General features: G+C 42.0%; 1 protein-coding gene across 1 annotated transcript; it reads left to right on the forward strand.

Annotated features, from left to right (window-relative positions):
* The first annotated feature begins 32,737 nt into the window (after window positions 1–32,737).
* PTGER4 (prostaglandin E receptor 4) lies at window positions 32,738–60,075 on the forward strand. Its single transcript, XM_081944274.1, has 2 exons — window positions 32,738–34,406; window positions 58,555–60,075. Exons 1-2 carry the CDS (start codon window positions 33,576–33,578, stop codon window positions 59,140–59,142), a joined length of 1,419 nt encoding a protein of 472 aa, XP_081800400.1. The 5' UTR covers window positions 32,738–33,575; the 3' UTR covers window positions 59,143–60,075.
* The last annotated feature ends 873 nt before the right edge of the window (window positions 60,076–60,948 follow it).

Raw genomic sequence — 60,948 nt, forward strand, 5'->3', positions numbered from 1 at the left:
AGCTGCCAATGTTTATTCAAATGTTGATGTTTTTTCTTTTCTTTTTGGTTAAAGTTGTGAGATTCGGAGGGATTTCTACCTCCCACATGATGTAGCTGTCAAAATTTTTCTACACCTATTTACCTTTTCCCCTAAAACATTTGTAAAAAACCAATAAAAGTTTACAATAACAAAAAAGAAGAACAGTTTTATCTGAGGCAGCAACCTCTTCTCCTTCCACAGAGAAAAGTAAAAGCAGTCTAAAACTTTTGTCTGAGACAGCAACCCACACCATTCCCCCCACTCCCTCTGCAGTGAGAGACACAGGAAAGGACCAAAGCTCTTAATTGTCAAGGCAAAGAAATGAAGACAACAGAAAATGTTTTATTAGAATCCATATTCCTCACTCTCATGTCCATTCCATACATACCTGGGTTCTAACTTCACATACTGTATGAACCTTCCTCTGATCCCCAGGGTCTCATCTGTGCATACATTCCATCATCTGCTCCTTCAATAAAAACATATCTCTCCAGATGAAGATCTTTCCTGCAGTAGGACTTATAAAATTCAAGCGAGGTGAAAGAATTCAGAATTGCCTTCTAAATTTGTTACTTAAGTATATCCTTTTTTTGTTGATTTCTCATGTTTTATGTAGTGTTTCATTTTACTGAGTTTGATGTAATCATATTACATATTGCTGATATTTAAATTTTTCCCCCAGTGTCAAGTTTTTTTAAAATACAGGGAACAAACATACACATAAGTCCTTAACTCATCTAAAGAAATACATCTGGACTCATGTATTTTCCCAGCATGGCAGTTGTGTAGCTCGGTGGCACCAAAATGAAAGCCACAAGATTTAAAAATATATTCATTTTCCAGTAAGTTCAACCTATTAGATTTCAATATAACATATTTCATGTGGAGCAAACCGAATTTCTGCTGCCATGTTTATCATTTGTACAAGGAACCATTATGCAAATTATCCATATTATATCATTTGGGTCCATTTATATCCTCTGTGCAGTGACATTTGTATCTTCATGTAATGATATTTTTGTACAAATTTTGTAAATTGAAGTGAATGATGCCATTATGTAAATGAATACAATGATTTACTACCCCATTCAATGGCACTAATGAAAAACAGACATCCCTCCTCAAATTAGTGGGGTGATGGAATGCGTAATCTAATGTCACAACCCAAATTCCAGCCTTCCATACTTGCATGTGGATTTAAACTCAGAAAGCTTAAAGGAAAATCTGAATTGTTAATCCATGAGAGCCAGTTTAGGAGTAGCAATAGACTTATACACCCCTCCATAGTGCTTTACAACACTTTCTGAGTGGTTTACAAATGTCAGCAAATTGCCCCCCACAATCTGGGTCCTCATTTTACCGACCTCAGAAGGATGGAAGTCAGCCTCCAGCCCTATCAGGATCAATCTCCAGGCTATGGGCAGAGTTAGCCTATAATATTGCAGTCTAACCACTGCACCACCAGGGATCCTTGGTTTGGTGTGGTGGTGGAAGTGGTGGCCTAGAAACCAGGAGTTTGAGAGTTCCAGTCTCAGTTTAGGTATGGAAGCCAGCTGGGGGAGTCACTTTCTCTCAGCTGAACTCAATTCAGAGGCTGTTGTGCAGAAAATAGGAGGAAGGAGGAATATAGGGTGTGTTCACCCATCTTGAGTTATCTATAAAGTAGTAAAGGTGTGATAATAAACAAACAAACAAACAGAGGGATAGAATCAAGATCATGTGAAGTGTTAATACCACTTTACAATGCCTTGGTAAGGCCATTGGAATGCTGCATTCAGTTTTGGTCGCCACGATGTAGAAAAGATGTGGAGACTCTAGAAAGAGTGCAGAGAAGAGCAACAAAGATGATTAGGGGACTGGAGACTAAAACATATGAAGAATGGTTGCAGGAACTGGGTATGTCTAGTTTAATAGAAAGCAGGACTAGGGTAGACATGATAGCAGTGTTCCAATATCTCAGGGGTCGCCACAAAGAAGAGGGAGTCAAACTATTCTCCAAAGCACCTGAGGGCAGGACAAGAAGCAATGGGTGCAAACTAATCAAGGAGAGAAGCAACTTAGAACTGAGGAGAAATTTCCTGACAGAACAATTAATCAGTGGAACAACTTGCCTCTAGAAGTTGTGAATGCCCCAACATTGAAAGTTTTTAAGTAGATGTTGGATAACTGTTTGCCTGAAGTGGTGTAGGATTTCCTGCCTGAGCAGGGGGTTGGATTAGAACAGTAATAGCGAACGTTTTTCTGCTTGGGTGCCAAAAGGGCATGCGTGCACACGTGATAGCACACACATGCATGCCCACACCCATAATGCAATGCTCTCCCCCCACGCATGTGTGCACACACACCCATGCTCCCCCAGGGCATGCTTGCAGGCCTCACTGAAGCCTCCGGACTTCTGGTTTGCCCGTTGGGCCATTTTTTGCCCTCCCCATGCTTCAGGAAAGCCTCTGGAGCCTATGGATGATGAAAAACGGGCCCAACTGGCCTACTGGAAGTTCGGAAATGAACCTCCTGAAACCTGGGGAGGGTGAAAATCAGCCCAATGGGGCTACCGGAAGTTCAAAAACAAACAAAGTCTTTCCTGAATCCTGGGGAGGGTGAAAACGGCCTCCCCCATCCTCCAGAAGGCCGAAAATCAGCTGGCCAGCACAGGCATGGATGCTGGAGCTGAGATAAGGCAACGCCTCGCATGCCTTCAGGTATGGTTCCATGTGTTCGCCATCATGGGACCAGAAGACCTCCCTTCCACCTCTGTTATTCTATTCTAAATAAATAAATGCGAATGGGCAGGAAAATGGTGTTAAAAAATTGGTCAGCATTGCCATCATCCCGTTATGAAACATAGTCTCTCCTCCACTCCAGGACTTAACATTTTTCCACAAACTATATTTGCCTCTTGCTCCGCATAGCTGGCTCTCAGAACATGCTGAGATAACACAGATCCGAGCATATCAATGCAGCCAGACCTTTAAAGGAAACTCACCCCGTCTTGACCAAATGAAATCTATCCTAAAAGTCAGAAGCTGTGACAAAGCACATAAGCAAACCTTGACCAGATCCAACTATTTAGGTATGCTTATTTAATAGCCTTGTTATAATACATCAAGGGGGCGGGGTAGGAAACCTGTTTTAAGAACCTTACTGAAGGAGACCCCTGTTTCAAGCCTATCAATGCATCTACAGTAGACTATTTAAGAAGGTGAAACAAAATATAGTGTATTAAACAATCCATTTACTCCAGCATGCTATAACGTCTGTAGCTAGATAAATATGTATCAAACACTCTGCTAAAGAAAAGTTCCATGAGGATGGGCTCCAGCATGAGTCTGAAAGCTCAGAAGACTAAACCTCTGGTCTCGGTGACCAACCCAGATTGGATCCTGCAGATAAATATATATACAAAATCCTACAAACAAACCATGATGAGGGCATCATGCATTGCTCTGTAGTACAGGGCTGTCAAACTCCCAGCCCGCGAGCCAAATGCATCACATGCTGGCCAGGCCCATGCCCGGTTTAGTGAAAGGGGTCCCAATACATCATGTGACGCCACCTTAATGACGTATTTGACACTCCTGCTGTAGCAGATGGCCTTACAGTTTTGCTGCTTTTGATTCTTGAGTAATAAAGAGCCAATTAGATTAGTTGCTACCAATTGCCGAATTTGCCATAATCTCATATTCAGTTGTAGAGTCAGCAAATATCAAAATAACACCTAGCATTCTTGCATTATTGGCTCACTAGAGCTTCCCTTAAAAATGTCTCAGCAAAGCAAACTAATGGCCGGGTAAGAATTTTTACAAGACAATGTTCACTGAGCCAGAGAAACAAGACCCATATTTGGTTTATTCTTTCCTTATTTTCTAATTTAGGATGCACTTACTTTGGAATAATATATATATATATATATATATATATATATATATATATATATATATATATATATATATATATATACATACATACATACATACATACATACATACATACATACATATATATATATATATATATATATATATTATTCCAAAGTAAGTGCATTATTCCAAAGTAAGTGCATATATATATATATATATATATATATATATATATATATATATATATATATATATATATATATATATATATATATATATATATATATATATATATATATATATATATATATATATATATATATATATATATATATATATATATATATATATATATATATATATATATTGATGAGAATGCAATGGGAACTTTAAGACGATGGTGTATTCCTCCCATCTGGGGCTGTCCATGGTGATAGTCCCTGGCTTCAAAGTAGCAGCCAAGCAATCAAACCTCCAACATTTTTGACCTGTGTTGCATGCATGTATAAAAGCTCCAATCTTCACTCACCCACCTGTGCCCACTGTTCTGAAGCTGGTGACCATCACTGCAGCTGCCCCTGCTTATGCCCCTGGACTAGAAGACCTCCAAGGTCCCTTCCAACTCTACTATTGTATTGTATTGTATGTCTGGACAAAAGTGACTGAATAAATCATACTAGTAAGTGCATTTGTTTGGATCAGATGTGGGTTGCTGCCAGTTCGCGCCGGATTGGGTGAACCGGTAGTAGTGGCGGTGGGAGGTTTCGCCCACCTGCCCAGACGCTTCTGTGCATGCAGAAGTGGTAGTAAGAAAATTGGCAACCCAACCCTGGTTTGGATGCATTCTATGACAACATGCCATATACTTCAAGGCCAAACTGAGTGATTTGGGGTTTTTCTTCACTTCTTCCAACCTGAACTGGCAAGGAAGGAACGGAATTATCCTGCTCAAAGTGGCTATCAAATGTGCAGCAAGAAAAATCCTTCCTCGGTTTACTCCTGAAGAAAGAAGAGAAAGGTTTGTCCTTGATTTAAAGCAGAAACAAGGAACCATTGACAAAACTACTTGCCAATTCCCCCTCCTGCTAGCTTCTTCTAAGAGGACTGGCCAAACCAGCACGAGGCTTGCAGAATATCATGTTCAGGAGATCAATTTTTCCAATGGGGAAGGTGAACCACGGAATCTTAGAAGAACAGAAACAAACATATTTGTCAGGAAACAACCATACTGCAGCTGAACCAGAAATAAATCACTTGGAGATGACTTCAAACCAGGACAGAAGTTAAGAAGGGAGTCGCCTATATGTGACTCTAGTCATATGTTTAATGTGATTACTTTTATTTTGGTCAAAAAGAGATTTAGAGCCCTAACCATAGAGAGGCTTTTGGTCTACATCAGTGGTTCCCAACCTTTTTTTGGCCATGCCCACCTAAGCATCTCTAAAATCTTGATCCCCACCACCCCCAGGGGTGAAATTCAGCAGGTTCTGACAAGTTCTGGAGAACCGGTAGCAGAAATTTTGAGTAGCTCGGAGAACTGGGAAATACCACCTCTGGCTGACCCCAGAGTGGGTTGGGAATGGAGATTTGCAATATCATTCCCCCAGGAGTGGGGAGGGAGTGGGGATTTTGCAGTATCCTTCCCCTGCCACACCCACCAAGCCACGCCCACAGAACCGGTAGTAAAAAAAAATTGAATTTCCCCACTGCCCCCCTGTGACATATAATTCTTACTTTGTTTAAAAAGTGAACTCTACTCATGAGGAGGAGACCTAAAAGGCCATTAACTTGGTTTAAACAAGGTTCAAATTGCCCCCATTAAAAATCAAATTCCCCCCACCCACCCCGTGGGGCGTGGGCCCCACGTTGGGAACCAGTGGTCTAGATCTGCTTTCTGCTTGAGTTGTAGCTGTTTTCTGTCCAAGTATGGCAATTTTTCGACAAAAAAAAAGCCCAAGATCCTAATTGGATGGAAAGCATGTTTCAGAGTCCCTTTCCATCCCCACTCCTGCTACAAATCAGAATCAGATAGGTAAAGCACCATTCATTTAAGCATATGATTAGTATCATCCATAGTTTGGCCCTTAGTCAGATGCTAAAAATACAAGAGTCAGTAATAAAGATCAGCATGGAATTGCAAGAATGCAAATACTTTCTTCTGCTTCTGTTGACCTACATACTCTGTTTCTTCTTATGTGATCCAGTCAACACATTATTTCCCTCTTCAGGGACTAAGAAAGCAAGCAAGGGCAATGCTTAAGTATGATTTTATTCCTCCTTCTCTAAGCTTGCAATTGTTGTAGACTACATTCTAATCCCCTTGGGAAGATCGGGGATAATCGTCCAATATATATCTGACTAGCACTTAATTTGAGGAACATTACCTTAATTATTAAAGCATTTGCAACCTCTTCTTCAGCAGGTTTTCCTAACAACAACAAAAAAAAAACCCAAAAGCATTTAAAACATTTCCACCCAAAAGATATTGAGTGTAAAACGAGAGATTAGGGAAGAAGAAATAATCATGGCAGGATGGTTACTAAATTGCCCAGATCAGTGTAATCTGGAATATATGAGAATAGGACTTTGTATTTTCCCCATCTGAGGGTAGGACAAGAAGCAATGGGTGGAAACTAATCACAGAGAGAAGCAACTTAGAACTAAGGAGAAATTTCCTGACAGTTAGAACAATTAAACAATGGAACAACTTGCCACCAGAAGTTGTAAATGCTCCAACACTGGACATTTTAAAGAAGATGTTGGATAACCATTTGTCTGAAATGGTATAAGGGTTTCCTGCCTAAGCAAGGGGTTGGACTAGAAGACCTCTAAGATTCCTTCCAACTCTGTTACTCTATTCTAATATATGTAGTCCCATATTCAAGCTTGCACTGCACTGATTTCCTGTTTTGGCTGGACTTATCTTTGCCTTGTTGTTTTTCTTGTTGCCTACTTTTCTCCTCTTGTTGCTCCATGTTCTTGAGATCAGTCCAGCCACTGGTCTTTTGTCATTTACTATCTACAGAAGCTTTATGGAGTTGGGTATATGTCCCAATACTGACCTCCTCATTCTACATTCCCAAGTACTAGCTCTGTGATGGCAAACCTATGGCATTTCTTAGGGCACGCAAGGCGTTGCCCTGTCAGCTCCAACGTGCATGCGCGCGCCGGCCAGCTGATTTCGGCCTTCATTTTTGGCTGTTTTTCACCCTCCGGAGCTTCCAGAGAGCAAAAAACAACCCAACGCACAAACCAGAAGTTTGGGAAAGGACTTCCGGTTTTCGCGTTGGGCAGTTTTTTTCCCTCCGGAGGCTTCAGGAGGCTTCCCTTCTGTAGTCAGAAAATGGACTGTTTCCGACCTACAGAGGGCCTCTGGGGGGTGGGGGAGACTGTTTTCACCCTCCCCAGGCTCCTAGAAAGCCTCTGGAGCCACGGGAGGGCGAAAAACGGAACTACCAGGGCCGCCAGAAGTCAGAAAATAAGCTGTTTCCGGCCTCCAGAGGGCCTCCGGGGGGTGGGGGAAGCCGTTTTTACCCTCCCCAGGCTTCTAGAAAGCTGTGTGCACATGGCGTTGCATGCATGGGGCAGCAGGGGGAATAATGCATGTATGCGCAGGGGGCATGGTGCATGGGGACATTAAGTTATGGGGGGTACACAAGGCCAAAAATGTTCCCCATCATTGTACTAGCTAGTCCATGGGAAGCAATGCCCTCTCTCCACCTCACCACTTCAGGATTTCTTCTTTCTTTGCTAAACTTTCATTTAGAGAGAAAAATATATACGTGACTATGGAGATGAATGGAAGATGATGGTAACAAGGGGCCCCTTGTCACATCAGGAAAAGTTACAAAGCAGGACTTCTCATCAATCCACCAAATTGCAGAGGACTGGTGTAAAATTGTCTTCCAAGTTGTTCTTTAAAAAAAAAAACTTTATTAAAATTTTAGACAAGAAAGCTAAGAAGAAGAGAGAGAAAGAAAAAAACAAAGCTAAAAGTGCAAAAAAGGAGTAAACAAAAGTGAACAAAAATATAAACATATTAAAAATATTTAAGAAATAGCTTCCAATTTTCTTTTCCAGAGGTTATAAATATATTAACTCCATCAATGACTGCAGCATGACTTTCAATTTTTTTCTGCAATGCATTTTTTTATAATCATCAAAATCATATATCATTTTTTTTTCTATTTCACACAAAATGCTTAGAAAGGGTTTCCACCGAGCACTAAACTTAGTCAGTGTTTTTCTCTGATTTAAGTGGCCAATTTAACCAGCCTTCTTGGAAAATACAAGGTCTTGGCCAACTTCCTAATTTCTTTGAAATATGGGAACACAAAAGGCATCATTCTCAGATTTGCATAATTTCCATGAGAAGATGGCTTTTCAGAAATCTCTGTTTGCTGGTAGATGGAGATGAACTATAACTAGGGGGTTAGATGGTAGCAGCTGAGCCAGCTGTACTTTTCCCCACTTTCCTAGTCAGCATTGCCAGAATCAAGAAATTGTGACAGAGTCATCCGAAGTACACCATATAACTCTACCACATGCTAACAACAAGCTTCTTTCTGAAACATGGACCTCTGTGACAGTGGTGGGTTGCTCTTACTGTCACTACCAGTATGCTTATCGCGCGCTCACGTGTTCTGTTCGCACATGCGCCTGACTTCCACGGTGTGCGCGTACGCAATCCACCGCCCCTGTGACAACCAGCTAATTGTTGGAGCTCGCGCAGGCACCACACGCTGTGCAGGTGTGAGCACTTTGTTGTTTGCAATAAAAACAGGTATAGAGCGTGGGCAGGTGGGCGGGCCAAACGAGTGACCGTACCGGTACGGTCTCAGCTGCTCCAGGCCACTACCGGTATGGCCATACTGGGCTGTACCCACAGCAACCCACCTCTGCTCTGTGACCAAAATAATACTATCAGTGCATAAAGAAAGAGGGTACGATATGTGCCAGGGGTAGGCATTAAAAGGGACAGGGTGGCTCAGTGGCGAAGGCGCTGAGCTTGTCGATCAGAAAGGATGGCAGTTTGGCGGTTCAAATCCCTAGTGCCGCATAATGGAATGAGCTCCCATTACTTGTCCCAGCTTCTGCCAAGCTAGCAGTTCAAAAGCATGTAAAAGTGCAAGTAGGAAAATAGGGACCACTTTGCTGGTGGGAAAGTAACAGCATTCTGTGTGCCTTCAGCAGTTAGTCATGCTGGCCACATGACTACGGAGACGTCTTCGGACAATGCTGCCTCTTCAGCTTCGAAACGGAAACAAGCACCGCCCCCTAGAGTTGGGAACGACTAGCAAGGGGAACCTTTACCTTTACTTTTAGGCATTAAAAAGAGAGCACGCTCACATATCCACAAAGTCCAATAAAAAACTAAACCCATGCAAACACACTTCATAATGTGCTCTCTCTACTCAAGATATTTGGTGACCGTTGAATGTCCTCTAACCGTCTGAAGAGGAAAACCTGGAGAGCGGGAGAACATAAAAAGGGAGCAGAGTGTCCTGAAAGAGAGCATATATGAACTATAAGCTGTGCAATATGGAGAGTAGCATCAAGCCAGCTTTGCATTACTCATTTTCCCCTAATGTTCTAGGAAAACATAGTTGCAGGGAAACGCCTCTGTAAACAGATGATAACATTAACACCTACCGTTTAACACCTATATTTTGAAAGAAAGATAATCTTAGTAAGTACAAGATGTTATGAATTAATGAAAAGGTCTGATTTCGAATGGCTGGCAATTTGTCATCACAATATCTTTTGAAAGGTGGATACGATTTTTAGCACTGATAAAAACATGTTGGTGTGGCCTCCTTGTTGCTGTTCCAGGTATTATTTATTAAACGATAGCACATCTGTTGCTACAATTACGTCAACATTGTCTACAGAGTCCTAAGCTTTGGAACACTTGTTTTGGAGGCCACCCTACAATTGAATAAGCCATAAACACGCAACTTCTTAAACTATTACGTTCCTCAGGGGCAGCAAAATGTTTAGGAGCTGCCTTCACTTAACTCACTTCAGCTTCAGTAATGTCTTGCTTTTACTGAACTGAAAGTATATTTTCCTATAAAACTGACCTTTTCCTATAAAAGCTCCTATAGAGTTTCCTATAAAACTCTATTTTTCAATCATTAAAAACCTAGTTATTAGAACCATTTATTTAAATGATTACTACACCCCAAATTAAAGTGATTACAATGATTACAATATAGAATATTATTTTAAACATCAGTGCAAAGGCCAGCTGATTGTCGCATATGCACGCACACCAGAAACCTGGAAGAGGATCGGGCAGCACCGCACATGCAAGGTGACATGGCTCCGTGTGCCACTTCGGGCCCGCGAGCCATAGCTTCACCATCACAGATCTATATCTCTACCTCTATCTCTATTTCTATCATCTCTATAGCTCAGGGGTGTCCAAACTTGGGAACTTTAAGACTTGTGGACTTCAACTTCCAGAATTCCCCAGCCAGCAGAGCTGTCTGGGGAATTCTGGGAGTTGAAGTCCACAAGTCTTAAAGTTCCCAAGTTTGGACACCCCTGCTATAGCTATAGCTCTCTATCCCTGTACCTTTTCCTATACATTATTATCTCTATCATCTCTATCTCCATCTCCATCTCTAGCTTGACTTCAATCTTGACCTCAACCTCTATCTCTGCCTCTACCTCTATCTAACTAACCTTAATTAACACTAACTCTAGCTCTAATTGTAATTCAAAGTTTTCTTTCCATGAAAAAAAATATTAAAAGGAGCTGAAATACTGGAAAGGGCCAGCCTTAAGGATCGTATTTATTTGCAGCAAAGCAGGTTTTTTTTTCTGCCTCACAGTGAGTCAGCAGAGATGGAGGGAGCAACTAGTTCGTCTTCCAAGAAAAAATTAAAATTATTTAACGACTTGGCTATGCCCACTGAGGCAGCTCCTTTTTTGAACTAGCAGATCTCTGACGGTAATCATTTTCTGGGTACACCCATCATGTCTCAATTTTCGAATTTGTTTCGATCCAAAGTCCATGTCAGGGAAGTCAGTCTGGAGAACATGTGGAAAACTCAGCCATTGTCTTCTAAAGTTGTGTGAACCAGTCCATCCCATTAAGCCATAATGAAGCATGCGCTTGGATAGGGTATACACAGTGGTGGGGATTCAACCCATTTAACAACCGGTTCACTGAAAATGTGAGTGCGTGCGCATAGACTCGTGCATGACTTCCTGCGTGCATGGCTTCTGTGCATGCATGTACGGCTTCCGCATTTGCACGCGTGGCTTCTGGAGGCAAGGCGTGCAGGCTAGTTGGACTGCATGGTGAAGGGAAGATAATATATAGGGCAGAGCAAAACGGGGCGGGATAGGGTGGTCGACAGGAGTGAAATGCTACCGGTTCTGACCAGTTCACTAGAACCAGTAGCAAAAAATGCTAAACCGGTGCACACATGCGCATGCGTCTTTACCTCCACAATGCCTCCGCGACACTCCAGCTGCTTGGCAGAACATTGTGCAGGCGCCATACACTCCATGCACGGAAGCACCGAAGAGCTCAAATACAAGTAAGGAGCTCGGGCGGGCCGACGAGTGGGCCCTCCCGAGCACCATACCGGAACGGTACTCGCTGCTCCCAGCAGGCACTGGTACGTCCAGACTGGGGCATACCGCGTGCAACCCACCACTGATGCAGTCACACAAATGCAACCTAAGTGCTTGGCAATCGGTTTGCAATTATGATGTTGCAGTGTCCCTGGGCCATTTGTTGCCATTTGCAGTACTCCACTCCTATGTACTGGCAAGCAACATTACTGGGGAAGTAGGCAGGCAATTGCAAATGGTGATCACATGACCATAGGATGCCACAACCACACTTTACAGATTAACAGATTTGGAAGGGACTTTGTAGGTCATCTAGTCCAACTCCCCGCCCAAGCAGGAGACCCCATACCATTTCTGACAGGTGGCAGTCCAGTCTCTTCTTGAAAGCTTCCAGTGATGTAGCTGCTTTAGAATTCACCTACCAAGGGGATCTGGGTTGCCAGAACTGCCATTGTAAACCAGTCCAGTCACATGATGTTGTGTCTTTTGACTGTGTTGCTTAATGACAGAGTTGTCAGTCTCTATTACCATGAATAAGTGAAGAGTACTTTTAATAGAATACCTTTCCTACATTTTAACATTGGGGAAAATTGGTCCCCAACATGTTTTCCTCACATTTGATAACAGAAACTGGGCCAAAATATTTAGTCAAACTGCATAACTGCCTAAACTTTAAGGCTGTGAAAAGCTTTTAAAAGGAATTTTGCTTTCACGGTGTTTGGACGGAGGCATCCCCGCGGAAGTTACTTCTGAAGCAGTCGGTCCATTCCAACTTTCAAAAAAAGGAAGCAAAATTGCCATGTTGCTTCATGGCCTTTTACTCAATTTCCTCCTGTTCCACAATCAGAAAAGACTTCCATCAGTGGTGGGATTCACTTACCTTCCCTACCCGTTCGCAAATGTGAGCACACGTGCCGTGTCTACACATGCACACCGCCTTCTGTGCAATGCAATCGGGGCGGGTGAGTGAACCGCAGATACCGGTTCACTTGAGCCGGAGAGAACTGGCTGAATACCACCTCTTACTTCCATGCATGCACTGTGTGGGAAGAGGCTATTGACCATGAACAAAGCCTCTTCCAGCTACTGGATCGCAGCTGTAGCCAGACAGGTTGCCTGGATAAGATGAACAGTACAGGTAGTCCTCGACTTATAACAGTTCATTTAGTGACCATTCAAAGTTACAACGGCAGTGAAAAAAAGTGTCTTATGACCATTTTTCATAGTTATGGCTTTTGCAGCATCCCCACGATCATAATAATAATAATAATTTATTAGACTTCTAGACCGCCCCCTCTCCCCGAAGGGACTCGGGGCGGTGTACAGGTACAAATTTAAAAACCATACAATCAATAATATACATAATTAAAATTGAATTAAATGTCCCCTGTACAAATTTATAAAAATTAAAAACTTAGACCTTAAAACCGAACCATAAAAATTTAAAAATACAAACTGAGGTGGGAAAGATGGAATTAGCCCAGGCCGGCTAGATGAAACAGGTGGGTTTTAAGTTTCTGGCGGAAGGAGCGGAGGTCCGTAGTCATTCTAATGTCAGGGGGAAGGTCATTCCAGAGGGTTGGGCCCATCATAAAGAAGGCCCTTCCCCTGGGCGTCGCCCGCTGGCACAGCCTAGTGGACGGCACCCGGAGAAGTCCCTCTCTATGTGAGCGAATCGGCCGAAGGGATGTGTGGGGCAGGATACGATCCTGCAAATAACTAGGTCCTGTGCCATGGAACGCTTTGAAGATGATAATCAACACCTTGAAATGCACCCGAAAAGCCACAGCCAGCCAGTGTAGCCCGCGCAGGAGAGGTGTTACGTGGGAGTATCTAAAGACTCCCGAAACTGCCCGCGCGGCCGCATTCTGAACCAACTGCAGCCTTCGGGTGCATCTCAAGGGGAGCCCCATGTAGACAGTTGATCAAAATTCAGATGCTTGGTAACTGGATCATACTTATTGTCAGGCCTGGATGCCAACTTTTGCATTGGGCCTCCCGGCCTGCAACATTTAATGCTGTGGGAAAATGGGAGGAGGGATGATATGGATGATATATATATATATTGTGTGCATGTATGTATGTATGTATGTATGTATGTATGTATGTATGTATGTATGTATGTAGCAGCCTTCATAACCACCAAAGAATTGGGTTTGAAAATACAAAGGAACCAAAGAGGCAAGAAGGGGAAGCCTAAGTGGAAAATTTGGTTGGAATTGAAGATCAAAAATTTTCGTGGAGACTTGAGCAACTTGAAGGTCAGCTAAAGGACAAGCAGGTCAAAAGCAGCCTGGAAGCAAGATACAATTTGGAGAATAAGAAGATTGCAGTAGTAATTGAAGAGCTGAAGCAGAGAGTTGTTGCCATTGCTGAAAAGATTAAAAGGTATGAAAATCGAGTAACTCAGTTCAAGGAAAACTCACAGTTCAGAGCAAATCAGCACCAGTTTAATAAGAGCTTAGAAAGTGGAGATGGAGTAACAACAAATGAAAAGCCTGATAAAGAGAAAGCTCTGAAATTCTGGAAGAATTTGTGGGAAAACAACAAGAAGCACAACAGAAATGCAACATGGATCAAGCAGGTTGAGGATTCTATTAAAGTGCATAAAATGGAAGATGTGAAAATAACAAAAGAAATTGTGCCAAGGCAGTCAAGAAAAGTGAAGAATTGGAGTGCACCTGGACCAGATGAGCTACATGGTTTCTGGCTAAAGGCACTTCCAAACATGCACGAAAGATTGGCAGCCCAAATGAACCAGATCTTAAAAACACTTGACAATAATGAATGGATGACAACTGGAAGGACATTTTTAATCCAAAAAGATAAAGAAAAAGGAAAGGACCCTGGAAACTATAGTCCAATCACCTGTTTGCCAACAACATACAAGCACCCTACTGGTATCATTGCAGGCCAAATTTACAGATACTTGGAAAGAAATAACTTGCTTCCTGTAGAACAGAAAGGATGCTGCAAAAATTCAAGAGGAACAAAGGACCAACTGCTGATTGACAAGCTAATCCTAAAAAATTCAAAGAAAAGACAAACCAAGCTATTCATGGCTTGGATAGACTAGAAGAAAGAGTTTGATTCAGTTCCCCACAGCTGGATCAAGAAATGCCTGAAAATTTTTGGCACCAGCAGCAACGTACAAAAATTCATGGAAACTTCAATGAATCTCTGGAAAACGAAGCTTATGGCTAATGGAGAAGAACTGGGTGAAGTTGAAATTAAATGAGGCATTTTCCAGGGTGATTCCCTTTCACCCCAACTTTTTATACTCTCAATGCTACCACATAATCATCATCATCATCATCATCATCATCATCATCATCATGGTGGCTCAGAAAGTTTCAAATCCCTAGTGCTGCATAACAGAGTGAGCTATTAGCTCACGTTACTTATCCCAGCTTCTGCCAACCAACAGTTCGAAAGCATGTAAAAATGCAAGTAGAAAAATAGGAACCACCTTTGGTGGGAAGGTAACAGCGTTCCATGTGCCTTCGCCGTTTAGTTCATGCTACATGAACATGGAGAACATCTTTGGACAGCGCTGGCTCTTCAGCTTTGAAATGGAGATGAGCACTGCCCCCTAGAGTCAGGAATGACTAGCACATATGTGCATGGGGAACCTTTATCTTAACAATAATACTTGCTTATCCATTTTAATAAATAATAATAATAAATATTTATTTCTTAGCCGCACCCTCTCCCGAAGGACTCGGGGCGGCGTACAACAAAACATAGGAAATAAATATATCGACATACATATAACAAAACATATACCAAGACATATACACGACATATACAAGGAGGAGGTGAACTGATAGATAAAAACAAGTAAAAACACAATGTTTAAAAACCCCTAAATAAATTGAATGCAATTAAAATACCCCAAATAAAAAACCCGTCAGGAGCGATATAGTTGGATCAAAGTTGAGCCAGGCCAGCAACTTGAAAAAGTTTAGCAAACCTTCCTTATAAAATTAATCCTTCTCTTATATTTCCATGTTTCTAACTTCTGTTTTTATTGGCTATCCATTGATAAAATGAATCCCATGTTAAAAAGTATTCAGTTTCTTCCTTTTTCTTAATTTTAAGTCTATCTGTTTCTCCACATCCTAATATTTTTAATTACATTTTCATCTGTGGGGATCTGTATGTTGCTTTATCATTTTTTCCAGCCATACATGTTAAAATATTCATGACTGGGAGAGACATGGGAACAAGGTCAAACAATGAATAGGCACAGCAGCTAAGTCAGCCAATGGGAGCAAAAACAGATATGAGTGTGTGCAGAGAATTGAAACAGAAACTTAAGCAGTGTGCTGCTCTGAGAAGTAAACTAGCAGTCTGTCTGGGCTTGTCTGCTGAAATGATACTAGCTGCTTGTGTTTGCCTGTAACTCTCCTGCCTTGTGTTTACTTGAAAGAACCAACTGTTGGTATTGTACATTTATTCATTTATTCTTATGTATATAAAGAAGTTAATGAATCCAACTGAGTCAGTTATCTGTTTCTGCTTTCTGGATTTGATTTTTGTGCAACAAACTCTGACAATGTATGTATTTTTGTCCAATATTTTTTTGCCTTTGGGCATGTCCACTCCATATGATAATATGAACCAGGTGTCTGATTACATTTCCAACATTTAGCAGGCATGTCCTTAAACATTGCTTTTGCTCATGAATTTCCCTTGTAAAGCAAAATCATGAACATCAACAATTAAACATTTTACCCTTACAAACCTTTCAGATTTGGCCCTTTTTCAGGTTTGCCCTTTAAAAAAAAATATGGTCACCTAACAATAGATAGAAATGCCACTGCTTGTTATGGGTAATAATTTGACAAAATGTACAATATTATCTTAGGGACTCTACTGTCTTTTCCTCTGAATATGGTGGGAACCAAAGAAAGGCCTTTACAGATTATAGCTAAATTTGTCACTCTGTGAATGAGACGGGCTGTCACTGGATTTGATAAGTAAATAAGTCCGAGGAGTGTCATCCAAATAGAAGAAGAAATAGAAAGAAAGAAAGAAAGAAAGAAAGAAAGAAAGAAAGAAAGAAAGAAAGAAAGAAAGAAAGAAAATAGAGAGATAATAGATATTTGTAGATGTCCAGTTGCATAGAAAGTATGACTGTTCACAGTTTCAGATCTCTGCTTGCGCAAATTTAATGTCTAAGATTTCAATTTCTTATCCACAAAGCGGATTATCCTGGGAAAATATACAACTGACTATTGTAGAAGCCATATTTGGAATATATGAAATATTGGGGGAATGGGATATCAAGACTGGGAAGTGCCTTGTGTGCTGCAGGAGGGAAACAGTTATCAGAGTGGTAACAAAAGATTCCACCAAGCCAAGCCAAGGAGACAAGTAATCAGGGAATTGGGTTACTTGAATAAAATCTATACCAAATCCAGCTTTTTCTTAACATATTCTAACATTGGCACACACACAAACATATTTCAAACTGTCGGGATGCATGACTAGACTCTAAAAAAGAATATGATCAGAGAGATAAAGTCAAAGGTTTCCAGGGAAGTTGTTCTCAGCTTGATCCACAAACTGGTTAAACTGGAATGTGGCGGATTTAACACAACTTCAAGTTCTTGAACTGAGACATGATATCGTGTGTCTGATCGTTTGTTTTGCTGAAGATGTTATGCAGTGTTAACCTAACACCTCATTTCTGATGAAAGTAATCCCAGCTTTCAGCACTGCTCCATTCTATGAGCCACCATGTCATAGCAATTCTTTGCTTTTCAATGTTGTGTAGATGTCAGAAACAGACAGAAAAGTGACAATGTCTAAAACTTATGTTAATTTTAAAATTAGATATAACTATTGAAATTTCATATAAATCCAAATAAACCAAAACCAAACCGAACCAAAAAGGGGGGCTACCAAGGAACACAGTTGATGCTCAGGGCAAAAAAAAAAGTGTTTTAGAGGTTCCTGATTTTGCAAACATAATTCTGCCTTCCTGGTTGTAATTTCAACCAGACATCAACCAGATCTTATTTTCAACAAAAAGATGTTGTTCTTGTTGAAAAGAAAGAAGGTAGGAAAGGAAAAAAAACTTCACCATCCTGCTCAAAACACTCAGAAGAACAGATCTTCTCCATTTTTTCACCTCGATGAAAACTTATGATCTAGACTTATTTCAGTTGCATTTCAGGTCAGAATTTTAGTATGGAGACAGCGTTGTTTGCAAATATAGTTGACCTGTTGTGGAGCCAGGAGAGATGTCAGGTGTCTCAATCTTTCGGGAGCTTTTGACGCCATTGACTAAAGCAAGGATGTCAAATTATTGAGGGCCACATCAAGATTGTGTTTGACCTCGGGGGCCCAGAATGGGCACGACCGGAGTGGGTCGGCCAGCTCAATATCACTTGTGTCGGGGGTGCCTATGGTGGCCCAAGTGCTCTGCCAGTGAAAATGGGCTCCCAAGCTCAGTTCCTGGCCGCGACGGCCTCTTGCAACCCTCTGCTAGTAAAAACAGAGCTCAGCAGGACTGCACATGGCCTTCCCGGGCTTTGCTTTTGCTGCAGAGGCACCGTGAGCCAGTCCTTCACTGTTTCCAGGGCAGCCCTAAGAACCAGATCTAAGCACCCCATGGGTCAGATCCGGCCCGTGGGCCTTGAGTTTGACACCCCTGGACTACAGTATCCTTCTCAGCCAATTTAGAGATAAGGGGCAATGTTGTATGGCAGTTCTCGCCCTTCCTTTGGGGACAGCTTCAGTTGGTGTTGATTCAGAGGACACTACTTAGGCTCTCTCCTTTCTGGGGTACCAAAGGGCTTGACTCACTCTCCCCCCTCCATCTACATGAAATCAGGGGTGAGGTCATTTGTCCAGCATGCTGACAATAACTGATCACATCTGTTGTCTCCAAGTTAACCAAGTGTCGAGGTCTTCTCCTGATGCCTGAAAGTTGTGCATGTCTGAATGGGGAGAAACTATCTTCAACTCAATCCTACTAAGACTGAGTATCTATGAATGTTTGGACCGCCTGGATCTGGGGATATGTGATCTCTGCCCTTAGATTGAGATGTACTCCTCCATTCAAACGCAATGTGTGATCTGGAAGTCTATCTGGACACTTCTGTTTTGCAAGCCATAATGGTTGCCAGATTATTCATTATGTAAAGCAGTTTAAAGCTACCTTTCCCAATAAAGTCCGTCTGGGATTGTTGTTAGTAATACAATCATCAAAATATTTAAAGCAAGGTAATTGTATACAAACTTCTAATATTACAATCAATCCCCCCCCCCCCCGTTGAGTTATAGTCCTATCCATTCTTCCTGGTTTCAATAGAAAACTATTGACGAGTAGATTGACTTGATCACTCAACAATGAGACATTGGTGAAGTGGGCACAGCAGCACTTCATCGCAAGAGAAAAGTACATCTTCCTTCCCCTTTCCTTACCACTTACTATAGAGAGACGATCGAGCGCATCCTGTCATATTGCATTACTGTCTGGCTTGGAAGCATTACAGCTTCAGACAGGAAGGGAGTGCAGAGAGTGGTGAGGACGGCAAAAATATTATTGGCAGTTCACTTCCTTCTCTCCAGGACATAGCATATAAGTAATGGTTGACCAGGGTCTATAAGATTGTCAGGGACACTACACATCCTCTCCATGACCAGTTTTCCTTGTTACCTTCTGGGAAGAGGCTTCATGGTATTTGAAGGAAAACATCCAGATTCAGTCACAGTATTTTTTCCATATAGCATCAATCTTGTGAACTCTCAAATTTCCTCTTTCTGTAATGTATTCAAAATGGACAGTGATTAATGTGTGTGTGTGTGTGTGTGTGTGTGTATAGTGTGTGGTACTCAGAATGGTATTTAGGACTGTATTCGTTGGAAACATATGGAAGAGGCCTTCATCCTGCAGTGGATAGACAATGGCTAAAATGATGATGATGATGATATAGTATGTGTACATGTGTGTTATGCATGGATATGGATACACACACACACACACACACACACACACACATATATATATATATATACAGATATACACATGCACACACACACAAACACACACACACACACACAGACATATATTCGTAGATTTTCACGGGTGAAGGTACCGTATGTGGGTCTTGTTGTATTCGGGTCTTTTCCCGTGTAAGATTGAGATGTCTTGGCAAAATTTCAGCGAGGTCTCACTCGCCATCTTCAGGCTGGGTTTTGGGCTTAAAGCGTGGTTGGAACTGCCGTCTTTCTATAAATCTTGGTGGGGGGGGTGGAGTGCTGGCTTTGTTTCAATAAGTGGAATGATTGGTCGTGTGGTTGTATCATGATTGGTAGATTGGTGCTGATTGGTGCTGGCTGTGTGTCCATTGTTGTTTCGTGTTGTAACGGCCTGGGTGGTGGGTGGGGTTCGTTTGTTGACTGGTTTCCAGATGTCTGGTAGAAGGGAGGTATCGTCATGTTTATTCATGTTGTGGGGGTGTTTCTCTATTTTGATAGCTTCCATAATTATTCTCTTGTTGAAGTGTTCAGTTTTGGAGATTAACCTGGTTTCTTCAAAATTAATTTCATGTCCTGTGGCTTTAAGGTGCTGGAAAAAGGAGGAAGTTTTTAAATAAAAAAATAGTTGCCCTGGGAAAAACTAACCATAAACTTGATTACTACTTGCCCCTTTCCTGCAGGGCACTCACTTCCATCCCTGTATATCTTTGTTCTTTCTCTGAGCTGCTAGACAGTTTTCCAAACTCAGCTCTGGATTGAATTCCCATTATTGCTCTATTCTAAAAAAAGACCAAGTTTCCCATTGGATTCCATGGATATTCTTGGAATCAGATAAGATGCTACAGGCTAGTACTGTGCCTTGCAGCATGGCAGGTTCCCATTTTTTTAATTAAAATGTATGCTTTTGATACAAAAAGCTCAGGTGGGACAGGAAGCCTGATAGGTGCCAAGAAAAATACCTCCAGGCGCCCTACTGTAAAACCCCATTCATTCTGTTGTCTTTGCAGATAGCTGCCCCACTAGGCAAGGATGTGGCTTCATCATTACAGTAGAGTAAGGTTGAATTACTGCTAATGAATTACAAGTGCCATACAGCTACTGTATCATTATGTTAGAATAATGGTGCATTATTGTTTAGTTGCCTTGAACTCTTCTTATTTAATTATGCTAATCTATTTGTTGGTTACGTATCACAGTAATCTCTTACTTGTCTAAACACGGTGATGGAAGAGGCTGCCATGGACTGAATTCTCACCAGAACTTAATCCAAAACCCAGAGTAACCACCAATATTCTATGCACAGATTGACGGTGAGTGCCCCCGTCCCCCGTTACAAGGGTTTGGCACTGGTTTTCCTGACTGTCATTGATGCCTGTCCTTCATCCAGACACATTTCTCAATTTTGGTTCCCTGAGAAAACACACCTTTCACCTGTTTTAGCAGCACATTTTGATATACAATATTCCTGGGCCTTTGCCAGCTGATCATGTGATAGGAAATTAATCTCTCCAGAGCAACAAAAACCACCAAAGTTGATTGTTCAGCGTTTTGTATTATTTTCGCCCATAGGCAGCGGTTTCTTGGATGCAGAAAATCTCAATTTTTAGAACACTTGAGATCACTTTTTTTTGGCTCAGGAAACAATTATCAACCATTGTTTTCACATGCCCATCTTTCCTTGTAAAGGTAGGTGGAGTATTCTCCCTTCCCTCCTTTATTAATTGCCAGGAATGCAACTCCTAGATGTATACCCTTCAGCAGCACAAGGTGCCCTCCGAGGGAGACAGGGCTGCTTCCCTGGCACTCTTCCACAAAGTGGGAGGAAACACTACAGACAGGCCTCAGCTTACGACCACATCTGAATTGAGCAGAATTTCTGTTGCTAAGCAAGGCGATCATTAAGTGGCTCGCCCTCGATTTTACCTTTTTGCCATGGTTGTTAAGTGAATCATTGCAGTGGTTAAGTGAATCACATTGTCATTAAGTGAATCTGGCTTCCTGCATTGACTTTGCATGTCAGAAACTGGCTAGGAAGGTTACAAATGAGCGTGTGTTCCTGCAGGGCTACATCCGTCATAAATGTAGGGACAACTCAACCAAGAGCTTGAGTTTCGATGACGTGATTATGGGGATGCTGGAAAAGTTGTAAGTGTGAGGACGGGTTGTAAGTCACTTTGTTCAGAACTGGACAACTGCTAACTGAATGGTTGTAAGTCAAGAACTACCTGTTTCCCACCCAAATTCAACATGGCATAAGTAAATAGCTGTAGAATTTCTTGGTGAAGAGAAATTGTAGGCCACCCAGAATCACTTTTGTGAGATGGGAGGCCCTGTAAATTTGATTAATAGATAAATAATTAAATGAATAAATTGTGAGTGTGAATTATGCAAGCTTGCCATACTATATGATATTAAGCAAGCTACTCTCTCAAAAATAACACCATTCCGATAGTTACAAATGCAGGCTGCAATCCTTAATAATAAAAATCAAAGAACCCAATGTGAAAATGGAACTGAAATTGCATATAAAGATCAAGCTAATGACAACAGCTACAACAATCAGTTTTAAAATTGACAATGAAACCATTGAAGATAGCTTTCAAACTTTTAATCCAATGTTTCTCAACTTGAAGATATATAGACTTCAACTTCCAGAATTCCACAGCAAACATTTTCAAGTTGCCAAGCTTAACCATTTCATCAAGAAAACATTATAGTTCATGTCCAAGCTGAAATTCTGTTGGGAAAACAGAGGAAAACAGTTCTCAAAAACTAGAAGAGATTGATATTTAAATTGCTTCCAATGAAGGATGAGATAAAGGCAACGTCTTGGATCATATTCTTGAAAATAACTTTTGCCCTGTGGTTAGATGCTTGTGAGGATTAGCCGATTGATTAGGATTAATTTAATTTGCTGGTTCTGTGGTGGAACATTTAAAATAAATAATAATAAAGAGCAATATTCCTTAGTATCAGCAGAGAGAGATCCTCCCTTCATTAAGTATGACAATTATAGTTACAATATTGGTAATGTATAATTACTGCTAAATTATTGTGTTTTTCCTGGCAATGGTCCTGTGATTTCAATCAAGACAGTACTGTAAGGAGGTCAGGAGGTCAGACTCATGTACAAAGGTCAATTTTCATCCTTCCCTTATCCTAATACTCCAATTTTTAGCAATCGTCTACGGTGATGTAGTACATTTGGCATTGAGAATTCTGATAGAATTTTTCTGTGGACATTTTCATCAGGCTTACTGTTTGTAAGGGCAGATTTTGCCTTTCCTTCCTCACACATTCTCCAAATAAAATGCCTCCTTTCCCTCATCCTTGCTTGTAATGCTGATGAGGGAGGGCAATCTTTGGGTCCCCTGTTAAACAAGTTAGGAATAAATCTGATTTAGTTCCTAATTATTTTAACATAAAATGTATTCTAGTCCTGAGGCTTCTTGATTCTTTGAAAAGATGATGCCAAGTTGTAAACTTTGGATTTTCCTCAGGCACAATTATAATGGTAGGAATAATAATCAATTAGTTTTATGTTTGGTTGCACAGTTAGCTTGGCTGAATCTGGGATTTTTATCCATCTATAAAGTGCAAGTTCCGGGCTAGGCAGATGTTATTGTTTGAGGGTGTTAAAGATGTCATCACAGGATATAAATTGTTCCATGCAAAGTAGCATTTTGCAACTAACTGGTGGTAATTTTGTCAATGAGGAAGGAAGAAAGGGAGAAAGAGACAAGGGGAAGGAAAGGAAATGAAAGATATCAACCTGATAACATTTTATCTCTCATAGTCAACAAAATAATCTATCTTCTTTTGGATAAAAAAATATGAGTTTGTTCTGATTGCTCCAAAATGTCTTAGATTCTAGAAAAGGACCTCAGCATCCAGCCTTACTACAAGGTATAACTAGAAATCAAACAGGGGATGTGTGATGCCTTCAGTACTGGAGGACTACACATAGATATTTTTTTATGCAACTCAAACTCTATTAACTTCTCAAACTTACAATGGAATCACGTTGCTCAAATCATGCTCAAGAAAACCAAAAACTCCACATGGAATCTTGTGACAAATGGATTGTTAAACATTTTTTCCATTTGGGGGAAAAATGATTTCTGCTGTGCCACACATTTCAAAGACTTCACAGATTGAAGGGGTTTTGGTGAGGGTCATATTGGGCAGCAACATATGAGCCAATAATTGGCTCCGTCTAGCTGAACTCGACATGAACACATCTACTTCATTTTGTCCACCATTAGCCCAGAAAATAGTATTTGAGTACATCCTTTGGAGTTTGGGGAATTAAGGATTTATTTCAGGGGTGTCCAAACTTGGGAACTTTAAGACTTATGGACTTCAACTCCCAGAATTCCCCAGCCAGCATGGCTGGCTGGGGAATTCTGGGAGTTGAAGTCCACAAGTCTTAAAGTTCCCCAAGTTTGGACACCCCTGATTTATTTGAATCCAGCTAGTCTTCTGAGGACTACCCACTATGTCATTGTCTTGGCAACCACACGGAAGTGGTTTGCCCTGCTTTTTTCGAATGTGTTTTTTGACTTCCCAACTTAATCAACAGCCAACTGAAATCCTAATTAGGTCTGATCCTGCTTAGATATTATTATTATTAATTACAATTGTATGCTGCATAACTCTCAACAATTCGAGGAGGCTCACAACAACCAGACAAGGGAATTACCATAAAATCAATAAAACTTTTTTTTTTAAATGGACACCCTGGTGCTCTCTGAGCTTGGCTGTTCACCTGAAGACATTTAATTATCCTAACGAGGTAACATCTTCAGGATACCTCAGTTCAACCTAGAGAGGTAATAGAATGTCTGCAAACAAACAATTAAGCTCTGAGTACACAATAACTCCACAGTTATTGTGCACAGTTCAACCGTGTGCTACGCAGAGTCTCATATTAAATGTAATGATGGTGAGAGTGATGAAGCAATGGATTTCCTTCTCCTTCACAAAAGGCCAGGATAAAGAACCATCTCCATGGCTTTTCTGAACAAAAGAATCTCATTGCTTAATTAAAGGAGCCCAAGAGGAAGACCGAATCAGCTAGGAAGATACTATGAGAGAAAGGTGGTCTCTCAAGTAACCAGGCCAGAGGTGGGTTTCATATAATTTTACCACTGGTTTGCCGTGCGCCTTCCACGCATGCACTTTGCTCGTGCGCATGGCTTGCATGCATGTGTGTGGCAGAGTGGGTTCCTGCTAATTCTAACCTCTTCTATAGAAGAGGTTCCACAAATCTACAGTGCCGTTTAGAACCGGTTCCAGCTCCCTCACCCCGCCCGTCCGCACATCATCAAGATGAAGAGCGAGAGGAGGAATTCTGGGAGTTGAAGTCCACAAGTCTTAAAGCTATCAAGTTTGAACACCCCTGGGATTTTTTTCCTCTAAAGGGTTAGGGGTGCAAGGGTCTTGTAACTTGACAGCTTTAAGACTTGCGTGCTTCAAATGCCAGAGTTCCTGAGCCAACATTTTGGTTGCTAAGCAAGAGCGTTGTTAAGTGAGTTTCACCAAATTTTACAAGTTGGCCACACCCACCCAGTCACATGATCAGCAAGCCACTCCCACCCAGTCACATGGATGGCAAGCCACTCCCACAAAGCAGGCCACACCTATAGAAGAGGTTCTAAAAAAAATTTGAAACCCACCACTGGTCCATTCCCTCCAAAATGGCTGTTATACACGCACATATATAATTATCTTTTCAAAATCTCTAAAATGGCCATTATAGCAGACTAGGAAAAGGTCTCTTTGTCTCATTCAAAAGAGCCCAGCAGTACTGTAAGTTTGTCAGACTTTTAAAAACTAAACAAGAATTGCCATATACATATATACATCCAGATAGTCCTTGACTTACGACCACAATTAGAATGAGAATTTCTGCTGTTAAAAAACATCCTTAAGTGAGTTGTGTCTGATTTTTCAACCTTTTTCACACCTACAGAAGAGATTCTAAAAAATTTTGAAACCCACCACTGGTGTGTGGCTTAGAAAACATGGCTAAATCAGAGGTCATAGGCCACCCACCCGCCACAGGTTCGTTCACCTGAACCGGTCTGAAACGGCTGAATACCACAACTAAAACAGGCCCTAATCCAAGATCAACCAGGTTAACAGTATGTTTAATATTTACCCTCCCCCCCAAAAAAATATCTATTGGAAATGACCTGCGAGAGATTTCCAGTTTAGGTTTCACCCAGCATTTTCCTAGTAAGACTTTATGGCATGGTGTTCAGTTCAGCTAGCGATATATATCTTGATGTTTATTTCATAAATATCTGCAAACTTCACTGGCTAAGAGGTAGACAAAAGCAGGGTGTGCGAGAGAGAAACAAGTATAAGATACAAATTATTTTTTAAAAAAGGACTTAAGGGCGACAATATACGGTCTGATTGGTCAATGGGGATTCTGTGGAAACCTGGGGAGAACTTCAATGGATTCTACAAAGCACCAAGGAGGAGGGGTGGGAAAAACCTCAACCCTTATGCTGGTGTAGTTCTTCCTTTCTCCATGACAGGATATCACCAACATTTGCCATCTCACCTGTTAAGCTGCCTGTCCCTTGAGTCTCCCCACAGGCACAAGCGTACAAGCCAAATGTCTACCTTGCCCCCAAATTCTGATCAATAGTTCTCTAGGCATTAAGCAGGCCATGACAGCTGAGGCAGCTAAAAGCTAAGGTGGTTAGAAATCTTATGCGGATTCCTGACTTTGCTTAGTAGCACAAGAGCTGTTCCAGGAAGTCCCTCCCTCTTCATGTTCCAGGTTGCTGTTACATGCATCTTGTGTGTCCCCACAAAGTCTGCTTAATCATCAACGTGGCATCCAACGCACACCTTACTTAGGCGTAAGTCCCACTCCGTTGCATCCGAATTCCTTTAAAGGCTAAGGAACAGCTGAAGAGATTTCAACTAATTTTCATACTGCAATAACATTGTCTGCTGTGAGTTTCCAAATAGAGTTTTAAAAGCAATTGTCTTGAAATTGACAGTCGATACAGGTATTCCTTGATTTACAACTGAGCCCCAATATTTCAATGCCAAGCAAGACAGTTGTTAAACGAGTTTTGCCCCCATTGTACGAACTTTCTTGCTACAGTTATTAAGCAAATCATGCGATCTTTAAGTGAATCTGGCTTCCCCCAGTGACTTTGCTTGTTAAAAAAGTCCAGCTGGAAAGGTTGGAAAAGATAATCACATGACCCCAGGACAGTGCAACTGTCATAAATACATGCCAGTTGCCAAGTGCCCGAATTTTGATCACATGACCATGTGCAATGGTTGTAAGTTTGAAAAGCAGCCTTAAGTGCCTTTGTTCAGCGTCCTCGTAACTGGTTGAAGGGTCACTAAATGCATGGTTTTAAGTTGAGGACTACCTGTATGTTTGCAACAGCCTACCTTTGCGACAGAACCTCACAGCCATTAAAAAGCAAACATCTACAAGAAAGATGATCTCTGCTGACAATTTCGTTGTATTTATTTTGTACAATGACAAACAAGACTATACTACAAGTAGCATCAATTGTTCCAAATATTGAACAGTGATCTGAGAAAAAGCAATTACACCCAGTTATTCAATGTTGAATATATATATTCTGCACCATTAAAAAAAACACTGTGATGGAGTTAATGGCCCACAATCCTTGCTTAACAGCAACAAAGACTGCTAGAATTGTCATCCCTAAGTGATGTAGCCACATGGTATCATACTTTAGGACCTCATTCCATAGTGAGATAAATTCCAGTCCCACTTACAGTTGTTACTACCTGTAGCATACAGGAGATTTGGCCGTTTCTCTGGCGAGGTAATGACACTTAATTAATTAATTACATTTAGAGTTGCCCAAGTCCATAAAATCAGGGACAGTTAATATTTCCCAATGAAGAGCCAGTTTGGTGTAGGTGTTAAAATGCAGGATTAGAAACTAGGAAACCATAAATTCTAGGGTGATTTGGGGGCAGTCATTATTTCTCAGCACACACCTCACTTCACCTGGTTGATGTAGAGAAAATAGGAGGCAGGAGCCTTATTTACACTAAATCATTTTGTGTAACCAATAAAGGTGGGAATCTATAAATCAAATGATAACATAAATCTCCATGCATAAAGAAAACTAGTATGTCAAGGGGGGGGGGGATCCAGTTTAGTGCTTATATTTGAAATGTCTTCATTAAGGAACACTAAATTAAATGCTCTTTCTGTGCCCTGAAACAGAACAGCTAGATTTTAATATTATCACTTTATCCTCTTGCATCTGCTTTATAATATAGACACAGACAGGATAAAGCTGGCTAAAGCCCACGACTTTCTGTAATTATTGAAATTACCATACCAAGTTCATATGAGAGTGCCTATATTATTACTGTCAGGGATGCGGTGGCTCAGTGGCTAAGACGCTGAGCTTGTCGATCAGAAAGGTTGGCAGTTTGGCGGTTCGAATCCCTAGCGCTGCGTAACGGAGTGAGCTCCCGTTACTTGTCCCAGCTTCTGCCAACCTAGCAGTTGGAAAGCATGTAAAAATGCAAGTAGAAAAATAGGGACCACTTTGGTGGGAAGGTAACAGCGTTCCATGCGTCTTTGGTATTTAGTCATGCCAGCCACATGACCACGGAGATGCCTTAGATTAGCCCTGGCTCTTCGACTTTGAAACGGAGATGAGCGCTGCCCCCTAGAGTCGGTAACGACTAGCACATATGTACGAGGGGAACCTTTATTTTAATTAATTATTTAAAGTAATTATTTTAATGTTGGTCCCGGGGGGCAGGGGAACATTGGTCCATGGGAAAACCGCACACAGGTTAAAATGAAACAGCAAACATAGGATGATGGACAAAGAATCTCTTCTATTTGACCATAAAAGAAAACATGACTTTTAATTAATGAGTAACAAGGGAGAAGCATCTGTAGGCATTTGGTCTATGTTCTTGGAAGAGTTTAAGGTATGTCCTGACAAGATTTTTACTGTGCAATTGTCCAGTCTCACTCAAAGAATTTTAGGGGAAGGTCAAGTTATTGTAGTCTCCCTGTCTGTAATCCTCCTATGTTTTCTCATTAATCCACTTGCTTTTTTCTTCTTCTTACCATAATAAGGAAGGATGGAAAAGCAGTAGAGCTGCACTATGTCCTTTGACTGACAGGGATGGGAACTCTCTGTCTGAACCACTCTAGATCTATTCTCCAGATATCAAAGCTCTTTCTTTAAAATCACCTTCCTTAACCCATCTGTGTTCTCTACTTCCTTGCTGGCCTCCCTTCCTTCCTTCAATCTCATGCATAAATTTGTCATTAAGAAAGACTCAGTCTGTATCTCCAGTTGACCATGTTATAAATGATGGAATAGGCTAGTGGTCCACAGACCCCTGGAGAAGGCACAAGGTCATCATAGGGAATCCTCAAAGACTTGAAGAAATGTTATGATTTACATCTTGAGTTAAGTCTTGGTGGTCCATGGCCACAAAGGGTATTTAAAGGAGGTCCACCGTGAAGAAAAGGTTGAGAATCACTGGAATATGCTATTTCCCAAAAGACACTTTTTAATGTATTAGCTTTCTAAAAGAAGTATTTTCCTTCTAATACTTTTTTTAAATGTTTGTAGGGATAGATGCTTTATTTGGAATGGATATCTATGGTGATTCTCAGTCATCCAGGCCATGGTTGCTTTTTTCAAGAGGTAATTGAACATTCATGGGATGTGGTGGCTCAGTGGCTAAGACTCTGAGCTTGTCAATCAGAAAGGTAAACAGTTCAGCGGTTTGAATCCCTAGCACTGCGTAACAGAGTGAGCTCCTGTTATGTCTCCCAGCTTCTGCCAACCTAGCAGTTCAAAACCAAAATGCAAGTCTTTGACTTACAACAGTTCATTTAGTGACAGTTCAAAGTCACAATGGCACTGAAAAAGTGACTTATGACCATTTTTCACACTTCTGACCACTGCATCATCTCCTTGGTCAAGTGATCAAAATTCAGCCTCTTGGCAACTGATTCATATTTATGACAGTTGCAATATCCCCGGGTCCTGTGATCAACTTTTGCCACCCTCCGACAAGCAAAGTCAATGGGGAAGCCAGATTCACTTAACAACAGTGTCGCTAACTTAACAACTGCTGTGGTTCACTTAACAACCGTGGCAAGAAAAGGTCACAAAATGTGACAAAACTCACTTAAACAAACTTCTCACTTAGCAACAGAAATGTTGGGCTCAGTTGTGGTTATAAGTCAAGGACCACCTGTACTTTAATGCAGTTTCTCTCAAATCGCGACAACTTTTAAGATGTTGTGAACTTCAACACTATGCTCGCTGGGGAATTCTGGGAGTTGAAGTCCACACATCTTAAAAGTTGCCGAAGTTGAGAAACGCTGCTTTAATGCATACCGCTGCCAGGCATTTTGACACAGTTACGTAACTAAACCAAGCCAAGAATGAAACGATCTCTCCTCACTTGCCCACTCCCCTCCCCAGGCTTGAAGTCCCGTCCTCCTGAGAAACTATGGACTTCCAGGGTCTCAACTACTCAAGGGCTCATGCCAGCCGTGGCTGCAAAGTAGGGAGAAAACCCTTTTGCCCCCCAAAGTTAAGCTCCTCATTGCGTCCTTCAGAGTGTTCAGTTTGGGGGCAAAGGGGTCGTCTCCCTGCTTTGCAGCCACAGCTGAATCAAACCTGGAAGTCAATAATACATGAAACCTGGAAACCTAGAAGCAACAATACATGAACTCACAATAGATACAAACTCAAGGTAAACCACTCCAAACTCGATTGTAGAAAATACGACTTCAGCAACAGAGTGGTCAACGCCTGGAATGCTTTACCCGACTCCGTTGTTACATCCTCAAACCCCCACAGCTTCAACCTTAGGCTGTTTACTGTCTACTTAGACCTTACCCCATTCCTAAGAGGTCTTTAAGGGGTGTGCATAAGCGCACCAACATGCCTACCATCCCTGTCCTACTGTCCCCACTTATTCTATCCAATCCCTGTATTCATAATCATGTTTATACTTATATCTGTTATCTTATACATGCTTGACAAAATACATTAAATTAAACATTAAAATTAAAGTCCGTAGTTTCCCAGGAGGATCTCAAAGGTGCTTTTTTTCCCCCAAGAGGCCACTGGACTTTCTGGTTTTTCCTTGGAAGATGTTTCACTTCTCATCCAAGAAATTGAAGAAGAAATGGATGAGAAGCGAAATGTCTTCAAAGATCAAACCAGAAAGTCCAGTTGCCTCTTGGGAAAAAAAGCACCCTTGGGACAACCAAGACCTGGATGTCTGAGAATCTCCATAGACATCACAATGTCTATTTATACTTGTATAAATATAAAATATAAATATATTTTATTTTATTTTATTTTAATTTTATTATTTTATTTTATTTTATTTTATTTATTTATTTTATTTTTATTTTATTTTATTTTATTTTATTTTATTTTATTATTTTATTTTATTTTATTTTATCTTATCTTATCATCTTATCTTATCTTATCTTATCTTATCTTATTTTATTTTATTTTATTTTATTATTTTATTTTATATTTTTTATTTTATTTTATTTTATTATCTTATTTTATTTTATTTTATTTTATTATTTTATTTTATTTTATTTTATTATTTTATTATTTTATTATTTTATTATTTTATTATTTTATTATTTTATTATTTTATTATTTTATTATTTTATTATTTTATTATTTTATTATTTTATTATTTTATTATTTTATTTTATTTTATTATTTTATTTTATTATTTATTTATTTATTTATTTATTTATTTATTTATTTCAAACTTGTAAAGATACAAACTTATGGTAAACCGCTCCAAATTTGATTGCAGAAAATATGACTTCAGCAACAGAGTGGTCAATGCCTGGAATGCTCTACCTGACCCTGTGGTTTCTTCCCCAACCCCAACCCCAAAACTTTAACCTTAGACTCTCTACTGTCGACCTCACCCCATTTCTAAGAGGTCTGTAAGGGGCAGCATAAGCGCACCAGCGTGCCTACCGTCCCTGTCCTAATATTCCCTTGTATTTGCATTCATTTCATGTATTCATAATCATGTCTATACTTATATCTGTTATCTAATTCATGCTTGATGAAATAAAATACATAAAAAATAAAAATAAATAAAATAAAATAAAATAAAATAAAATAAAATTAATAATAATAATAATAATAATAATAATAATAATAATAATAATAATAATAATAATAATAATTTTATTTGATTAGCCGCAACCCTCTCCCGAAGGACTCGGGGCGGTGTACAATCAAAACAAGTAAAATACAGATAAAGACAGACATACATACATAAAAAACAAAGACATGTACATGTGCATAGAGGAGGTAGACTCATAAGTGAAAGACAATTAAAAAACACAATTTAAAATCCCATTAAATAAAATTACTGATTATAGATATTTCCAGAAGGATAGGACTTCAAGCTGGGGGGAGGGATGAGGACGGAGCGCACAAATGGTGAGAATCACTTCATCCTTGGCTGGATTAAATACCCGCCTAACAATTGCAGATGTGGGTGGAATAGAATAGAATAGAATTAATAGAATAGAATAGAATTGAATTGAATAGAATGTGAAATTAGAATAGAATGGAATGGAGTGGAATGGAATGGAATGCAATAGAATAGAAGAATAGAATAGAATAGGATAGGATAGGATAGGATAGGATAGGATAGGATAGGATAGGATAGGATAGGATAGGATAGGATAGGATGGATGGATGGATGGATGGATGGAGTGGAGTGGAGTGGAATGGAATGGAATAGAATAGAATAGAATGTGAAATTAGAATAGAATAGAATAGAATAGAATAATGGAATGGAATGGAATGGAATGGAATAGAATTTTGTATTGGCCAAGTGTGATTGGACACACGAGGGATTTGTCTTTGGTGCATATGCTCTCTGTGTACATAAAAAGACAAGATATATTCTTAAGGTACAACACTCAATGATAGTCATAGGGTAGAAAGAGCTGCGAGAGCGGACGCTCGGAGAAGTTTGAAGGAAAACGTCACGAGCAGCCAGGACCCCCAGCCCCCCACCTCCTACCACCCCTTCCCGAAGTGACAGCCATGCGCAACTCGCGCGCCCCGCTGGCTGGAAGAAACTCTTTCTCCGCGCCAAGCGCTTTCCCCTCCCAACCGCACCTCTCTCGCCTTCTTCGGCCCGTTGGACCAATGGGGGCCCGGGGTAGGCGGAGCCCGGCGAGCCTCCCGGGGCGAGAAATTGGAAGGAGCGAAGTTGCGAACGCTCCGAGGAGTGAGTAAAGCGCCGCGCTCGGAGGAAGTAGCGGCACATGATTGGAGCGGGAAGAGGGGCTGAGTTGGGGCATCCTTGACATCCCCCGGGTGATTTCCGAGGCCCCGGGTTCCTCAGCTCCTCTCCTATGGGGAGACTCGAGTGAGATGTATCGCTCTGGCTTCCGCTGCCAACGCCAACACCGCGCTGTTATCGGAGCGCCGGAGAGGACGGGTGAGATAGTGGCGGAGTCGCCTCCTGCAGCCGACCGGAGGACCCGGGGAAAGCGCCTTTCGAAACAGGCGGGCGATCGGGTCCCGCGAAACTTTCGGATCGGGGTGGCTTCGCGAAGCCCCGGGAAGAAGAAATCTATGGGACTTCTTGGTCTGCTCGCAGACAGATAGATGTCCTCGCTCCGTGATCTGAAAAAGGAAGACAAACGGCTACTTTTATCAGATGACGGGCTGGAAGCCCTAACTGTGGCCAAAAGAGGTCCGAGTTTTAAACTGAAGAACAGAAGGTCAGGCAACCCCAAAAATCAGGGCGGAAAACCCACCCGCAAGTCTATCTTCCTGACCTGCAGAATTATTTCTGGGGCATTGGGACTCCTGTCTTCTCCCCACCGTTCTGAAATAAGAATAACTCCCCAACTCCTTTCCATCTCTAATCTTCCTTCTTCTGAAATGTAGGTTTTTTTTCTTTTTCCCTTATGTTGGCCGCCTTCTTGTCTCCCTTCCTCTCCAAACTGAACTTTAGCACCCTTGACCCTCCTAGTTTATCCACGTCTCCTCCACGCTTTCTTGCTTGGTCTTCTCGGGTTTTTTTGCCATGGCGTTCAACCCCACCATGCTCCCCGCTACTAACGGCTCCTCTAATGGGACAGGTGGGCTGCCTGAGAACAGCAAGCCCCTGACCATCCCCATGGTCATGTTCATTTTCGGAGTGGTGGGGAACCTCGTGGCCATCGTGGTTCTTTGCAAGTCCAGGAAGGAGCAGAAGGAGACAACCTTCTACACGCTGGTCTGTGGGTTGGCTGTCACCGACCTCTTGGGGACTTGCCTGGTCAGTCCGGTGACTATTGCTACATATCTGAAACAGGAATGGCCTGGTGGTCAACCCCTGTGTGAATACAGCAGCTTCATCCTCCTCTTTTTTGGCCTGTCCGGACTCAGCATCATTTGCGCCATGTCCATAGAGAGGTACCTGGCCATCAATCATGCCTACTTCTACAGCCATTATGTGGATAAGAAACTGGCGGCGCTCACTCTTTTCGCAATCTACGTTTCCAATGTCCTCTTCTGTGCCATGCCAAACATGGGTTTGGGGAAGACGAAGCTCCAGTACCCGTACACCTGGTGCTTCATAGACTGGCAGACAAACATATCCAGCCATGCTGCTTTCTCCTACATGTATGCCGGCTTCAGCTCCTTCCTCATTATGGTCACGGTGGTCTCCAACATCTTGGTGTGCATGGCCCTGATCCGCATGCACAGGCAATTTATGCGTCGCACCTCCCTGGGGACAGACCATGCCACTAACCGCCTGTCAGACTTTCGCCGGCGCAGGAGCTTCCGGCGCATGGCCGGCGCAGAAATCCAGATGGTCATCTTGCTCATTGCCACTTCCTTGGTCGTAGTGATTTGTTCCATTCCTCTAGTGGTGAGTAATCTTCTTATCCTTTGCTTTCCAATATTATCATTAATTTCCTTTAGGGGAACAGTGTGCTGCAACGTGAAATTTCCTCCTTTGTAGTTGTCACAGCATGTGATCTAAAACTTTTTTAACCCAGCAAAAGCAAGGAACCTATTCTACTGCTTTTTTCTTGACTCGATGCTAATATTTAACACAAAACACTAAGAAACATTTTTGACCTGCTTTTTAGCTGTTTACCTGTTCATAGGGCTGCGAAGATCCCAAAAATTCTTCATTATTGCCAATCTCTTAAAGAAATTCATTGTGGACAATTTTAATCTCATGCAGGAAAATGGTGTATGCATATTCAAGCAATCGATACACAGAATAATTGTGGCACATTACTTGACGTTAAAATTGTGTGCCTTCATTTTCTTCAAAAGTATCATGGTGTTTTCAAGGAGTTATTTTTCTGATGCATAGTTTTGCAGCTTTATATTCAATTTTTTTTCTATTTTATTGGGTTGTTGGGTAGACTGAATGATTAAATAAACAAGTTGCTTTTACGGGATGTTGTAGAAATAAAGATTAAGGGGCAACTTAAAGTAGAGCATATTGAAATTGCAAAACACGTTAGCCAAACGTTATGGAATTGCTTGCAGTTCAGTATTCATAGCATTAGCGTAAGGTCCCCAGATACACTTAAGCAAACAAATGTTAAAGTATCTTTAAGTACTAGAGATATGTATAGCAGGCTAAAAGATTTAACAGTCTGATAAAGATTGGTTCCCAAATTGCTCCCCCCACCCCACAACTTTTAAAAAAGTAAAGTTAACAGTATTCTTTGTCAAGTAAAGCACAGGTTTTTTCCTGCGACAATGTGACAGTTGCGTGCAGTTATTTATCCTTGCGTGGACAACTTTGATAACTGTTTTGTGTCTGGTTGTAGGTGTTCACTTTTTACCAGTTGACTCCAAGGAAGGGAGAAGGAGTAACAACAGTTGGGGGCTTAGCTAAGACTTTCCCCCTCTTGTAAACTTCCCAATGAAATGCAGCAAGCTCCTTTTTCTTGGCAGGGATATATTAAAGGCATGACGAGGCATGCTTGCTATTAAATCCCCCCCTTTTCATTCCATAAACTAAGTGGTCCTTTGGAGAAAAGCATGGAGAATACTGTTGGGCATAGTAGAGGGGGCTTCTTGTAGGCAACAGACCATGTAAAATTGCTCCCTAACAAGAAGGTAGTAAAAGCAGAGAAACCCATGTCCAAGAGAGAGTGGGCAAACCACAAGCTTGAGTTATTCAACTAAATGCTATAATTTTACTAGTTTGGCCAGTTTTGCCACATAACTAAAATAATCCGGCTATGAATACCTGGTTTGTGATACCAGTGCATTTTAAAGGTAGTTCAGGTCATGTTCTTCAGTCTGTAACTGTACACTTTCCCATTGGTGTTTCTTACTCAGACTACAACGTTTTGCTCCATGATCTTTGACTTACTAGCATAATGAGTCCTGTTTTTAAGTGGTGAAAGTAAACATAAAGGGTGGTGGGTAATTTCCTCACAAAAAATCTGGTAGCAAGTTAAGGATAATTGTTTTCTTGTAGTGCTTGTTATCTTCTCACATGGAAATGGGCCAGATTTTGGGGGGGGGATATGAAAAACAAGTCCCCTACCATTCAGAATCATCTTGCACAAGGAGAGTTCATGTGTGAGTAGCGTGGTAACGAAAAGAGGAAATTGTGCTTAATGAAGTGTGTGCTTCTGGAGGGGAAATACTGTAGCTAAAATTGAGCTCATTTCCTCCTTTCACACAAGTGGGTGAATAATGTAATAATAGCTCAGTCCTTTTGATATTGTTCAAATCCCTAGCGCCGTGTAACGGAGTGAGCTCCCGTTACTTGTCCCAGCTTCTGCCAACCTAGCAGTTCGAAAGCACATAAAAAATGCAAGTAGAAAAATAGGAACCACCTTTGGTGGGAAGGTAACAGCGTTCCGTGCACCTTCAGCATTTAGTCATGCCGGCCACATGACCACGGAGATATCTTCGGACAGCGCTGGCTCTTCAGCTTTGAAATGGAGATGAGCACCGATCCCTAGAGTCAGGAACAACTAGCACATATGTGTGAGGGGAACCTTTACCTTTGATAATGTTGTACAAATATTGAGTTACCTGTCTCTTCCAGCTATGTACTCTAAACATCAGTTCCTACTTGTAAAAGCTAAATGATGGTGAATGGGCAATGGTGGAACCTCCCACACATTTTGCCACGGTAGCTATTTTTGGATAAACTGCTTATAAAAGCTTTCAGAATGTAGTAAAATTAGAATTGAGCTACCCTACGTGTCTCTGCTTCAACTGTTTGCTTACTTTAGGAAAGTACTTAACTTTTCAGGACTTTTAAACCTGGAGAAACAGTTATATTGTCACATCTATTTGCAGTGTAAAGTGGTCAAGTCTACTTATTCATCGGAAAGGGTAAACATAAGATATCACTTGACTTGTGTTCCAACTTCGGTGACTGCATGGATACCTTTGTGCAACTTTTGTTCTTTCTCTTTTTCCTTCGTAATTTATATGGCCGCCTAACACACCTTTGCAATTGTGGCTTGTGATTCCTTGCTTCTGGGAAATTTGTTTTCTAAGGTAGTCTACAGCCCTGGTCGTCTCTCATCCAATTACTGATTAGATCTGTATCTGCTTAGTTTTTACAAGTTAAGCGAAGGTGCTGCTACTTCCTGCTGTAACACCCTCCTAGTGTGGAATCTTTTCAGATTGTGGCTAAGTAGTCCTTACAGCATTATCATAAACCCTTTTGCTAGTTATCTTGGAGCAAGTGCCTGTGGCTTCTGCCTTCCATAACAGACATATTTAGAAGATTGGACTCATTCCTCTAAATTTTTCACCCAGGCGAAAAACAGCAATGTTTTCTCCTGAGAAGAGAGATAGTCTCTGTTTCATGCCTTTTACACATTCCACATTAATAGAAGGAAGAGGGTCATTTCTCACAAACCTCCTCAGCACTTTATAGAATGCTGGATAGAAGCTTCAGAGATGACCATAAAGGCAAACCAACATTTATGAATCTTCTAACTTCCAAGATATTGTGATTAAGACACCCAAGGGCAAGAATTGGTGGCCAAGTGTCTTGACAACCGTATTCATAGAGATACAACTAAAGTAAAAGTCTCTCTACCTAAAGAAGATGATAATGGATAAGGCAATACTTATACGTTAGTGGTGTTTCATAATGCAGGAGATTAAAAAATATAAATACAGTAAATGCTATGCAACAGAAAACTAGACAGGATGGATGTTTTATTTGTTCCAGTAGGGATCTTATTAAATCCATCTGAGATTCAAACAGAAATAGAACATAAGAAATTATTGTCCAAATTGTCTATTTGAAACAGTATCTGGATGCCAAGTTGGGACAAATAGTCCCAACTATTTGGTATACATAAATTCTTGCATCCCATTGAATACAGTTAAAGCTTTTTTTCAGCATAAATACTTAGAATGCTTACGTAATAACATGAGTATCAATTTATTACTGATTATTTATTCTGAATTAAAAGTGTTGTATTCAGTATTACATTATGTATCAAACGACATGGGTCTACATGCTTTATCTTTGCAGTGGCCCTGTGAAGAAGCTTAGACTAGAAAAAAATATTTGAACCATTCTGTTTATTACATGAATAAATGGCTATATCAGTGTAACTCTGACTTCAGTAGCATCTGTGGGTAGTATTTGTTTTTTAATATGAAGATACATGTAGGCTGGTTCTGATACTACAGAGCAGTACTCTGATGTGGAGATGAAATTTTGCAGAATGTATTGAAGGAAAGATGTTGCCTTGAAACACCTGACAAAAAAGTTTCAGTAAACCATCTTTAAGGGGAAAAAAAACAGGAGGAATGGAAAACAATGAATGTCATCATGCTCAATTAGAGAGGCTTAATTGCTATTAGAGAGGGTTAATAGACTATGAAAATAGTAAAATGGTAAGTAAAGTTAATTTGTAAAACCTTCTGGAACTCATTTTGGAAACTGGTATCCTGTCATGTCTTAATAATCTCAGCAATGAAATTAATCATATAGAAACAAACTATGTTGGGGAACTTGGAGAAAGTAAAAAGAAGGGGACTCATATAGAAACTCATTGTCAGGATCCTTGTATGATCCCAACAGATAGATTTCAGAACTATATATATATATATATATAGGTTGTTTCCCCCTTGACCTTATGCTCACAATAGCTTTTGAGGTTGACTCAATGAATTTTCTTGCTGAACAGGAATTTGAACCCAGTTTTATCAGTACACACACTTTATTTTGGAATAACACATTGGAGAACTGCAGTGGTGCTCTATGGGACTTTAAGTCCAACAGATCCTCGTATTAGACCTAACCACCTGCTTCCTACTCTTAGATCACTCAGTGACCTAGGCTAAACTAAAATAATTTGGAAAGTTTGTGATTCAATAGGTTATTCTCCCAACCAGTGTCTTAAAATGTTATGTGAACCAGACCATCCTGTTAAAGAAATATTATACTTCATTTATTTAGACATGGTGTATTTTGTTTATATAAATTTAGTGTTCTGTTCATTGTTAACATTTAGAATTTGCTGTTGGGAATTGACTGCCAGTGCATATGTCTCAAATCAAATCATATCGAGTTTATTATAGTCAAAGACCAGAGACCAGAACAAATAAAACACTCAAAGAATAGTATTTGATTTGATTTGCATATGTGTCTTTGAAATTCCAGTGGAGTTTCTCAAATCCAGATGATTACAGTATTTTCTGTAGTGAGACATGCTGGGAATCGATGCATGTCAGAAATTATGAACTTCAATCTGAAAGACTTATTTTCAAATAAAAGACAGATCTGATATTTCATTATAGTGAAGATTATAGAAATTGGGACTGGAAAAGAAGTGAACAGAGTCTTCATAATTTTTCCATTTGAAATAGGAAATCTTTGTATACTTACTTGTTTAATAACCACATTTTAATTTTTCCCCCTTAGATTTATTAATTTAATCCCTACCCTTTTCTACTCTACCGCAAACAACTACCTCCAATGAGTATCATTAATTTGAAATGACTGGGATTGGGGTACATTAACCTGGAAAATCTTATTGTTATTATTTGAGGCGCTATCAAAATTCCTAATAGCCAAGACATTCACAGAAGGCAAGTGTGAGTGTGTCCAAAATGACAACATTGGAGGTACATGATTGAAGACAAGCACTTTTTATGCCTCAGGTCCATGAAAAGAGCAGGGACTTTGTGGTGCCTTCTTGATTTTTGCAGAAAATAGAAATTTGAAATAGACTGCTCTGTCATCAGAGAATAGAACTATTTTCTCTTCCCCAAGATACGTTTTTAAATGTGTGGAAACTTTTTCTCCTATAAAAAAAATCTGTTGTATGCATCTTGTATACAGTACAAGTTCTCTTAATATTAGAGTCTTTAATGTCCCTGAGAAGTGATAATGGATTGGGGACAAGGGTGTGATGGAAGAACCTGCTATATCTACCGTGTATAAAGACAAGAAATGTGATAAAATGAGTGAAATAAAAGAGTTTCTAGTTGATCTTCCAGGGTATGGATCATACCCCTTTTAGCTGGTTTGTATGCAGAGCCAATGCATGTTTCAGAAGGACACAGAGCTGAACAGTTAAACTGGGAAATGTGGGGATTGGATCTAGGAACAAGTTAAAAAGTTTTTAAAAATAGTTCCGAAGAAAACTGATTTTATGATTTCCCAGAAATCTGTATAGAGATGTTCATGTGATCAGCAGGAGTTGTAATCAGAAGAGCCACTGCCTGAATCACAACACATCTGGAGGAAGCCAAGTTTGTGATTGTTTACAACTGGTTCTCAATTTGCAACCATTTGTTTAGCGACAAGGGCACTGAAAAAAGTGACTTTTAAAGCAACTTACAAACCAGTCCTCGCATGTATCACCTTTGCACCACACCCATGGTCACATGATTAGAATTCGGGTGCTTGGCACCTGGCATGCATTCACAACACTTGCAATTTCCCAGTGACCTTGTGATTGTCAGTTGCAGCCCGTTGTCCCAGCCAGTTTCCGACAAGCAAAGTCAGTGGGGGAAGTCTGATTCATTTAACAACTGCAGTGATTTGCTTAAAAGCAGAGAACAGCAGCAAAACAAATCATAAAATTGGGGCGTGACTCTCTTAACTGTCTTGCTTGGAAATGCTGGTCTCAACTGGGGTCGTAAGTCGAGGACTACCCTGTGCTAAACAGGCACCAAGATCTCCCGAGCAAAGGTTACTCTGCAAATTGTCTTCCTGCTTAATATTAACTAGCTGCCTATATAAAGCCGGGTATCGGAATGCGATAGAGGAGCATTTTATGAGGGCATGTAAAGATTTTGTGGATAGCTCCTCCTTTGTTTGCTGTAGAAGGCGGCTGGTTTTTTTTTTTTTTTTAAAAAAAACACATTTTATGGTAAGACATGCTTTAGGCGTGCACTTAGGAGGGAAAAATACTTTTTCCTGGATATCAGCTCATCCGAGGTTGGAGGTTGACTCATGATATGGCCTGTTTCACAGTCCGAAACAGGCCATGTTAGTAAGACTTCAAAATATGCATTGGGACCGAGATAGAGGAGAGTTGTGACCCCGTGGGCTTGCAGTCAGCACAAAGTTTGTTCTCATTGCACTTGTGGAGACATATGGAATACGGCTGTCATGTTTGGATGTAATCTCAGGGTCTGTTGTTTCACACCCAATTTGGGAGCTTAGGCAATTCAGATGGGGAGGGGGGATGATATTTGAGGAAAGGGTCATCCTCCCCCAATGCTGCATTTCAATAAAAACAGTTCCTGTCTTGTTTACTGAATAATTAGTAATTGACTCCTGAATACAAACATACCCAGGATTCAACCTCATCCAGCACTGACATTCCTCTTTCCTGAAATTGAGGAGAATTGATTTTGCATGTATCCAGAAGCTGTTGGTTAAGCTGTCATTTTGGGGATTAGATCCTGATTGTCGAAAGCAGGTAGCCAGGTAACGTTAGAATAGAGGATAATTCTGCCTTCCTTGGACTACTAGATCAAAAAAAATTGGGGAACTTTGGTTGAAATAATCGTGAGAACTTTAATGGGGCAAAGTTGGATCACCATTTGTCTGGTGTAGGGTTTCCTGCCTAAGCAGGGGGTTGGACTAGAAGACCTCTAAGGTCCCTTCCAACTCTGTAATTCTGTTCCATTCTAAAATAATCTGCTAAAGCAAGAGATAGGCAGGCTGAGATCTTAATGCCATACTTGGCGGGAAAGTCTTAGGGTAGCACTGTCAGAGATTCTGGCAAATTGCAATGTTATGTAAGAAGAAAGGGATGCAGTGGCTCAGATGCTAAACTTGTCAATCAGAAAGATCAGCAGTTCGGCGGTTCAAATCCCTAGCGCCGTGTAACGGAGTGAGCTCCCCTTACTTGTCCCAGCTTCTGCCAACCTAGCAGTTTGAAAGCATGTAAAAATGCAAGTAGAAAAATAGGAACCACCTTTGGTGGGAAGGTAACAGCATTCCGTGTGCCTTCAGCGTTTAGTCAGGCTGGCCACATGACCACGGAGATGTCTTTGGACAGCGCTAGCTCTTCGGCTTTGAAATGGAGATGAGCACCGCCCCCTAGAGTCGGGAATGACTAGCACATATGTGCAAGGGGAACCTTTACCTTATATAAGAAGAAAATGTTAAATATGTAGCCGATATGAATTGTACTTAATGCATTTTTATTGAATTAAACTCAAATCTGGGTTCTGACCTAATCTGCCCATGACTTCATTTCATCTCTCCTCTTTTGAGGATTACAGCATTGAAAGGCTCAATGCTTTTGGACTGAATTAGGTGTAGCTCGTAAAACACTTGCATAAAGCTTCTATTCAGGCTCCCTCAGGCAAAAGCAGAATCTAGGCCAAAGTTAGCCAGGCCCCTAATAACTGCAGATGTATATTGTAAAACAACGAAGGAGAAAGAAGTTTTTAAACCCGCTACTATCCAAACTATTATTACTTCAATTTATTATTGCATCCAATGTGAAGGATTATGAAAGGCAGAGAAGAGAAGCCTGGCTAAGAGGGATATAATACAGGTAGTCCTTCACATGAGCATAATTGGAACTGATAGTTGTGTCACTTGTGAGGCAGCTGTTAAGTGAGTCACATCTGATTTTACAACTTTTTTTGCCCACGGTTAAGAGACTCAACATGGTCATTAAGGGAATCACATGGTTATTAAGTGAATCCAGATTCCCCATTGACTTTGCTCATCGGAGGCTGGCTGGAAAGGTCTTAGATGGTGATCACATGACCCCCACAACTGTTTAAAATCCATGCCAGTGGCCAAGCACCGACATTTTGATCATGTGACTGCAGGAATGCTTTGATAGTTCTAACTGTAAGAACTGGCCGTAAGTCACTTACTTCAGCACCATTTTAACTTCAAGCAGTCGCTAAATGAAAGGTCATAAGTTGAGGACTGTGTGCGGATTCTTTTTTTTAAAAGGTTCAGCATGAAATATTTGCATTAATATAAGTTAAGTGTAAGATCCAAAAATCAACGTGAGAAGATTAAGTAACATGTTCTTTCTTTGGTAACACTTTTCTTTAAATTTTGGAGAAATGAACGATAGTTGTTTTTAGGGGCCAAACTCTAAAACTGTGTCCATTCCAACATGGATGAAGCCCAGAAATATGTTTTAAAAATCTAGCATTCTAATAATACATTTGAACAGTGGGATCATTTGAAAAATGATGCCTGTTTTTAAAGTTCATTAGGAGATATAGATAGATAGATAGATAGATAGATAGATAGATAGATAGATAGATAGATAGATAGATAGATAGATAGATAGATAGATAGATAGATGATAGATAGATAGATAGATGATAGATAGATAGATAGATAGATAGATAGATGATAGATAGATAGATAGATAGATAGATAGATAGATAGATAGATGATAGATAGATAGATAGATAGATAGATAGATAGATAGATAGATAGATAGATAGATAGAAGGATATATCCATCTCCCTTCCTACCCACGATTGCAACTGGTATTACATTTGATTAAAGTAAAGACTGTCTCAAATAGAGTTTGACTCCTACACATCGTATTATTGCCAGGCGATGGAGAAATAGTTGTATTTTTTCTTCTTCTTTGCTTTGTTTGTTTGACTTATCATCTTGTCCTGGAATTTCTTGGGTCTCTCCCAGTTAAAGTACTAATCAGATCCGATCTCACTTAGCTTTTGGGGGAACTTTTTGAAAAACGTCATTGACAATTCGTTCCTGCATTATTGCCAAGAAAAATACATGGAGGCATCCATGAAGTCACCAAGCATTAAGCTTGGTTTGGAGGAAGCTATGCTGAAATCTCTGTTAGATGCTAGCTCTGCTATCAAGTTCATATTCTTGCTTTAGGCTGCTATTTAAGCACTTCTAGGTGAGTGGATGTGGTGGCTCAGTAGCTAAGACGCTGAGCTTGTTGACCAATAGTTGGTAGTTCGGAGGTTCGAATCCCTAGCGCCGTGTAATGAAGTGAGCTCCCGTTACTTGTCCCAACTTCTGCCAACCTAGCAGTTCAAAAGCATTTAAAAATGCAAGTAGAAAAATAGGGACCATCTTTGGTGGGAAGGTAACAGCGTGCTGGACACCTTCGGTGTTTAGTCATGTCAGCCACATGACCACGGAGATGTCTTCGGACAGTGCTGGCTCTTCGGCTTTGAAACGGAGATGAGCACCACCCCCTAGAGTCGGGAACAACTAGCACATATGTGTGAGGGGAATCTTTACTTTTAGGTGAGTGGTTGGATGTATTAATCATTTGTGCTGATTAAGTTGCAATTGGCTCAATCAAATTTGATAGTAATGAAGGGATTGATTAGAACATTGCTTTTTGATATGGAAATTTATTTCCTTGAACCGACTTCCCAAATTGGAGTACTTTATCCTGTTGTGAAGAATGATTTGGCTTAATACTGGCTCAGCTTTCTGATAAAAAGAGAAAATTTTGAGTTAGGCATCCTAGTGGTTGGAATTTCTTTCTAGCTGGCTTCTAGTGTGATCCATTTAAACCAATGGTTTTTAAATTTGGCAGCTTTAAGGTGTGTGGACCTCAACTCCCAGAATTCCCTAGCCAATCATGCTGACTGGGGAATTCTGGGAATTGAAATCCCCACCGCTTAATGTTGCCAAAGTTGAGAAACATTGAGGGAAACCATTACAACACAATAGGAATTCAGTCAACAGCTGGATCCACATTGCTAGAAGACCTGTTCATCAGAAGGCTTTTAAATGTAGTGTACTCGTTGTTTGCATACAAGTGGGATTTAAACCATAAATCAATTTCCCTGGAGTGGCCTTATGAAATGAAGCAGAAATTGCTGCATCAGATAATTTCATTTGTGTAGAAAGGAGAAGAGGAAGCTACCCATAACGTAAGAAATTCAGATAAGGTCTTCCTGCCACAGTACAGTCTTCAGAAATAGTGGCAGTTGCTTAACCATGGATCTGAAAGAAACCAAGAACACTTTCTTACATTTAGCCCTGTATAAATGTAAAGAAAAGTCCAGAATCCTTGTTTTAGGGTCATTTGTGCTGGCGATCTTGCTTTCCCCATATTATTTTATTAGAACTAGAACTAGAATTCTTTATTGGCCAAGTGTGATTGGACGCACAAGGAATTTGTCTTTGGTGCGTATGCTCTCAGTGTACATATGGAGAATAAAATACATTCGTTAAGAATAAAGAGATATAACACTTAGTGATAGTCAAGGTTATTAATAAGCTATCAAATTGTATTAGGAAACAAATAAAACAATATAAATTGAAAGATACAAGCAGCATGATTATAGTAATAAGTTGGAAGAGGTAGGTAGGTAGGTAGGTAGGTAAGTAGATAGATGATAGATGATAGATAGATGATAGATGATAGATAGATAGATAGATAGATAGATAGATAGATAGATAGATAGATAGATAGGGAATAGAAGAATAGTAGTAATACAGTCTTAGTAAATAGTAATAGTCTTATTTTTCTCTTGAAACTCATCAGTTATTTGTTAGACAATACAGTCTTTATCACTCATTTAAGTATGATTATGAACTGTTATATACCAAGTCATTATTATTTGTCCATTTAACTCAAGGAAATAACTTTTTCCACATGTTTTTGCACATTCCCTGTTAATTATCAAATTATTTATCTATTAAAGGCCAGGCAGGTTGATAATCACTCTGAAGAATACAGCTTGTGGGCTTACATAGGACAACTGCAGAACATTTGATAATTCCCAAATTGGTTAATTTCAGCTTCCATGATTCCTACCTAGTAACAGAGGTGGAATTCAGCAGGTTCTGGACAGTTTTGGAGAACTGGTAGCGAAGTAGTTCGGAGAACCAGTAAATACTACCTCTGACTGGCCCCGCCCCCATCTATTCTCTGCCTCCCGATTCTGAGCTGATTGGGAGGGAAAGCGGATTTTGCAGTAACTTTCCCCTGGAGTGGGGAGGGAATAGAGATTTTACAGTATCCTTCCCCTGCCATGCCCACCAAGCCATGCCACGCCTACCAAGCCATGCCCACAGAACCAGTAGTAAAAGATTTTGAATCCCACTACTTCCTAGTATAGCCATAATTGCCTAGTAGAGCCAGCTTGAACCATGCCAGTTCCACAACAATCCCTCAAGATGGGTGGAATCTGCCACTACTATAGCCTTGATCAAATTAGTCTTCCATAGAGTAATGTTAGGTTTCACCAAACGTTGAAGCTCCATCTTTGACAAAACCTTAAAGAAAAAATAGCCAAGGAACCACATAACTCTAAGATAAACATCTTGTCAGGAGGGAAAGAAGAATTTGGTTAATCATCATTTTATTTTATTTTTTATTTTTTAATGTAGCAATTAGACAGTGCAAGTACTCCCTTGGATTGGATTGATTTTCAGAATTGGCTCTATCTTCAATTCTTGTTTGTTAGGAATTACAGGCACTGTAGTCTTTGGCAAGCCTCTAAATAGTTCCTCCATTCTCCCCACTGAAGATGTTAATTGCAAAGAAGCGTAGGCGAAGAATTATTACTTCCCCAGGTCATTGTTTTTGAAATGTCTACCTCTATGGAACATTTCTTGTAGCAATTGTTCTACTGAAGAAGAACTGAGCTTTTGCTGTGAAATTTCTGTGAGAGGTTAAAGGGCCATATTCTAAGAAAGTACAGAGAGGGGCTTTAGGGTACATATTCAGCATTTTTTAGATTTAAATGTATTTGAAAAATAGTCACAGCAAAATCTCTGATCTGCTTTAGTGTTGTAATACAGAGGTTCTCCTTCTGTGGCTATGACTTGGCTTAGAAATCTAGATCCCTACAACTTCATTGCAAAACAGGGTTCCTTTTGTGTTTCTTGTGTACGGTGTTTCTTAACCTTGGCATCTTTAAGAGGGGTGTACTTCAACTCCCAGAATCCCTCAGTCAGCTTAGGTTAACTGTATGGGGAATTCTGGGAGTTGAAGTGCACTTCTCTTAAAGTTGCCAATGTTGAGAAACACTGGTTTAATGAAACATTTTTGAATTGCAAGTAAGGAATTTCAAATTTTCCAGTAGAGTGGAGGGAGGGGTCACAGCAGGGTTAACACAGCCTGATTGGTCCATTTGACTGAGAGAAAACTTCTTAACCTTCGCCTTCTCCCGTTGGTTCCCAGTTTCCTCTCAGTCAAGGTCCAAGACACAGGTTTGGTTCCTAGTAGTAGAGTTTTAGTGGGTTTTATTAGTCAGTATTAGTGTTGTTGGCACCTTGAATTTGGAGTTTTTTATTTAAAAATTTTTTTCTAATGGTCCGCCTTGCAGGGCTGTTGTTCGACTGCCCTCAGGAGGCTGAGATAGTCAGTGGGGGGGGGCGCTTCCTCCCCCTCTCTTAAGGGATCGCTCCGGACTGGTGCCTGGGGTCTCGGGTGTGCCGGGCGATCCTACGTGCTTTAATTTGTCTTCTTAAAACTTTCCGGTGAGGCTCGCAGCGCGCTGGGGCTTTTCGGCGCGAAAGCGGCTTTTCGGCTTCAAATTTGAACCGCTAGCTTCCCGGGCCGGTTACAGCCCACGGCAGCAGCGCGGAATCGTTTTTCTTGGTGTTGGAAGGCTCCTAGGGGCTTAGGAGCTCAGCGATGATTTAGAGAGCGTTTTGGGAAAGGCGAGCTTGCAGCTGCAGGCATTGGCAATTAAGGGCGAGGTGAGCGGCCATTTTTAGGCGCGCTTTTGAAAGCACCGCCCAAAAGAAGCCGGCGGCCATTTTGAGTCACGTGTTTGGGGCTTGCAACACGGAGAGGCTGTGAAAAACGTGGCTGTGCTGTTTGCAACTTTACCGGAGGCCCGGAGCAGGCGATTCTCACCAGCTGAAGGGCAATTCCTACCAAAAAACCTCGTTCTGGAGCACGTGAGTGGGGATGGCAGATAGAACTGAGTCCCAGCAGGCCGCGCCAGCTCAGGCAGGCGAAGATCAGGTTGAGCCCACTCCCCCAGTTAGGCCTCGGGTTTCTAGGCCTTCAGCTGAGGACAGGCCTTCGAGAGCTCTGCAAAGGGATGAGCTCAGGCGATCCAGGGCCATTGAGAAGGTCATTGAAAGGGCTGAGAAGAGACAGGCCAGGGATCCTAGGCCCAGATCCAGATCCCCACACGTGGCGGCTTCATGCCCTCCCCCACCGGTGGCTAGGGGGTTCAGCCCTTCCTCTTCCTCTTCCTCTGCTTCCCCATGCAGATCTGTTAGGAGTCAGGAGCGGGGGGCGCCTCGCTCTCCTTCTGCTTTCCCGGGGATTAGGGAAGAAGATAGGGGGGATCCATTGGAAGGTACCTCTGCAGGTCCAGTTAGGGGTAGGAGATCCAGCAGGGCCTATGTGGCACCAGACTATGATTCAGAAGGAGATGAGGAGGATCTCGAAAACCTCCCTGAGAATCTCAAAAGGCTTATTTCTGCAGCCATTTCTAGGGGCATTTCCCAAAGGGACAGACCTTACCACCACAGTCGAGTTACTCCCTTTAGTAGGTCCAGATCTAGGGCTTCTTCGCCTTCCCTCATGAGTGAGGTCTCCTCTAGGGGGGAGGCACGGAGGGACGATTGGGGGTTCTCTGAGGAGGAGGATGCGGCTCCTGAGCCGCCTCGCTCTTCCAATCTTTTCCTCCAGGCCATGTTCAAACCATTGCTTAAGAAGGCTAGGAGGACCACCAAGGTGGGCACGGGGGACCCCACGGTCCCACCGCCCACGGATCCGGACATGGTCATGTTCTCAGCGACGGCCACCAATAAGGAGGAGATTCCTGCCCCTCCTCTTTTCTTAGAGGTAGCTACTAGCCAATGGGCCCGTCCTTCTAACTTTTCCCCACCTGGCAGCAACGACCGTCGCGCCTACAACATGGAAAAGTCTTTTGTGCAAGCTATTCAGCTTCCAGTTATAGATCAGCCCATAGCAGCTTTAGTCTCCTCCTCTCCAGTAGTTTCAGGGGACGCGGCTGACAAACTTAAGGCAGAGGACAAGAGGGCGGAGCTCACTTTACGTAAAAATTTTAAAGCCTCAGCATGGGCGGTGCGGGCAGCGGCTGCTGCCTCGTACTTTAACCGTACTACGGTCATGTGGCTCCGCCGGCTCCAGGAGCGCATTCCGATCCAGGAGGAGCGCGCACACCAGGATTTGGCTAAAATAATGGCAGCGTGTCAGTATTCGGCTGATGCGACCCTAGACGCAGTTAGATTTGGTTCAAGTGCTTTGGCCACCTCTGTGGCCTCTCGTAGACTTTTGTGGCTCAGGAACTGGCAGATGGACTATAAAGCCAAGTGGGACCTAGTAGCTGCCCCTTTTGAGGGTCCAAATTTGTTCGGGGCTTCCTTAGACCCGATTTTGGTGGAAAACAAAGATAAAAAGAAAGTTATGCCTACATCCACCAAGAAGGCGGAGTCCCGTAGTCATCCCTATCGCAGGCCCCAGTTCAAGTCTTATGACAGGGATCAGGACCAGCGATACCAATCATACAGACAGGACAGGTCATTTCATAGACAGAGTTTTCAGGACCGTTCTAGATATCAGCCGCAGTCCAAGCGGCCCTTTCGTGGGGGGGGCGGCCGCCCCTTCCGCAGAGGGAAATGACTCGAACCCGAGTCATCCCATCGGAGGCCGCCTGGCACTGTATGCGGACGAGTGGGATCGGATCACGTCAGACGGTTGGGTCAGGGCGACCGTTCGCCACGGCCTAAGGTTAGAATTCCTCTCCAAACCCCCAAGTTTTTTCAAAGTTTTTCCCCCGGCTCGGGACCCGGCGCGGCGTCGTCTCATGGACCTCGCGGTCGCCCATCTTCTAGAAATCAGGGCAGTGGAGGTCGTTCCGGAGCCGGAGAGGGGTCTGGGCTACTACTCCCATCTGTTCGTAGTTCCAAAATCCTCGGGGGGTTGGAGGGCAATCCTCAACCTGAAACGCCTAAACCGCTACCTAGTATACAGGCGGTTCAAGATGGCGTCCCTGAAATCCATTCTGCAGGGCATTCGGAAGGGGGATTACATGGCCTCAGTAGATTTGACGGAGGCCTACCTCCACGTCCCCATCCTTCAGTCTCACCGGTGTTATCTCAGGTTCTCTCACCGGGGCAGGCATTACCAGTACCGGGCTCTCCCGTTTGGTCTGGCCTCAGCTCCGCGGACGTTCACCAAGGTCCTGGCAGCTCTGGCGGCTTATCTGCGTTCCATTCCGGTGAGACTTCAGTGCTACTTGGACGACGTCCTAGTTCAGGCAGGGTCCCTCCCCAGGGCCAAGTCGGATCTTCGGCTGACGATCCGTTGGCTTCAGGCGTTGGGGTTTTCAGTGAACTTTCCCAAGAGCCACCTGTCCCCATCCAGGCAGATTCTACACCTAGGGACAGTGATAGACTCCGAGTCAGGGAGGGTCCGCCTGTCTCCAGAGCGCTTGTCCAGCCTTCGCCAGCTGGTCTCCTCTGTACAAAAAAGACGGTCTGTTTCCATCCTGACCTTGTCTCAACTTCTGGGGAAGATGGTCTCTTGCATAGGGATAGTGCCCTGGGCCCGGCTCCACCTGCGACCTCTCCAGTGGGCCTTGATCCCGGTCCAGAGAAGGATGATGAGCAACTCCTTGCGTCCAGTTCCTCTACCGGTGGAGGTGAGACTCTCGTTTCGGTGGTGGTTGTCCCCAGCGCTGCAACAAGGGGCTTGTTTTTGGGAGCCCGAGAGAGTCACAGTGACGACGGATGCCAGCCTCTTCGGCTGGGGGGCCGTGATGGACTCCGACATGACCCAGGGACGTTGGTCTGCCTCGGATCTCCGCCACAACATCAATTGGCTGGAGCTAAAAGCCGCGCGGCTTGCCCTAAGGACTTTTCGTCATCACCTGCGGGGGCGCCATGTCCTCCTGCTTACGGACAATGTGGCAACGAAGGCCCATGTCAATCGCCAAGGGGGCACCCACTCACGTTCTCTCTGGCGAGAGGCGCAGTCGTTGGGCTTGTGGGCGGAGAGACACTTGGCCTCCATAGTGGCGGAGCACATCTCAGGAGTGTCCAATCTTCAGGCGGATTGGCTGAGTCGCACAACCCTAGACGATGGCGAGTGGCAACTGGGCCCGGCGTTGTTTCGGAAGATATGCAGCAGGTTCGGCACACCTCGGGTGGATCTGTTCGCCTCCCCCGACAACGCTCAGCTGCCCCGGTTCTTTACCCGGTTCCAGTCTCCGTCGGCGGAAGGAGCGGATGCTCTCAGGAGCCGATGGCCCCCGGGTCTCCTTTATGCCTTTCCTCCCCTTCCCCTCGTTCCCCGTACGATAGGGAAGATAGTCACAGAGAGGGCTCTCGTTATTCTGTTAGCACCATACTGGCCGAGGAGACCCTGGTTCGCGGACCTGGTCCAGCTGTCGGTAGCAGACCCCTGGAGGATTCCCCCGGGGGAGGTCGTTCTGAGTCAGGGGGCTTTACATCACCCAGGGCCTCAGTGGCTCCATCTGACCGCCTGGCTCTTGAACGGAGGATCCTGAGGGGGCAGAGACTTTCGGCAGGAGTCATAGCCACCTTAGAGGCGTCTAGGAGGCCGTCCACGGTTAGAATTTACAATGCCACATGGAAAGCGTTTGCGAAGTGGTGCATTCCTTTGGGGTTGGATCCTTCTAGGGCTACCGTCCCAAACGTGTTGGAGTTCCTCCAGAAGGGGTTGGAGGATGGCTTGTCGCATAATACGCTCCGGCGTCAAGTGGCGGCTTTGGCCACCATTCTGGGGGGGGAGGGTTCCCCCGTCCTTTCCCGGTCTCCACTGATTAAGCGTTTTCTGAAGGGGGCGGCTAACATCCGGCCGCCTCCGGTTCATAGGTTTCCAACCTGGGATCTGACCCTGGTTCTCCAGGCTCTGACGAGCTCCCCGTTCGAACCACTTAGGACGGTACACATGCGTCTGCTTACCCTTAAGGTGGTGTTTTTAGTGGCCATTACATCGGCCAGGCGCATTTCAGAGTTGGGGGCCCTTTCTTCACGCAGTGACCTGTGTGTAATACACCAGGACAGGGTGGTCCTTCGCTTGGATCCTTCGTTCATTCCGAAGGTGAATTCACAGTTTCACAGGGCCCAGGAGGTCGTGCTCCCGAATTTTTGTCCCAATCCCTCGAGAGAGCGGGAGTTGGTGTGGCATAAGCTGGACGTTCGCCGGGCTGTTCGCATTTACCTAAAGCGAACTGAGGGCATTAGGAGGACGGAAGCGTTATTTGTTTCCTTTCGTCCGGGCTCGTTAGGATGTAAGGTGTCTTCTTCCACCATCGGACGATGGATTAGGTTGGCCATAGTTGAGGCTTACGGGGCTTCTGGGAAGACTCCCCCATCGGGGATTACTGCGCACTCCACCCGCAGTGCGGCTACTTCGGCGGCTTGGGCCACCAGGGCACCTTTCGAGGATATTTGTAGGGCGGCGGCCTGGGCTTCCCCCACACCTTTTATTAGGCACTATCGTTTGGATACTTATGCCTCGGCTGAGGCATCCTTTGGCCGGAGGGTCCTTCAGAGGGTGGTGGCCGATTCTTCACCTGGGACCCAGTCGGCCCGCCCGGGGACGTAGCGTGGGTATGTCCCTGCTGTGACCCCTCCCTCCACTCTACTGGAAAAAGAACGTTGGTCTTACCTGAACGTTTTTTTCTGGAGTAGTGGAGGGAGGGGTCACATTTCCCGCCCTAGTTAGTTAGTTAGACAGGGTCCGGGAAGTGTAGAATCGGGAGGCCCCGGGGGGGCTTGTTCTTGTTTGTGTTTGACTTGCAGTTGCTGGCCGTGACATCGCGGAAACTGGGAACCAACGGGAGAAGGCGAAGGTTAAGAAGTTTTCTCTCAGTCAAATGGACCAATCAGGCTGTGTTAACCCTGCTGTGACCCCTCCCTCCACTACTCCAGAAAAAAACGTTCAGGTAAGACCAACGTTCTTTCTATTTGGTCTTACATCAGAGGCTAAGTTTTACAGTTTCCCTTTTTCTATTCAGGTATCCCAGTTCCCAATATTACACTTGCTATTCACGAAAAGAAAAGAAAAACTTGAATTGAATGTGCAAAATATTCTGTTCTCCTCTGCTTTTTTAAATACGTACGTTACTGATAATATCACAAACGATAGAAAATGTTTAGAAAATTGTCTCGCCATTACTAGTTTTACTGAGGTTTTTGTGGTAAAATTAAAAAGAATTTAGAGAGATTCCCAGAACACTATTTTGGATTGTCTAATCTAAGCTATAGTACTATATAAAGTGACATATTTATAAATGAATTAATAAAAGTTAATTAGTACTTCAGCTAAATCCTGTTGGTACAGTACTCTGACTTAGATGAAAGACTTATACATTTAATTTGCATATTCTAATCGGTTGGCTGTTGAATTAAATTATTTGTTTATTTTTGTCACCAGTTTTATTCTATATAAAACCAAATGTTGGGTTAACTTTGCCCCAACGATTCAGAACAAGATCTGATAATAATCAACTGTCTTCTATCTTTTTCATGCTTTCTCAAATTACATACCAGGATATAGAAGAAACTACTAGAAATGTAGTTAGTGTGCCATCTAGTGGTTATAAATCTGGCCATTTATATTCAGACAATTAAATTTCTGGCCAGTTGGTTAGCCAAAATATAATTAGACTAAATCAACTCAGGTGCAAAATCTAAGAGTTATATTTGTAGAAATCTTTTAGCACATACAGATTAACAAATGTACACTTCAGGTGGTATCAGCCGGTGACATAATTCAATTATTGACATTCAAAGTTCTAAAATAGCACTCTAATATTTGCTTATCATGAAAGGTGCAAACATGAAAATGAATGAGAAAAGCGTGTTGAAACTCGTATTCTTTCAAAGTTGGGCTTGGGTAGATAGAAACAGATAGATATGCATATATATTCATAATTGCAATTACAGTGATTTGCAGTTTAATAAACAAAACCATTGGTTTTTAACATGCATTATCTTTCTCATTCCTTGCTATGATTAGGTACTAGTATCCACGTATCCCTATATGAATATAACTTCCAGTATTTTTGCTTAGCATAAGCATCCATGATTTAGTATGAAGGCTTTCAGCCTTAGTTAAAACAAATATAATGTACAGTACTTCAAATTTTCTAATGCTTAAAAGATTCACTAATATTACCCTGCTGTTGTCCTGTAAGGTGGGTTCATATGGATAATTGCAACTTGTTCAATGATTGGGAGGAAATCTTGGGAGCCTTGTCTGTGCAGGACTGCTATTCTAACTCAGGGGTGGGCTCTTGTGGGTTCGTATAGGTTTGGGCAATCCTTTACCAAAGATTCTACGGGGTTCAGCGAACCCCCAAATCCCACTCCTGGCTGGCCCCACCCCACACTGCCCCTCCTCTCCAAGGAGTCTCCACGCGGCCCATTCATCATGCCAGGTAAGTGCAAAGCCTCCGGAGACTGGTGGCGAAAAACACCCCCCACCCGCCATGGTGCAGGAGGCCAACTAGGCCACGCCCACCATGACCACTCCCACCCGGCAACAGGGCAGCAAACCCGTTGCATTTTTTGAAGCCCACCCCTGGTATAATTCCTCTGTCACACCAACAGAGTGGAAATTAGACTTGTATTTTCAAGTCTCAACTCAACTTTCAAGTCAAGGAACACTTCAGCTCTCAACTTTGAGGGGCAGAATGCATGGTTGCTGAATCAGGAATATAAATAATCTTTTGCATGCTGTTTTACCTTACTTTTAAAATAATATTTTAAAGTAAATGTAATATCTTTGGAAATAAGTCTTTGATTTCTAGCATGGTAAAATGCAAAAGGCTGAGAATGAACATCATTTTTTTACATATTGTATCTATAGGAAGCTGTGATAGATTATTGCTTCTTTCTGTAAGTTCACTGTTAGATTGGGTAACGGATAGGCACACACAGGCTTAACGGTAACAACAGCTCTTTATTAAGTACAACAAGTGAGAACAATCCAGCAAAGGTTGAGTCTGACAGCAGCCCTTTTATATTGTCAGACCCTTCGACCAATAGGATTAAACCTCTGTTCCCGCCAGAACAGAGGACCTTGTGGAAACCACTATAGTTAGGGCAAGTATCTAACACCCACCTAGTAAGAGTTTAGATTTGAAACGGAGCTTAACCTGCAGTTTGCACAGCTGTTGTACTGGGTCAGAGGCTGCAGTTTTTGAATACTCCCATCATTATTCACTTTTGTGAATTAGAAACTCAAAGGGTTCTTGTTTTGAAAATAAATAAATAAAAAGAATGGCATTTATGTAGCCTCTCCCACTTCTGGTATTTTTGATCTTGGGATTTCCCATTGCCAAAAAAACCAATCTCTGAAACTAGTAGGAAAGAAATGGGGAAATTCCTTAGCGGATCATCTCCTCTGCAGTCAGCAATTTTCCTCCAGTCTGGGAGATGGAAATGGCACATATTGTAGTCCTTAGGTGTCCTTCACAACTGCAACTCAGTTGCTTAAAGTCCAGCTTATTTCCTAAATGTGCACACTTGGAATAAGATGCAGAAGTTCTTGGAACCTTCCACATAGGACCTCTCTGCCATTCATTTAAGTCACCCAACTTTTTAAGGACTTCTGCAAGAGCATCACTAAATTTCCATGGAGATTCTCAGTCATCCAAGTCATGGTTGTCCCAAAGGTGCTTTTTTTTCAAGAGGCAACTGGACTTTCTGATTTTTTAAAATAGAATAGAATAACAGAGTTGGAAGGGGTCTTGGAGGTCTTCTAGTCCAACCCCCTTCTTAGGCAGGAAACCCTACAACACTTCAGACAAATGGTTCTCCAACATCTTCTTAAAAACTTCCAGTTTTGGAGCATTCACAACCTCTGGAGACAAGTTGTTCCACTGATCAATTGTTCTAACTCTCAGGAAATTTCTCCTCAGTTCTAAGTTGCTTCTCTCCTTGATTAGCTTCCATCCATTGCTTCTTGTTCTACCCTCAGGTGCCTTGGAGAATAGCTTGACTCCCTCTTCTTTGTGGCAGCCTCTGTGATAGTGGGACACTTTTTTCTTTGAAGACTTTGCTTCTCATCCAAGAAGCTTCTTTTGGATGAAGCACCTTTGGGACACTTCTGCAAGAGTTTTGAGCTTTTGTGAAATCCAAAATTTAAAATGTTTTTTGAAGTGTGCAGGCCTCACTTCATATGCTATTCAGTGATCAATACTTACAAGTTGTGTTGTAGGTAACATCACATGCTCTTTTAAAAAATATATAGAGGTGCCTGGAAATCTATTTCAGTTAGCAGACTCACCAATTAGGGCTGGGCAAAGGATTTGAAAGAGCTGCTTTGCAACACCCAAGCACACATACAAATCACTTTTCTTCTAACCATTAAAGCAGCTGTGTCTTTTGCAAGGCTCAGGCATCGACTTCTAAGTCTGCTTCAAGCTGACTCCACATGACTGCCTGTCAAAACCAACAGGAGAAATGCAACATATCAATGCCACACAAATGGGCATTGATGTTTTTCAGGACGTTTCTTTTGTCATTTTTAATTGAAGTTGTGGGTAGTATCTGATTTCTTTCTTCAAGCAACTAAATCCAGCCGGAAATGGTATTTTGGATATTTGGCAAATTGCTGTTAAATTTGAGTGGAAAGCATTGAGGATAACAAGAAAGAGCTTGGGGCTACTTTCAGCCTACAGGTTAAAGGGTCAGCCTCTACATAAAAGCATCTAATATTTAAAAGATGCTCCCCCCCCCCAAGGCAATTGGACTTTGTTTTTTTCTTGAAGACATTTTGCTTTTCATCCAAAAAGCTTCTTCAGTTCTGAAGGGGAAAAAAGCTTCTTCAGTTCTGAAGAAACTTCTTGGACAAGAAGCAAAACATCTTCAAGAAAAAAACAAAGTCCAGTTGCCTTTTTGGGAGAAAAAAAAAAGCACCTTTTTGACAATCATTACTTGGATGATTAAGACATCTTCTCAGACATCTATTTTTTTGGTCCAGTGGCTAAGGCAAAGGCTAGAAATAAAAAGACCATTAGTTCAAGTCCTGCTTTAGGCATGGATGAGTCATTCTCTTCAGTGGTGGGATTCAATTTTTTTTACTACCGGTTCTGTGGACGTGGCTTGGTGGGCGTGGCATGGCCTGGTGGGTGCGGCAGGGAAGGATCTTGTAAAATCCCCATTTCCTCCTGATCAGCTGGGACTCGGGAGGCAGAGTTTTATATATTCTTGAAGGGTATTCAATGTGAGAGTCGGAGGCGTTTAACGGAACGGTTTTATTCACAACTGCTTCAGAACGAATACAACGAACTCTGGGTTGACAGCTTCTTTTAAACCTACAGCTGTCAACCCGTTAACCAATAGGAACACAGCTTAACGTTAACCAATAGAAACACAGCTGTAGCCCATGTATGTCCATAGCTATGCTGATTGACAGCTGGGACATAACACTGAGAATAGGTGGGGGTGGGGCCAGTCAGAGGTGGCATTTACCGGTTCTCCGAACGACTCAAAATTTCCGCTACCGGTTCTCCAGAACTGGTCAGAACCTGCTGAATACCTCCTCTGATTCTCTCTCAGTCTAACTCATCTCACAGGGTTGTTGTTCTGTGAGGGAAATAGGAGAAGGAAACAGCCATGGAGCCTAACTGCTATTGTTTTTAAAACTACTAAAGGCAGAATATAAATAAAATGAATAAACCAATCAACAAGCCACCTATGGAAATGGGTGCTTCACTTCCTATGGACCGACCGCTATCCAATGCATTTGTGGAAACTGTTCGTGGGATTACAGCCAGCATTTCTGTAATGTACTTGCCAAAGTCTTGCCAAAGTGGCAGCAGAGACTGTCAAGGGCATAACTGAGTACTGTGCATCATCATGTTCTTTCTTTATTTGGAAAAAGAAAAAGAAATTCATTCCAGGGAAGCTTGTCTGTCAAGAAAATAACTTTTTAACAAGCTACCACAGGCAAACTTTGGAAGGTATTAAAAAAAGAAACAACTTTTTCTTGACTTCCAGCAAAAGGTGTGATCTAACCTCAAAGAATCCACAGTTCTAGGCCTGTGCTTGAAAGAGAATTTGCCTGTGAGGTAGAAAAAAATGGCTCAAATTTTGTTTCCAAACAAGTATTTATGGAGGTGGGGTGGCGAGCGTTGGTGGGATTAGAGCTTTTAATATTGGCTGGATCTCCCAGAATGGCTCACAGGCACATTTTGGCATTCCTTACACATCCAACACACTTACTAGCAGATTTGGATATAGGAGGAATTAAGAGTTCATTATTAAATGAAAACGAAAACTCTGAAAAACTTCAGGGCTTTAAATTCAAGGTTCAGAACACAGTAAGGGACAGCAAGTTTTTCAGAAAATAATTCACAAAAGGTTAATTGACCCTTGGGTTTTCTGGTAACTTAGATAAACTGGAAAAGGGGAAAGGTCTTTTATCTCTATTTGAAATCAAGCAGCTCAAAAGTTTTTCCCATTCTGAAAATAGCTCCCATCTGACATTGCAGAATGCCATGCACTTCACCCATTCTCCTATCTCTCTCTTCCTGTTAGAACAGTCTAAGCCAACTCTTGGCCTTGAAAAGTCAGCCCAGCCTTCAGTCATCAAATTATGAATAGAGTTTATTTACACATGTGTTCTTTTATTTTCTAGGTCCGGGTCTTTGTGAATCAACTGTACCGCCCAGCTATAATAACAGACATCCAACAGAACCCAGATTTGCAAGCTATCCGTATAGCTTCGGTGAACCCCATCTTGGATCCGTGGGTCTACATTCTGTTGCGCAAGACAGTCTTGAGCAAAGCCATTGAGAAGGTCAAGTGTCTTTTCTGCCGCATTGGTGGGGCCCGGAGACAGCACGCAGGTAACAACTGCAACTGGGCCGATGGCCACCGGAACTCCTCTGTCACAGCCAGCCATTCGCCCTCCTTCATCTCCCGAGAGCTGAGGGAGATCAGTAGCACTTCACAGACTCTGCTCTACCCACTGGAGCCAAGTGAAAGGACGGTCGGCGACCGAATGCTGTTACCAGGAACCAGCAGCTGCCTGGCTCAGTCAGATACTACATCTATAAGGACCTTAAGGAGTTCAAACACCTCAGAGTCCTCTCAGGGGCAAGAGTGTGAGAATGCCTTTTTGGTGAGTGAACTGAAGCCTAATGGTAGTAGCACTCCGAAAGGCAGCTCCCTTCAAGTCACTTTTCCCAGCGAAACTCTGGACTTGTCGGAGAAGTGTATCTAAGCAGTGGGAAGAAGTTAAGAGACAATTTGGTCCTTAAGTCAAGCGGGGAGGAACTGACACAACAGACATATCAAATGCCCATCTTTGCCATCCATTCTGTTGACCTAGCTAAGGCATACATCCGAAACTTATCTGGATTTCCCCATCCTAAGCTTGAGGTTGAAATAGCCATTTAGGGCAAGATGGACTTGGAAATGTGCATCAGGCAGAAATCCATGCGAGACGTTGAACTAGTCACCATCAGAGTTTAAGCATCTTGATTTGCACCTCCCTCAACGTTGGTTCCAAGATGCAGCTGCTGGAGCTTTCCTGTTATGTGATTTATTACCCCTAGAGACTCATCCTCTGCCATCAAACCCTGCCAAAGCAACAAAGGAATGTAATGGTGTCTGAAGCACAGGCCGATGCTTGTTGCCTTACCTTGCCCTGGGAGATAGGACTGTTTTCACAAAGTTTGTGTTGGAAAAAGTCACCAATCTTCTCCATCTATACATGGCAGAAGCATACTTATTCCACTCCAACCTCCCCTCTTGGCTTCATAGTTCAGAGAGATTTAATTATAAGATAGTTGCCAATGGAGGAAGAAACTGGTCCAGTTGTTATGGAACGAAAAAACTCTCTATTGTGTGAAAAAAAATGTGAATTTTTCTGGCTAAAATATTGTGACTGACTGTATTTAAGGAATGTATATTCTTCTCTGTGAGAAGGTTAATTATTAATGCAAAGTATAGAAAAAAAGGTAATATGGTCAGATCCTCCTTTCTTCTTAATGTATGTGGTTAGATAAATTTTGCATTAGATTTTTTTCAAATTTGCAGACTCAAGAGGCCAGACTAGAGCTGATTGATAAGACAAGAGCTGAGGAATCTGGAATGACATGGGAAGACGTTTTGATGCCACTATAGGAATAATAAAAGCTTTATGTTTTTAAAATGCTTCTCATATTTTCTTAAGTCTCCTTTTGAGTCGAGCTTGACTCTTTATGACTTCATGGACAAGAGCTATGGAACTGCACATCCTTAAAAAGAAATAAAAATTACTGTATGTGCTGTGAATTTCCCTTCAAAATGCAAGTCGTTCCTAGCTAAGCTAATAATGCAGTTCTGTTAACATCTGGGGTATATGGATGCCACACTGAGGCTTTACTTAGAAGTACATTCCACAATTACCGTAACAATTCTTGCTGATTTAGGCACTTCTTCACAAGTCCAAAACATCCGTCCATAGTCAACATCCTCTCTGCCTAATTCTAAATGTCTTTGCTCAGAGATATTTCAGAATGTAGTGCAAGAAAGCATCCTAAAAGACCATAATCTAAGGGCTACCTTATGTAGCCAACTTTACAGCCTCTGCTGTTTGTGTACTTATGGCAACCCCAGTCTATTACGAACGTTAACACACATTCAAATGAGTATCACATCGCGCTTTGCTTTATCAGTGTCCATATAGGAATTGGCAGTTGTACAATACATGGCATTACCATTCTTGTAAACATCCTGTTGAAAAATTTTTCTTATCTGCTATACAGTCCACTCTATTTATACGATGGTATTATTGCCAAATGCTTACGTGAGCAATATTTTTCCATTTATGTTTGTTACGGTTACAACCGGTCTGCCCCAGCCTGTATGGAACTGATAAAAGATTTGCAAACAGCCAAGCTTCATTGGCTAAGAATTCGGGGGGTCACATATCTGAGGCATCTGGAGGTGGGATTGCTATAGAAGAAGGGAGAAATGCAGGAAACTCCAAACATGTTTATTGTACACAGCGATGCGCAAGGTATTCAAGAGATGGTTGTTGATC

The sequence above is a fragment of the Natrix helvetica genome (assembly GCF_964273705.1).
Source record: "Natrix helvetica genome assembly, chromosome: 2".
Lineage (NCBI taxonomy): Eukaryota > Metazoa > Chordata > Lepidosauria > Squamata > Natricidae > Natrix > Natrix helvetica.

Coding starts and splice junctions, on each gene's coding strand:
- PTGER4 (XM_081944274.1), top strand. CDS start 33,576: ATGGCGTTCAACCCCACCATGCTCCCCGCTACTAACGGCTCCTCTAAT. Junction 34,407..58,554: donor TTTGTTCCATTCCTCTAGTG/GTGAGTAATCTT, acceptor TTTATTTTCTAG/GTCCGGGTCTTTGTGAATCA.